This window comes from Crinia signifera, chromosome 4 (assembly GCF_055691185.1).
Source record: "Crinia signifera chromosome 4, ASM5569118v1, whole genome shotgun sequence".
Taxonomy (NCBI): Eukaryota; Metazoa; Chordata; class Amphibia; order Anura; family Myobatrachidae; genus Crinia; species Crinia signifera.
In genome coordinates, this window is record NC_139220.1 from 152,375,214 (window position 1) to 152,447,302 (window position 72,089).

Genomic DNA, 72,089 nt, shown 5'->3' on the forward strand with positions numbered 1-72,089 from the left:
TGGTTGTAAACCGCGTGGAGCGAGGCCCCCAATGACGAGTCCATGAGAGATCCATGAGGGACCAGTGAATAGGGAGAGAACACACCAAAAAGGAGAGTTCTTGTAGGCTGCTGTGGCACTACTGGTCCCAGAAAACCCTGGTAATGTATTGCTGACCCATCATTGTTCAAGGAAATTATGCTGATGTAATCTGATATACAGTAATCTGATATACAGTAAAAATCAGCAGCACTTCCTGCCACGCCGCCTGGCAAATAGCACTACAAGCTCCCAGCCACCACTGCCCGGATCCCAGCTGCGGGGTCTAGGCAGCCGGGTCCTGGCAGCGGGGATCTGGGCAGCAGAGGCTGGGAGCTTGTAGTGCTTTTTGCCAGGTGGGAAGCGCTGCTGGTTTTGAAAAGACTGGCGGGACACTGATTGGCTGAGCATCCAGCTAATCAGCGTCCGGCCAATCTTTTCAAAATCAGTAGCGCTTTCCATCCGGCAAATAGCACTATTGAATGGCATGTACGTCAGGCCCCAGTTTGAGCAAGCCTAGTCTCATACTGCTTGGCCTAGTCTCATACTGCTTGGTCTGTCAGGGAGACCAAGCAGTGATTTGACCTGTTGGTCCACGATGTGAAACAGCAATTCAGCATTGGTGAACTGTATCCGCGTGGTGCCTAGTGTGGTGATGACCTGGCCTGTATATGCTATCAAGTTTATTCTGTCCTGTGGGTTGATTTGTGCGGCAAGATCTATCTCACGCAATTGTCTGTGTGACATGATGTTGCATTTGGCTCCTGAGTCTATCTTGACCGTGGCCACTCTGTTGGTGTTGTTTGTCTTGAGCTTGATAAAGATCTCACCCCTCTCACCTGTGTGGTCCATGCTGTCACAGACTGTTGTGCGGGTTGTGTCGTACACTGGGTCTGTGTCCACCTGGTTGACCTGCCGGGGTAGACGGCTATAGCGCAGCTCAACCTGTTGTTTTGTGAGTGCCTGGTCTTTAGAGTGACAACACCTTGCAAAGTGATTCCATTTGCCATTTGCAGCATTTATCATATGCGGGGCAGCTCTGCCTGCCTGGGGGGTGCTGTGCTGCGCAGTTCCCACATGTGAGTGACCGGGGTGTGTTGGCCGCCATGACACAGATCTCAGCGTCTTTCTTTAACTCCCTTGTGCCCTTTTCTGCCTGCTCGTGGAGCATGCAAATGCTTATAGCGGTTTCTCAGTAGCTGTGCACGTACCTTGTCATTGCATATGCCACATACGATTCTGTCACGAATAAGCTCATCTGTGAGTGTGCCAAAGTTACACTTCTTTGCCAGTAGCTTTAGTGTGGAGGCGTATGATTGTATGGTGTCGTCACCCTTTTGGTTTGTACTGTTGAAGATGTGCCTGTCCATGATAACGTTCTTCACCGGCATGCAGATCTCTTCAAACTTAGTGAGCAAGACTTCAGGATCCTCTCTGTTTTCTGTGTCTGAGGATATGAATGCCTCTGATTTGTCCACGGCGTCTGTGCCCGCGAGGTCCAGCAGCCTGCGGTGCAGTACACGTGCCATTCTCTCTTGAATCTGAGCCAGTTGTCAGCGATGTGTTCGTCAAATACCAACGGATCAATCTTCCTTAGTCCATGTGCCATATTGATCCCGCTTCTGACACCATGTAGATGTGCGTATCAATCAACTTATAGACACCTGTTCAGCTTGAAGTAAGTGCGTCTTTATTCAGCCTCTGGCAAACACCGACTGCCCGCCAGACCCTTGTAACCGAAAGTGAGTCATACCATGAGACTATATCTCCCAAGATGCACGGCATGCATCTACACCTATCATATCTAAGTACCACACGCATAGCCCTTTGAGGCACTTATGTATTGTATATAGCTTCCCTTCTGGACTTGCAACTTGGTGGGACTGCTTTGCTATTACTGATGCCTGTCCTTATGTTTCCCTCTTATATCCCTATAGATTGTAAGCTTGCAGCAGGGCCCTCCTACCTCCAAGTCTGTCTGTTGTTACCCAGTTTGTTTTATCATGGTCTACAATTGTAAAGTGCATCGGAATCTGCTGCGCTATATAAGAAACTGTAAATAATAATAATAATTGCAGTAGCTGCAAACTAATATTCCTGTGAATGCATATTATATACATTAATTTATCCACATTTAGAATACCATACATTTGAATTTACTGCACTTCTTTATTTAACATTGGAATGGAAGAAATTAACCACGTGTACAGTAAAAATGTATTAAATATTAAAATATTTAATAAATCAAATAATGACCAGAAGAATAAAGGATAAATAAAGGATAAATAATAACTAAATCTCATAAAATGTAGTTTTTTTTATATTAAAATAGTTAATACCATAGAGAATTCTCATCTAGAGAGGTGGATGTTTTTTTTTCTGAGAAATAACAGTCCTCCTTCAATAAAGGTATATAACTAACATTCATACCCCAGTGGTAGTTTTCAGTATATAATATGAAACAGGTAATTTAACACGCTTCCTTATGATATAATAACGTTTGGCTCCACTGATGTTACAAGTCTTAACACAGACCTCGCTTCCAGGATGATCCGGTCTCCCATACGCTGCTGAAAATTAAGGCGCCGTGCACCGGAGTGAAGTGGCCAGTTCTTTTAAGCACTGGTAGAGACACACCCTGCTCTCCAAGCATCAGCAGGTGTTCAAGATTTCCTTAGGAAGTAGGTCCTCTCAAGTAGCCAAAAATACTGCAGTGTTGCAAAGGTCTGCTAAAACTAACGCAGAACTTTATCAATAAGTTAACTGAGGACTTAGGGCGGGATTCTCTAAAATCCGCAGCCCTCTTCGCCGGCCACCGCATTTCTAATGACCGCATATTCTCTAAAATATGCGGTCATTAACGCAAGGGACAGCTCTTGCGGTAAGAGCTGTCCCTTGCGATGCGGCACCGTTGCTGGACTTCCGGGTCTATGACCCGGGAGTCCGTCTGCGCATGCGCAGACTGACGCGCCGGCCGCAGGGCATGCTGGGAGGGATCCGTGACGGATCCCTCACACACCGCTGCGGTAAGAATCCCATAGGCTTCTGCAGGGAACCGCCAGCTTTTGCTGGCGATTCCCTCCGCAGCGGTGACACTGCGGAGGGAGGTTAGAGAATACAGAAATGCGGTAAAAACCCCGATAACTGGGTTTTTACCGCATTTCTGTAATAGAGAATCTCGCCCTTAGTCATTATTAGTTATTCAAGCGGTTCTGAAGCAATACCTGACATTTTTTGCCTTTTCATCTGCTCAGGAAGGTGCGTACTTACTCTTAAAAAGTAATGCAAGTTTGTACTTAAATTATAAATATTATTTGCAATGAGAATTCACTGTGAATGTGGCTTACAGGTCCAAACAACAAAATAATTGGATTGCTCCATATAGATATTGAAATAATTTGCTCTTCAAAGGACTTATATCATATATTATCACTGATTAAAAGTAAGGATCACAGTACATACTTACAGTATAACCCTTTTTTCACTGACAAGAAAGAAAATTGCAGGCTATTGCATGTGAAGCCAGGATTTCTGTCAGTAGAGATGGCTCAACCCAGGTCCAGTGACCCGGGAATCCAACACTTTCCTTTTTTTCCCGGTAAGGACCTGGGTACATGGGTATTATGTGTTTAATCTACAATCCCGATCCGATCACAGTCCCATATGCATTGGGACTGTGATCGCCATGCTTCGGGGTGGCGTGGATAGTGTGTTTGTGACTGTGACGCAACTGTGACTGGGACTCAACTTCTCACTGCGGCCAACTAGAGGCTGTTTGCGACTACAGCCGCTGTTTGTGACTGGGACGCTACTCCAGCGCAAAACAAAAACGCTATTTCACCGATAACGTAGCTTAGTACAGTTACACAAATTAAGCACAGAGTCAGCGCGCGCTATCCTAGTACAGTGTAGGAGTCTGGAAACCTGATAAGTTTCAGTTAAAGTAAACACAGACTCAGGCCGTGCACTCTGGCAAGCTGCCAATTTTTTAAGAAACAGTAAACACAGCTGGCTGGATTAATAAACACAGACTGGCGCCGTGAAACTACACAAGTACCGAAAAGAATTATAGCTTGCAGGTGGGTGCCCAATACCTAACTCTGGCCCTGGCTCTGCCTAATGTGGGGAGTGGTGTGGGGGAATTAGGTGGCAGAGGAAAATAAATTCCAGCACCTCTCCAGAAACACTTTAAGCCCTGGGGCGGGATGTTCTAACATCCGCTGCCCGTTTTCATCCCAGAACCCCTCCCCCCCCCGCTGCCAGCTACCACATCGATAATAATCGCAAATGCTCTAACATATGCGATTAGTAAAGCAAAGGGCAGCTCTTGCGCCAAGAGCTGTCCTTTGTGGTGCAGTACCATCTCTGGACTTCTGGGTCTCAGACCCAGGAGTCCCTCTGCGCATGTGCAAAGTGACTACTCCGGTTGTGGGGCATGCTCCGTGATGGATCCCTCATACAGGGCGGGATGTATTAATATACATCGCTGCCCGGCCGCTGCAATGCTAGCGCATATGTATTAACATATGAAGCTAGCATCACACTGCGTGACGGAGGCCCCCGCGATACCTGTAATGTGGTGTGCAGGGGGTCTTCGTCACCTTCCTGGGCGCCTTAACGTCCCCTCATGCCGGGACAGCTAAGCAGGCTGTCCCCGGCGCCTCCTCCTCCCCCCTGCAGCCGGAAGGACGTCCGGCTGCGTTGCTAGGGGGAGAAGGGGTTTTACCTTCCAGTTCAAGGAGGACCTGATGCAAAGTAAGCCAGAGTGAGGGGAAGAGGGGGGTCGTAATAAAAGCCCATAGGCTTCTATAGGGTATCGCCAGGGCCGGATTTATCACTAGGCCCGTGAGGCACGGGCCTAGGGGCGGCACCTGTCATGGGCGGCAGGCTGCGAACATCAGCCGCCGCCAGCCAGGCAGTTCAAATTGACAGCAATGACAGCCGGGCTGTGGGCTGCCCGGCTTTCCTCAGAGCAGGTCCGCACCCGCTCTCTTCCGATCTGCAGCACTGCGCTCTGATCCCTCCCTGCTGCGCTAATTGACAGCTGAGCCGCCGGCGCCCTGTAGCAGTACAGGGCAGCCGAGCGACGGCTCAGCTGTTAGATAGTGTATAGTTAGCCTGCGTCTCTCTCTGTCACTGAGAGTGGCTGGGCGGAAAGGAAACCTGTTCAAGGAGGCGGGATCTGGGCAGCGTCTGTTACTGTGGTGAAGAGATTGAGATAGAGGCAGACTTTAGTTGTACTGCTGCTGGGCTGACTGCAACTTAAAGATGAGTAAGGCAGTCAACTCTTACTGTACATCTATAATTTTAGGCAGGCTTTGGGTTATATATATATATATATATATGTATGTATATATATATACCTGTATGTGTATATATGTATATATATGTATATATATATATATATATATATATATATATATTGTTTGTACATGTATATCCGATGTATACAGGCCTCCGACAGTCAGCATGCCAATGCCAGCATCTCAAAGGATGCGCCCCCTCAACTCTCCCTCATCTACAGCCTAACTGTCCCCACCAACACCCCAACACTTAACCTAACTCCCCTGCCCCACATTCTAAATCTAAACCGCCCTTCTAAGTGCTTAAACCTACCCCCCAGCCTAAACCTAACACCCACCCCCCACCCCCCGACAGTGCCCCCTTGCTTTCATTACCCCGGGACCCCCAGAGCCTTTCAGGGGTATATGGCACTTATGTAGTATAATATGTATTGGGCATTATGGTATGTGGCACAATGTGTAATAGGCATTATGGTGTATAGCACAATGTGTAATTGTGCAGTGTGTATAAGGGGCTCTAGCTGGCGGGGGGCATCTAAGGGGCGGCCAAAAATCTTGTGCCTAGGGGCGGCCTGACACCTAAATTCGCCCCTGGGTATCGCCACCCAAAGGGAAGACCACAGTGCTGCAGAGAGAAGCCCATAGACTTCTACAGGGTATCGCCAGCAATAGCTGGTGATTCCCTCTGCAGCGCTGACCTGGCATTCAGTCATGCGCAAATGGGTAAAAAACTTACATTTTCACTTTGGAGTATCTCTTCCCTGGTGCTTAATGCCCCTTCAGACAGCTGCAGCTGTCCTTTCCCATTCAACAGTTTGGGATACAGATGGGGGTGTGTGGGGGGGGGGGGGGGGGGCCTAAATGGCACAGGTATATAACCCATGGCGGAACTAATGAACTGGCAGCATTGTGCCACCTTTCTCCAAGTAAATTGTATCATCACTGGAGGAAACCCCGGCGGTAACTGTATGCATGATGAGACTGCAATATATTCATTGCATCCAAGTTGTAACAGTGACGTTCCCGTGCAGAACTCAACAGATACCAGAACAGCCTCGTCCCCACTCCCCTCCCGTCCCGAGCTCTCTCTCCGGCTGCTGAGGGAGGGCTGGGCGTGTCCGGGAGCCAGTGCCCGAGTATGCAAACGCCCGCACCGACACACACTGGGCTGGGAGGAGGGGGACAGCGCAGCAGCAGCAGCTCGGGCATCCGGGAAGGGGGTCACACAGACCGGCGCTAACACCAGCTGCAGGCTCTGCTGCCTATCGCTGACATTATGGGTCTGGAGAAGGAGAAAGCCGACGCTCGCATCTTCATGGACGAGGACGAGTTCAATCGCTCCTCTGTGCCCATGCTGACCGAGAAAGCTTATGACAGTCAGCCGGACCGGGACCCGCACAATCTGAACAGCCACCTGAAGGTATGGGTCACTGGTCGCGCTGTGCGGGGAACTCGCTACTACTGTATGAAGTGCTGCTAACTTCTTGCTGAAATAGCTTTTACCCCTATGCATGTATAGGGGTACGCGACTGTGTGTGTGTGTGTGTGTGTGTGTGTGTGTGTGTGTGTGTGTGTGTGTGTGTGTGTGTGTGTGTGTGTGTGTGTGTGTATGTATGTGTATATATATATATATATATATATACACACACACACACACACACACACACACACACTGCATATATGATGTATACTGCAGCTGTTGTGGAACTACAAGTCACGGCAGGTCTCTGCTGTCCGGGCTGTAGCTGAGCAGGTGGTTGCAGTATACAGTACACATTTATGTTCCCCATGCGGTGGTGTTAGTAATATCTCCCCCATCCCATGCTGTCTCCTGTGTCCCGCAGCTCACCTTTGAGGATGTCATCGCAGAGCCGGACACTACGCACAGCTTCGATAACGTGTGGATCTGCAGCACTGCCCTGTATGAGATCAGCAAGTACCTCATCTATAAGCTGCTCACCACCATCCTCGCCATCCCTCTGGCCTTTGTCCTAGGACTAGTCTTTGCCATCCTCAGCTGCCTGCACATCTGGTAAATGCAGCCTTTTATTATATGCATTCATACTAATTGCACATATGTAATAAAATGATCACTGTGGAATGTCAGTGCTGATCAGTGTTATTGCAGTGTGGGTTTAGTAGTATTATTGTTCTGAATGAGGTCACACGATTCCAGGCCATCACAATATTAACAGCCTTATATAGTAAAACGTCACATTCTGTCTTAGGACACTTAACTGAGGGGAATAGTATACTTTTGATACTTTTATTGATATGTATAGTGTATTGGTGGAGTGTGGTGGATTGTGAATGTGATGCTGCTCCCTTGTACTCTTTCACACCAGAAACAAATTGCTGGGTTAAAGCTTTTCAACCTGGGAATTTGCTGAAAAATCCAAGTTTTTCTTTGGTTTGAAAGGGTCAACACGTGTCTTAAATCCCTGCACTCCGACCCTGCTCTTGACCAGGGTCGGTGACCAGGGTCTTGACCTGTGTTGACCCTTTCACAACACAGAAAAAATTCAGGTTTTTCAGCAAATTCCAGCGTTGAAAAGCTTAAGGGGCCCATTTATCATTGATCACATTTACAGTGCGATCTAGGCGGAATATTACTGCACAGGATCGCATTGTAAAATTTTATCCTAACGGTGGGATGTATCATCCCCCGCTCACAGGGACAAGGCTCCAAAAGGAGCCCATCCCTGCTATGCTCTCAGCCAGAAGCCTGGGCGTCTTCTCATACGCGGTTAGCGCTGACCTCCCGCTGACCGCACTGTGATCAGTAGCCCATAGGCTATAAGTGCAATCAGAAGCCCATAGACTACAATTGGCTATCGCCAACTCAGAAGCCCAGGGATGCGAAGCCGGACTGCCGGTGCAGGGGGGGGTCGCATCAGGGATCGGAGATTGCAGCTGCGGTCCGCATTACGGTGAAACTTAATATTTGTGGATAACCCCCGGGTGTTTTTGGTAATTTAACTGTAATTTTTTTTTAGAATAGCGGCTCTTAACCTGGCAATTTGTAGGTAGTGTAAATTGGGTCAGGCTGCACCCGGAAAAATGACCCAACACTCAAAAATGCCGGGTAATTGCCCAGTGGTAGGTGTGAAAGGGGTACTAGTGTAACACAGTGACTGCAGACTGAACCGGTGTTGGGGGAAAATAAAATCTGCAATATTTATTTGTACCTTATTTGTCCATGTGGCTACCCTTCTTGAAGCTGTGTCACACAGCCATTGGCATTTGGCTTGGGCTGTGAGGCATGGACAATGGCTGATACATTTTGTTTTTAACTTACAGTGCTAGTGCAGCTTTAAGAGGCAGTTGTCCACTTCAACTCTTATCACATTTATCTCTCTCTAACTATCCATCCCCAAACATTTGTGTGCCTCAGCATAATACCCCCTTCACATCACACTTATATCCCTGGTTATTGCTGCTTGGTGGACCCAGCTCGAGGTGCAGTGTGAAAGCACCAAACCTAATAACCCATATGAACCAACCAATTCCATAAGAAGAGTTAAACCTGGGTCACCCTGTGTATAATGGGCAACCCGAATTCTAAGGTTCGACCCGGCACTAAGATGTGAAAGCGATATTAGGGAAGTAGTATTTCCCATATAATGTACATAAAATAAAAAAATATATATTGTAGTATATTGCCTATATGTGATGTGTTCACCATTTAACTGGCATTGTAATATGCAATCCTATAATTGAGATATAAGTCTCTGCAGACACAGGGACTGGGCCTCTGAAAGAAGTTAATCTCCTCAAGCTTTGCCAGGTTCTGGGTGTCTTCGCTTGTGTGGTTAGCGCTGACTCCCAGCTGACCCATGCTGAAAACACTGCGCCGCCGGCAGTGAGGTCCGTAGCCTATAGGTTACAATGGATTACTGCCATCTCAGAATGACAGTAGCCTCTGGACCCAATGCAATGCTGGCCAATATTGACCTGTCTTACATTCAGGGGATACTTAATATTTTTGGTAATCTCCGAAAGTGGGTGTTTTCTGGGAATTTGCTGCAAATATTAATAGTAAATGGGCCCCTAAAAGAGTTAGGGGCCCATTTAGTAAGGATTGCATATACAGACAGTGGGTGAAAGAAAAAAAATTGTAATTCTGATATACATATGGGGTGATAACTGGCAAGTAATTGCATTATTGTAACATATTAGAGCTAGTGTTCATTCTAGCACCCTGCACCTTTCAAAACCTGTGAAGTTCCTATCCCAACTGTTCCTCAGCAGAGCAGCAGTGAATAGATGTGTGGGCCTGAGGGCATGGCCAACAGCTCACAGAGCCACTGGCCATGCCCACACAGTGGCAAAATGGGACGTGTCCTTGTGGGAGTGATGCCGTTTGTAGGCTACACTCCCTTGTCAGTAGGCAATGCTCCAAATCGGCAACAATGGTGCATGGTAACGCCCAGCATTTCATGGGTGTCCCGTGCAAATGCTGGGTGTTCCCATGTAAATGAGACAGTAACGCAGTGTGCCAGGGACAGGTGGCTGACATCACATGATGTCAGCCGCCAACCCTGTCTTCGTCAAGGCACACGCAAATATAAGTCAGTCTCCACTCACTTATATTTACGAGTCCAGGAGAAAACATTCAATGGTCGGCAACCATCGAATGATTTCTCCTTCTGCGGGACATATGAGGGGATGTGTTTTTAGCAGAGTGGCGGGACGGGCACTCTGGGTCTCGGTAAGCTGCAAGCTTAGCAGCTTACCGAGTCAACCAGAATCAGGCTCATTGTTACCACTGCCATTTTAGCAGTGGTGTATCTTTAATGGTGCAGGGTGTGCTGAGCACACAGGCCCCTGTGTTCAAGGGGCCCCACACTGCATACCGGGCACCCATTCCTGCATTACTTACCAACAACACATTTCTTGGGACTATTCTGCCATTCTTTTATACAGCACATTGGTCATCATTATCATATTGTCCAAGGATAAAATCAAATATTATAACACACAAATATTATATAATATATATTTCCCAATGCAGAGCACATGCAACAGAGAACGTCCCCCACCACCACCACCGCAGACACACACATTCACATATATACTTAGTTACAGTTATTGTTTAACTGACCCTGCCCCATGGACCACACACTGATCAGCTAATTGGCACCACTTAGGTAGACACTTTAGATTGATAAAATTATAATTTTCTAATGCTATCTGCACAATGGCCCTTATTCTGGTTCACTCCTTCTGGCAAATTCCTTCTTAGATGGACAAAACCATGTGCAGTGCAAAGGGGCAGATGTAACATTTGCAGAGAGAATTAGATTTGGGTGAGTTATTTTGTTTCTGTGCAGGGTAAATACTGGCTGCTTTAGTTTTACACTGCAATATAGATCTCACTTTGAAGTAATACCCCACCCAAATCTAATTCTCTCTGCCGTGTTACATCTACCCCACCTGCAGTGCACATGGTTTTGTCCAAATAAGAAGGAATTTGCCAGGAGTGAACCAGAATAACCCCCAATGTCACTGTTGAGTACTTGTCCAGATGTTTGCTTGCTTATTTTCCATGTACAACTAAACATCTATGACATTTTTTTATTTACAGGATTGTGATGCCATTTGTGAGGACCTGTCTAATGGTGTTACCATCTGTGCAAGCAGTGTGGAAGGGCATTACAGACACTCTCATAGCCCCTTTATATGCAAGCATGGGGCGGTGCTTTTCATCTGTCAGTGTGCAAGTAGACCAGAATTAGGCATTCTTTCACAATTCTGATGATATTGAGGATCTGACAAGACCCCTGGTGATAAATACTGCTTCGTCCTTCACTACTCTGCTGAATGTACGCTGATGATGAAATATGTCCTTCACACTCCCATGTGTACATTCCAGATCTCTTCTAGCTCCTGCTACAATTTTTAGTGTAGTTCACTCTGCTCAATTCTCAATATAAGTGGCATGCTACTGGGAACAAGTACTGGTTACTGTATTATGGATAAAGCTTTTTATAGTCTTAACATATTTATTACAGAACATACCGTTTAGGCATGGCTACATTGTGAGCACAGGGTGCAATATGAAATTGTTATTTATTGACTACACTGCACTCTCTCTTTCTGCCACTGGGGAAGGGGGGGTGCAGTCATTTGACCATAGCATACTGCTATCACCCATGTGAGATCAGTGGTCACAGTAGTTGCATCAATGCTAATTAATCAATTTGGTATTGGACAAAAGTATAATAAGAATTCATGCAAATAAGTGCTATATCTTTCTGCATTTAACACTCTAGGCAGGATGTACCAAGCAACTGCGGTACCCCCGCCGCATTTTGCATTGATACTAATTGCATATGTACTAACATATAGGATCAGAATCGCAAAGGGCAGCTCTTGGGATAAGAGCTGCCCTTTGCAAATCTGCCGGCGGTGGGTGAGCAGGTACCAGCGACTCCTCCGCCTGTAGGGAATGCCGGCCTTCTCCTCCCTGCTCCCGGAAGGTGCTAGGGAGGAGGAGTCACTGGTCCAGGCAGCACAGCAGGAGGCTGCCCGGACATCAGGTGAGGGGGGGCAGTGCATGTCAATGCAGGACGGTGGGGGTCACAAAAAGAACCCCGGCGGTGGGGCTTTGGTGCATCTGAAAATGCGATAAAAACCCTGATAACAGGGTTTTTACCGATTTTTCAGTTTAGTACGTTCCACCCTCTGGAAGATGCTATAGATGTCTCTTAGGGAAGTAACAGTGGTCTTAAGAAAGAGATGTGCAGTATGTCATATACCAAAGCGGGGTAGTGGTTCCAATGGAAACTAGCAGCAGTTTTCATCTGGATGTGCATAATAATGGAAATTGTATTAGGTATTATTTAGTACCTCAGAATATGCACAAATTCTAATTTTTTAACATTTATATTGCATTGCTGTATAAAGTTTTTCAAGAACACAGGCAGCAAAACCTGTATGAGATATTACTTTTCCGTTTCTAATATTACAGCTTTATGTGACAGAATTACTCGTTCCTATATGTATTGCATATTATATTACCAAAAAATGATTTATTTGTACATTAACTGAAAAGCACTGAAATATTCTGCTTGTACATTTTAAATAAATTTGTAGAAAGATTTTGTTTATAACCAAGTTAAATGAATAAGTAGCTCCAGTGTGTCCAGTTGTCTTTTGTCTGTGTGTCAATCAAACATAATTACTACAATCATACTGAACCGGCATTGTGAAACTCTGACTAGGCCAGCTGCTGCGGCACTGTTAAGGTGGGAACACACTGGGCAATTTTTGAAATGCTCATTTCTGCTCTTCTGATCAATATCATTTGAAAAAATTGCCCAGTGTGTATGGTGTAAATGAGGAACGATACATGGTCCAGCGGGTCGTTAACAACTGCATGCTCAACAGGGGGGAACCCAGTGACATCACTGATCAATATCTGTCAGTGTGTATACACTATATCGACAGCCGTAGGAATTGGCAAGTGTGTACACACTGGGCGGTATATTGAATGAAATCGCTCATTTTGGTTCATCTGAACAATATAGTTCAGAATATGTCCGAGTGTGTATGCTCCAAACACTGAACAATGCATGCTCCCAGTGTCAGCGGTGGCTGGACTCTCCAATGTCTATGGTGCTTTAGTTTGACACACTTCATATTTAGGTGCAGAAAGAGTCTGACAATGCAGCTATCTATTTACTAGGATCATTTTTCTCTATAATTTCAGTACAAAGTAAAACTTTTTTGAAATGCTGGCTGTCAAAAATATTAGAAGCACATTTTAGTCTGGGCAGTACTTGAAACAAGTGATAGTGTGTCTGCGTCTATGAGCCAGATGTACTAAGCTTCAAAAGTGATAAAATAGAGAGTGATAAACAACCAGCCAATCAGCTCCTACCTGCCATGTCACAGGCTGTGTTTGAAAAATGAGAGGTAGGAACTGATGGGTTGGTGGATTATCTTTTCATGGCTTAGTACATCTCGCCCTATGTGGTACAGAATGCAGCCTGTTAGCTCACTTGAAACTCGAACTGAATTGTTAAACATAACAAAAAGCAATAGAGTTTAATACTAATTAGCTGATGTGCAAAGGATTGCTGTGTGGAACATTTTACCCCTTTTCACCCCATTATTATTCGAAACCCTGCACATAACTGTCACAGTTTCCAGTCCACCTGGCAGGTCACATGTTCCAGGTCACCCTGCAGATGCAAAGGCAGACTTGACCAACTGATTTTTTCAAAGAGCTCAATGGTGAAGCACTGTGATTGGCTTCCAGATGTTTTGCCACATAACTCTGAAACAAAGCAACCGATTACAATGCCAATTTAATCTTACATCTAGGGACCAAGGCCCTTATGCAGATCTGATCGCATAAGGGCAGAAGTGTCCATAAACACTTTAACTGGGTCACCAACGCGTTTCGCTGTCACTTGGAGGACAGCTTTTTCAAGGTTTGAAGCGGTCCTCTAAGTGACAGTGAAACGCGTTGGTGATCTTGTTGAACCGGCTATGGACACTTTACCCCACACCTGCTGAGTTCTCTGGTCTTTGCCCTATACACCCCAACAATTGGAGCACTTTATTTCAAGCATAGTGCACTTTACAGAATGAGCCCCCACACAAGTCCTTTTTGGACTGGGACATCCACAGTGTGGCACCTTGGGATTACAAATTGGAGTACCTACCCCATGAACACAAAAACACTCTAGAGAGGATCCCCACAATCCAGAAAGTCCAGAATTGGACTGGGACACCTCCAGTGATATATTGGGACTACAAATTGGACTCCAGCTATCCCTCAATCCCATCTCTCCAATTGTGTTGGGATCAACCAGAGCAGGTTATATAATACCAACAGGTCCAATATTTGATTTTACTGCTTTTTATTTTATGTTATGTAATACTTATTAAAATTGTTTAATTGGTTGAATCATTAAAATTTATGAGCGCTGCAATACCCCTTTCACCTTTTTGCAGCGCCTCATAGTGCCAGACCTTTCCTCTCTACTGACGCGACCAAAATTCTCATTCACTTTCTTGTCATCTCCTGCCTTGACTTCTGCATTGTCCTTCTATCCGAGCTACCTCTCGCCCGCCTCGCCCCTCTCCAATCCATTTTTAACGCCGCTACTAGGCTCATCTTCCTCTCCCTCCGCTCTATCTCCAGCTCCCCCCTCGGTCTATCTCTTCACTGGCTCTCCATTCCTTTCCGAGTTCTCTTTAAACTCCTCACCACCATTTACAAGGCTCTCTCCTCCTCCGCCACTCCTTACCTCTCTTCACTGTTCTCTATCCACACTCCCTCTTCGCTCAACCGCCACCTGACCTCTCACCTAATCACCTCCTCCCGCTCCCGTGTCCAAGACTTCTCTAGCACTGCCCCCCTGCACAGGAACAACTTTCCGCCACTGATCAGGCTTTCTGGTTCCCTTACCTCCTTCAAGCGCTCCCTCAAACCCCACTTCTTCCGACTAGCCTATCCCTCCTCCTCCTAACCTCTTTCGCTCCTCCTATCCTGCCTACCCTACCCCTCCATCCGTTCCTACTTATCCTATTGTTTTTCGTTCGTCCACCCACCTCCTTTTAGTCTTTTATCTCTTATGAGTAGGGTCCTCCTTCCTCACGTACTCACCCTACCTCTTTACCTAACCAGCGCTCCTGCCCTGTTCTTCCCTTCCTCTACTTCATCTTCAGTCTCCTCAACAGTTTCGACACCTACTTCAGAACTTATGCTGATTTTAGTTCTACCAGTTATACCCCTGTTTATGCTGCGTTGGAAAGTATGGTATTGGGAATTAAAAAAATTGTAATTATTGTGAATGGAAATAGGAACTTATTAACTTTATGGGCATGATCCATGCTAGCCATTTCTGATTGGCTGATAGCAGATTCAAAGCTAAAGCTGATAAGTGCTTTTTTTATTGTTCATACATATCTTACGTGTTCATATGAAATAACTTTATTTTTTGAACGCCAGTGAAGAGACCAGCAGTATACAAGATTCCTCCCCCCCCCCCCATTTTATAGAAAATGCATATTTCACTTTCAAAATATATTAGGTGTAAGTGTATTCAATATATGTCTAAGTCTGGCACATACCAGTGCTTGTGGCTTCCAATCATAAAATATGTAGAAATCCTGAAGTAAATCCTGCCCATCACCACGTAACTAAGTCTAAGGAAGACATACAGTATAAGCACAATATACCTAATTTCATGTTTTTTTCTGAATTTCTTAATAGGAAACTTTTGGCCTAGGGCTGCTGTGAAAAAAAAACATGCTTGCATTGTAGTGTTTTGAATAATATAATTGAGTCTCTACTGAATCAATGCACCTGTGTTGAAACATGGATATCTGTGACACATGCATTGTTAGGTGGCCTAAATTACTTGTGTTACAGTGTTTTTTGTACAGTACAAGTATGTTTACTTACCATTATTTTCCTCTTTTTTGGTCCTTCTCATGTGTGTCTGTCTACACTGCTTGCCCAACCATCAATGTTGTTAATACAGATGAGGAGGAGGCTGACAGTATCACCTTGGCTCCTATGGAACCACCAGCCCATCGACACAGGCTCATGTTACCCCTGAACCCACCACCCCATCTATCTAGGAAATCACATGGTTCCTCCACCAGACATGCCCAGATGACATTTATGGGCAGGCACAGCAAACAAATGGATACCATAACATGCCAGCTTCTCAAGCTCAGTTGGGTCACCACAGTGGCCCAGGTGTCCGACACAAGGGGTGGCCGGTGTAATGTAATTGCGGGTGTTTGAGATGATACAGGCCATAATTAGGCTCCAAAGGAAGGTGATGGACCAATTGGCAGTAAGCTATGGTATCAACTGTCAGTAATTGCATCACTAATTGCTTCACCAGTCTCCCACTAGGAGTAGTGTGCACACAAGTGGAGATGCATCTAAAGGGGCAGGGAGGGGCAAAGGCAGTTCTGCCTCTAAGAAATTATTTTGTTGTTTTTCCTTTTATATTTGTGTGTGTTTTTCTATAGAGTAAAGGTTTTAAAGAAATTGTGTTTGTGTATTTTTTATTTAAGTATATTAAGTTATTTGTGTACATTTGGTTTACATTTTTTGGTAAAAAAAACATGTGGGTACACTATTATGGGGTACATTACTGGTAAAAAAAATATTAATGTACATGTGGTATGCTATTTAATTGGTACATTATTGGATATGGGTTTTTTAACTTAGCTATGCATTTGTGTATGTTTAATTAGTGTACATGGGCTAAACCCACACATTACAGAACTTGTACCCTATTACATTTAGGAGGTCACTCTGATCTATTCCCTCCCTGCGCACTACGCGCATATGCATAACCATTTATGCACATGTGCAGGCTCTGTTTGCAAACAGACGCGGCGACTTGTAGAGTCACTGGCCCTTTCGCACGGAGCAGTGCGGAGGGTGGGCAGCGGGCACGGGTCATGTTTCATTGGGGTTTTCATGCAAATGCTGGGCGTTCCCATGCAAATGGTCCTATGACGTGGATGCCAGGGGCAGGCAGCTGACATCACTGGATGTCAGCTGCTTGCCTTGTTCACGTAGCAGGGGCACCGCAAATCTGACTCACCAGAGTGACTTAGATTTGCGAATGCTTAAGAAATCTTTCCATGGTCGGCACCCATCAAATGATTTTAGCCCTGCATGCAAGGCTACGAATTGATGTTTATGCATTCATGCGGGCGGCGTTTAGTTGGCTCGCAAAGCTAAGAAATTCACAGTCAACCAGAATGTCCCCCTTAGTCTCTAGTGACATATTATTTATACCGATATCCAGGGCCGGACTGGGACCAGAAATCGGCCCTGGCATTTTGATCACACAGGCCCACCTACAGTAGGCGGGACCCTTGCATGGGTCCCGCCTACTGTCATAGGCGTGCGCAGACCATTTTCTTAGGGGGTGCACCATTGGAGGGGTGTGTCTATCCCCGCCTACTGGGCGTGTCCATCACCGCCTATTGGTCATCAATGCAAACTAAACAGAAGGTGACTTATTTAAGTATATGCACTTCAGAGTGAATCATTCCCCCCCACACATACACAAGAAACAGGGATAGTGCAAGCCGAAGGGATAGTGCTCATTGCTAGAGGGATCTACATGCTCATTTCTAGGGAGTTACATGCTTATTTCCAAAGAGGGGGGGTTACATGCTAGTCAGAGCCGGCCCTAGCCTAAATGACGCCCTAGGCAAGATTTTGGCTGGTGCCCCCTAGCACCGCCACTAGTTCCGCCTCTGACCCTGCTCCCCTTTCTCAGCTCCATTAATCCTAATCATTGCAGTCATCATTTTGGTGCTCCTACCCGCAATATTTTAAATAGAAACAGTGCACACATTCGGTGTGCAGCCCAAACGGGTGTGTTCTTGCTGAGAAGGGGCATGGCCACCCAATAGTACCCCTAATTCAAATTATGCCACACAGTATTGCAACTTTATTCACATTATATCATGCAATGGTGTCCCTTATTCACGTTACATCACACAGTAGTACCACTTTACCTTATGTACATTACTCCTCACATTATTCACCCCTTTCTCTCGGCACCCCTGATAATACCACACAGTAATGCCCCTTACACATGACACACAGTATTAATGTCCTTATAAACATAATGCCCCTTACACATTATGCCAACCTTTATTAATGCCCTTCATACACATAATGACACACATAATGCCCCTTTCACATATGTTGCACATTATTAATGCCCTTATACACATGACACACATAATGCCCATCACACATATGTTGCACATTATTAATGCCCTTATACACATGACACACATAATGCCTGTTACACATATGTCGCACATTATTAATGCATTTATACATGACACACATAATGCAATCCCTTACACATATGCTGAACACTATTGCACAACCAACCCACCCACAGACAGCACTCGCACAGCCGCTAACACTGTGACCTCTGCCTCTGCTTGGATACAGATGTTTCCTCATACATCTTGACTCAATAAGCCATGCAGCTCCTGGCCAGTTCTGCTAATGTTTGGTGCATTTTTTGCTGAAAATTCCTCTTATTTGCATTGTTATGTGACCAGGACACACAAGGAGCTTCCGATGATTAAAATGATATGCAGCATGCCTATATTCTGTGTGCGACTGTGGCTGTACCTGCATACAGAATGCTATGTTACAGTGATTTCCATGATTACACTATTTCATATGCAGATACAGCCTCACTCACACACAGAATATAGGCATGCTGCATATCATTTTAATCAGCAGAAGCTGCTGATGCCCATAGGCATTCCAAATGCCCTAGGCAATTGCCTAGTTTGCCTATGCCTAAGGCCGGCTCTGATGCTAGTTGCCAGGGGGAGTTATATGCTTGTTGGCAGGGGAGGGGGGGTTGCGTGCTTGTTGGCAAGGGGAGTTGCATGATCATTGCCAAGGGGTCTTATATGCTCATTGCCAAGGGGACTTGCATCGTTGTTGCCAGGATGGGGAGGACGATGACCAACCCTAACCCTGCATACCTACAATATGAATCAATGCTGCAAGTGTACGGTATTAATACTCCTCTCTCCTTTAGTATTTGGATTTCCTGCAGCAGCTCATCTACCTATCACCTCTCCCATAGCCTGCTCCCCATAGCCATCCTGTCAGCTGCTCTGTTTCCCGGGCGGGTACTGAGTGAGCAGCCCCGGAACAGCCACCGCCATGCACCGCCTCATCACGTCAGGCGGCGGAGTCTGTAGCTCGGGCACTTACAGCAGGCAGACATAGGAGATTACCAGCAGCGGGCGTACTGTCTGAGGCGCTGCCTTCCAGTTCTACTTATACCCTCCAGCTGCTCACACTAGCCTGCACCTCTTCCCGCCAATGAGGGAAAAATGACTGATAGCTGCTGTACATGCGGGGCTTCTTGTGCCCTCTCCCTGGCACCACTGCATGATGTTCCTTACCCTACACACAGCCCTGCTGCGGGATTGGGGTACATTTAGGGGGCTGCAGCCAAGGCTGCCAAGAGGAATCCTGGGTCCCGGAACTGTGCAAAGGTAGTGGCACTCCACTGGCTTTTTAATACATTTTAGTAACAAAAATGTGAATTCCGACGTTTTGGGGGTCATAAAACCCCTTTATCAAGTTGTAAAGGGGTTCTATAACCCCGAAACGTCAAAATTTACATCTTTGCTACTAAAATGGATTGAAAAACCCGTGGATTGCCGCTGTCTGTTTTGCACCATCGCCTAGAAACCATCTATCTGGAGGGAACCTGCTGTTGAATTCCATGTGGAGAGTGCCAATCCCACAAGCGCACGTTCTCTATACATATATATATATATATAGATATATATATATATGTATATGCATATATATATATATATATATATATATATATATGTATATATATATATATGTGTGTATATATATATATATATATATATATATATATATACATACATGCACACATTTCATTCATAGTATCTTATGTATTTAGCCAGGCAGAAATTTGTACTTACAGAACAGCCAGCATTTTTCCAGGGTCAGCTCGAGCACAGCACAGCCACCCTGCCTGAGCTCCTCCACTGCCGTGCCTGAGCTCCTGCATGTCCACATCTTACCCACCCTAAGTGCAGCATAATTCCGGTCCCAGGCTGCTGCAGACACAGACAGACTCGCGAGATGATGTCTGCAGCAGAGCTCCGCAGCGGTGGACAACTGCTGCCGGTCTGCCGCTGCCATTGCAGACACAATGACACCTTACACAATACCCGGCGCACAGCCGCCCATGCTCCCGCCGCCGCTAGATAGACAGCTGACCGCTGCACAAATAAAAAAAACTATCTGGACCCGGACCCCGGTGACAGGCATTAGGAGGTGCCTGTGCACCCCTGGCACCCCCTGTGCGCACGCCTATGCCTACTGTAGGTGGGCCTGTGTGATCACCTACTGGATGATTGCTCACCTACTAGATGATATAAGGTGCGGTATCTCTGCCATTATTAAATGCTCCCATGTGGACAGATTGGTCCACGGAACGCCAGCAAGGCAGAACGGGTCCCATTCCTCCATACTCAGTGGCTGGGCAGGCAGATGCAAGCCGTCGGCACTGTGTGCTGCAAAAGGACTAGACGGAAGTTTAAAATTTCTGCAGGGGTACGTGGAGGCTGCGGCGGCAGCTGTAGTCTAGAGTCAATGGCAGAGGGCGGCGCATAGTAACTGAAGGCGGCGGCCAGGAGGCAGCGGGCTCAGGAATGGCCGCATCATGATGTCATGATGCTGCCGCGTCATGGTGTCAATATGCAAATGACGCGGGGGTGGCTTGGCAGCGGGCTCAGCGCTACTGCAGAAAGTTCTTTTGAGAAATTTCTGCACAAAATCAGCCCATAAAGCCAGCAGCCCTTCTGGCATTTGCCAGAAGTACCAGATGGCCAGTCCGGCCCTGATGATATCTATTGTTTCATGGCTTGGCAAAGCAATAGAAAACAAGTTTAGCATTATATAACTTTTGTTAAATGTTCCAGTAAATAAAATTCACAAAAGAATTGAAAAATGTCTATGTATTGCCTTGCAGTTTCATTACATTTCGCTATAATGGTGAAGGTAATTGAATCATACTGGGTATGTGTGGGGGAATATGTATGGATGACAGATGGGGGAAATTTACTAAAGGAAATTTGTAAAAAAAAATAGGTGTATTTGTATCCAGAAATACACTCATTTTGACATTTACTATCCCAAAAATACGGCAATTCGTATTCGTATTGATGTGCTATCAATACGACTACGAATTGCCGTATTTTCGGGATAGTAAATATAAAAAATAAGTGTATTTCTGGATACAAATACACCTATTTTTTTTACAAATTTCCTTTAGTAAATTCCCCCCATAGTGTCATTTGTTACAGCCAATAAATAATTCTCATATTCTAGTGACTAGTACTGCGGAGGGCAGAATAGTTCCAACAAGCTCAGACTGATTCCTCCATGCTAATTAAAAAAAATAAAAATTACACAGATTTGTACAAAACATGTTACATCTTGGAAGTTGGTATCAAAAAGGGAATCTAACTGATGAACACAACATGAATAGCAACTAAATTGAAACATAAAGATAAGAATTCCATATTCCAAATCAACCATGTTAATAAAAAATATATATATATATTACAGTATGTCATCCCCTCCAAGGCTGGTATAAGGAGGTTGTGTATACTGTTTTTACACCAAAATCCCAATTTGACCCGGTATTTGAAACATGGTTCCGATCTGGGTCATATGCGGGACTCATTGCATTTGCATGTCAGTCCCGACCCTGGATATCTCCGAGTTGGCATTGTTCACACTGACTACAGGAGCAGTGACTTGATTGCCAGAGCTTGGAGATGACATCAACACATCCCCTTGCACGCGGCCGTTTGCAGGAGAAATCATTCGATGGTCGCTCACCATCGAATGATTTGTCCTACCTTTGGTACAGACGCTATCCGCTGATGTCAGCCGCTGATGTCAGCCGTCTGCCCCACGCAGACATTGGCCCACCTGCGTTCCCAGGGGGATGCCCAGCGTTTTCATGGGGACACACATAAGAAGCTGGGCATTTCCCTGCAGCCACCCCCTGTCCGTCCCCAGCCCTCCCCTTAGTGTGTGAATGCCTCAGCGAGTGTGATTCGTACAGGGGGACTGCACATGTGCATATACGCGCATGCGCACACCCCCCACCATCGGACACAGGCCTGAATTCGGAGCCGGCCAAACAGGTCTGAATCGGTCCCTAAGTAGCGTGGAAAACAAATGTGGATCTTCTACACTGCAAATGTAACTCTGTAACAAAATGATACCAGAAGTGAAGATGTTTAGTATAATGTTTAGTATCAATATTACAGAGACCATCAGGATGAGAGATCTTTTGCCGTTCAATTGTGAGGCCTTCCAAGCCACAAGCTATATATTATATCATTTCAGCTCTGGCACATAGAAAAAGAATGGAACACTGGAAAAAGGTTCTGATGGAAATATTTTCCTTTCTGTTTACGGGAATGCTTACCAGTAGTTGCCATGATTTCGAGAATTTTCCATGCCTTACATTTGTGTGGATTCAAAATGATATAATTATTTCTGTGAATGTCTGTACAAATACAGTATATAGTATAGTAACCCCTTCTGTACCAATAAAGTTATTTCTAAAACATAAAAATTATTGCAGTTTAGTAGTTTGTAAGGTAGTACAAATGACATTTCTTTAAGGAATGTGTAATACTGTTTAGAATATTATCTAATTCAGAATATATTTAAATTGGCAGTATCAAATGTGAAGAAAAATCTCTTATCAGGTTCTGATAATAGTTAAGTCTGGTAAAGGGGCACTGGACTGGCCCACCAGGTTGCAGGGGGAACCCACAGCGGGCCAACCCCACCCCCTCTAGTGATCATGTCCCAGATTGTGCACTTGCATAGTGTACATAGTATGGCACAGAATTATGTTTACATTTTTTCTACAGTGCACTGCTGTTATTAATCTAGCACATAATCATGTATGCTCTAGCAGTATTTGTAGACAATGAGATTATGGTGGTCAGAATACTGATGCCCGCAAGGAGGGAATCCCAATGGGGGTTGGGTAAGTATACTTACCTTCTCTCCCCCCAGACCTTACCTTCCTTTCTTCCTTCCCAGAGGCTAACCTTCTGTCTTCATTCATGCACCGGTCTTCTGGCAGATAGTCAGAATTCGGGCATCAGTTTTAGACTGCCAGCATCCTGACCACCGTAATGCTAGCAGAATGCCATATTTACTATATATATTTACCAAGAGGCATTGCCCTGCTGGGTTTTTCATGGCCCAGTCTGTCACTGGACTCCAGTGTGTTGCAGTGAGCTCAATGACTGGGGAGGCACTGGCTAGTATCAGAACCACATTTACACAACACTAGGGTATACTGGAGTATGACAATAGAGTCTCTGCCTACCCTGAGCACTATGACCATTAGGTGTCCTAATAATGTACAGTGGGCACAGCCTAAAAAGGGACATGTCCACACCCCTAAAAATAATACAATGTAAAAAAAATTGTGGGGCTCCAAAACAGCATTTCACACTCCAAAGAGGACGCAGTTCTAATCTGGGGGGGGGGGGGGGCAAACTCCACACAGTTAGGGCCATGGTGGGAATTAAACCTATGACTTCAGTGCTGTGAGGCAGTAATGCTAACCATTACCATAGCTCCCAACTTGTAGCACTTGTGATGCGGGACACTGGCGCAGGCCGAAGGTTTGCACCTGAAATTAGGGGGCATGGCTTGCCGTGTGAGGGGGCATGGCCTATAATCACCTCATCCTGCGAGGCCATGCCCCCATTTTGCTGCTGTGAGGGCATAGCCCCCAACCCCTCTGGCTGCGTCTATTACCCCTGGCCAGCAACTGACAGGGGGGACTCCCAACTGCCCCCCTCCCTCATCCCCCTCCCCCCGCGGGACACTGCCGGCTCGGGAGGGATGCGGGAATGTCCCTGAAAATCGGGACATTCCCGCGGTAATCGGAACGGTTTGTAGGTATGCATTACACTTGTGTGCTTTGCAAATACCTTGAATAATGGGACATGAGCTCTATATGTTATGGGTTATCTTTTGCAATACATTAAATGTATATAACACTGTTTCCAATTGTCATGAAATGAAACACATCTTCAAAGTCTCAAGAGCAGATACTAACAATACACAATAGCATCTGCTATGTTTAGAAGAGAGAACATGCACTGTCCAACTTAGAGGAGAATGTTTATTCATCAAAGCTTTATTGAGGATAAAGTTTTGTTGCTCGGAGCACCTTATTTTCCTCTGGTGTTTCATGAACCCTAGGGATGTGTCTGAGTTCAACATGCTGTCATCTATGCCAAAACTGAGCAGAACAAACACTGGAATGCTGCCAGCAATAATTATGCTCACAGCCACCTCCTTCCCCTCCTTTCCGAGCTGTGCCTTTACACAATGCAGTATCTTCCTCCCTCAGATCCCTTAAATCATACCTCACTGAGATCTCAATCAGAACTCCTGGTAACTGAAGGACAGCATGTCTGGTGGCAAATACATAGATGAAGAGGTAGGACTGCTCAGTGGGTGTGGAGTTAGAATACTGTATATTCTCTTTATTTGGGAGTCACTGGGAGTCTCCCAGCTGCTCATCTCATACAGCAGGTTCTTTGGAAAACTTTTTAGGTTCTTGTTAACCTGTTCTATTAGAAATGAAAATGATCTGCTTCATGATGACATGAAAACATGTGCAGTTTATCAAGGCAGGTTAAGCTGAAGGTTTTCAAGGTGGTACTGCCCTGTGCAGGCTCATTTTCTGCTGATATGCCTGACACGGTTTGTTACCTCCTTAGAAATAAGTTTGTGTAATACTAGGTTCGCTTGAGGGAGTATAGAATGGAATGCAACTTGGCTCACTTACTTATTCTACGTGAGCCCTGCCTGGCATTCTTCTACCTATTGATATATTGTCTAAAAGGAGTCTGGGAAATGTTTTGCACAGGTGTGCTGATACCCACATTGCTAACCTAATGCACATCCAGACTCACCTCATACATGTGTGAATGAAAGAATTGTTCAGGGAGTTTTTGAAAAAATTAAAGAGCTTTGCTAAGAATACACTTCTCCATTACCACCCCTAGAGAACCAAAATGAAAATAATAAAAATAGTTCTTGTCCCCCTCCCCCCCTCTATTTCTACAGAGAACATTAGCTTGTGAGTTTTTTTAAGTAATGATGCTGAACTTAATTAAAGTTGAATTAATAATTACTTGATATAGATGGAGTACAGTATTGCAGCGAACCGTAGCCAGGATTAAGCAAAGCATCAATACAATATCTGTATGACACCACTTGTTGCTGAAACCCATGTAATATTAGAACAATAAATCCACAGGTGACTTATCAGTCTACCTAGGCAGCCTAGTATAGTGACCCTCATATGCCCCACTGGTAAGAGTTTCAACGCACAGGTGTTATGCAACATACCAGTATTATTGAGTAAATGTCTTCCATTTAATTGTGTTAGAGCTTAGTACAGAAGCAAACTGCAGAATAAGTACCTATACGTGGATTAATATACATTGACAGAATAAATGAGGTTTGACTTTTTTGGTAATTTATTCATTATTTATTTACAGTTTCTTATATAGCGCAGCATATTCCGTTGCGCTTTACAATTGGAAACAACAGTGATTAAAAAAACTGGGTAGAAACAAACCGACATAGAGGTAGGAGGGCCCTGCTCGCAAGCTTACAATCTATAGGAAATGTTTTTGTTATTCAGGTATATGTTATGGGTTTTCTTACCTACTGTACTTTACCAATGAGAATGTGAAATAGGAAATGTGTTGGATTTTTCACCTGGTCGATGAATTTCTGTGTTTAGCGTGATGCAATGTATAATGTGTCTAATTTTCCAGTGTAATAATGGTCACCCTTATCTGTGCCATTGTAGGTTACAGCTGGAATGTGAGGAAGTTTGTTATAGCAGTAGTGTAAGTCTGCCACACTTAGCTTATAAAGTAACTGTACTGTTTCACACAAACTATGGAGACCTTTGCACTATAATGTCAATCTTTCCATAGGACAAATGTAATTATAAAACAAAGGTTAGCTTTGTGTCTTCAATGCAAACCAACAGCTGTCAGCGGAATCTCCAAGCTTGACTGGAAAAAAAATTCTATACAGCTAAATGACAAATGTGGACTTTTTTGGACTTACCACATAAGTCAACTTGTATGAATTTAAAACTTAGAATTTGTCTTTTGGATATGACGTACTTGAGAGAACAGAATGCTGAAAAACTGATTTAGTGACATCAGCATGGGTTTCCAGGAAATAAGTAGCAACTTCCTGCTATAATCCTACTTAGAGGTGATGTCAGAGTACAGCAGAGAGTGCCAGCTCTAGTATACAGTATACTGTGGAGATTTACAAATAAATGGTAGTAACAATAATTTATCAAGAATATCAGATGTTAATATAATATTAATACATATTGGGGGGGATATTTACTAAGATATGTATTCTACTTCACATGTGATGTTGCTATGGGCTATGTCTACTATCTTCTAGAGCGTGCTAAATAAATAGGAAGTAGATTCTGATTGGTTGCCCATAGCAACATCATATGTAAGGTAGAATACACCTCTTAGTAAATTTCCCCCGTTATGTTGCAAAGTATCACAAAAGGGATCCATTATCTTACTTAAACACATGTTAAAGATAAAAGAAGGCATTTATAAAAACTGGAGATCAGAAAGGAAAGAGATAAAGAAAACAAGTGTCTGTTCCCCAAACGTGCACCTATTCTTTTCTTCATATTATCTGTATAAACTTTGTATAAACTGCAGGTTTTTTGCAAAAAAAAAAATAGGATGCTGTTTAGGCCTGCAGCACATGACATTGTAATCATGTCCCCTTTTGACCCAAGTTTGCAGGATGAATAAAAATGTTCTGTGTACCCAGTAATTACAGATAGTCTGTGTGAGGAAATACACACACAATTTTAACTTGTGCAGTAAACCTCCCTCCACACAACAAGGAAAACCCAAGGTGGTTCCATTCCAGTGGTTTTCCCATTGGAGAGAATCTCACAATACAGCACCTTGATGCTTATGGATACAGGCTGACGTTTGAGTGTAACAGCTGAGTCAACATATGGCACCTGCGTAAGAATGCATACTAGCCATGGCTGGTGCATCAGCAGACTCTGAGACGGATGGATTTATCTAAACTTTAGTCTTTATAATGGTTTTCCTATTTATATATAAAAAGGAGTATTTATTACACCACACTATTGCGCCAACTTTTTTAATGGCATTAGAGATGCAAGTTATTTCTTTATTAGCTTGGATTCATAAATCTATATTGCATATTTATGTCAGAGATCATGCTCACAGTCTGAGATGTCATGTCCCAGCTGGGAACTTTCACAACAAGCTGGCACCAAGCTCCGCTATGCGCTATGAAGTCTTCATTCTCAGGGCCAGATGTATCAAGCTTCAAAAATGTTAAACTGGAGAGTGATAAACAACCACCCAATCAGCTCCTACCTGTTATTTTTCAAGCCCAGCATGTAAAATGATAGTTAGGAGCTGATTGACTGGCTGTTTATCACTCTCTTTTTATACATTTTTGGAACTTGATACATCTGGCCCTGAATCTCACATAAGGAAAGGATATATTCTAATGGGGACTATTTATTAAATAATAGTTGATAGAAATTCCCCCCAAAACATACACTTTCAGGGGATAAATGCTAATATTAGTTATCCCCAAATGGGAAAGGGAGGAACCGCAGCAGATATCTCTGATATTTGCCATGTTTATCTGATTTAAAATAGAAGCTATAGGGGGATGCAAAGATGTCAGATTTACCAAGGCCGGAATGTGAAGCTTCATGAGTTTAGCCCTGATATCCAGATGTATTATTCTATAGTAACCTATCCTATAGGCTACATTACACAGAAATCACAATCCCAGAGAGCCAATAGTCTCTGCACTAGTAAGGATAGCACACCTGCACATATGCATGGAACTCCCCAGTTCCAATAGTAGATGTGAAATTATATCTTTACACATGACATTTGCAAGCTTCAGTGGCAAACGCGGGATTTTTAGAGGGGGGTTTCCAAATGTACTCCAAAATCTACCACTCTGCAGTGCATGGAAGTAAGTACGGAAGTCTGGGGGAGCAGTAACAACCCTGATATTGGACTTTTTATACCCTGGATACTGTATGGAATGCAGTATTAATATTTAACAGTACAGATGGTCTATTGTATAGGCTGTTTCAAACATTTAAATAACATAAGAGGTCAGGAAAAGGTTAAACATATCAGAATAAATACACAAACATAATAGAACCAGTACTGCACTTTCTAAACTCACATTCTCCCACTTCATGGTAAGGCTCCTGTCTCTCCCTCCTGGCAGCTACTCTCTGGTCCATTGTGATGTTTGAGATCTGCACATACGTTTGCATATGCACTTCTTTTGGAGCTCCTGTCCCTCCATGTGATCTTTACTACATTCGGACAGTTGTTTTTCTTATTACAGAGTGTAAAACCCAATACTTCAAAATATGTCCCTTCACCTGTTGTCCGATAATCAGAATCCATAAATGGTTTGAATATGCAGCCCATAGGCTTCCATGGGGTTACGCCATCTAAAACTGGCGTAACCCCCCCCCCCCCCCCCCCGCAGTGAAGCCCCGGTGGGGGGGCTTTGCTGCATATGAAAATGCGGTAAGAACCCCGAAAACGGGGTTTTTACGGCATTTTTAGTTTGCTGAGTCTCGCCCTATGTATGAAAGCAAAATGTCACAGGTTTGGTCATGTCTGGAAGCTCGGCAACTGGAAATAAATACATTTATTAGCCTTTTATATCATGTTGGCAAAGATTTTGTGGCATTGTTGATCATTTAACTATGTACAGCTATGACTTCACATACCTAGCATCTGTACATGTTACATCTGCCCAAAGTCAATAGGTCAACACCAAAAAACCTTTTCATGTGCCTACCTTTTCCATGTTGACCTTTTGTTTGTGTCAACCTTCTGTCAATAACCCTAGTGCATGTCAACCTTTTGCCATCGAAGTAATGACTGTCAACCTGGGCACTGTCTGTGAGCTAACTCACAACCAAACATTGTGGAGCCATTCTAATGTCTACAAAATAAACACAACTGGTGAAATTCAATTGTTTTTTAAGGTGTCTAAACTTATGGGCATCTATCATATGGGCACCTATCAGAGCTCTTCATTTGTCGCTCCGATCAGAAACCCATTGGATGCAGCAGACACATTTCAGCTCACACCCACTTGAAGGTGGCAAGCTGAAATGTGTGAAAAGTCAGCTGCTTGGGTGTCCAAACAGCACTCTTCTGTTTGTGCCCATTAGTTTTGTCATGTTTAGTCGCTATTCATGGCTAAACCTTGACTAATTGAGTGCGAAAATTAAAAAGCGTCCCCAAACAATTGAATTACAACAATGGACATCCATTAGTTATCGCACCTTAAAAAACAATTGAATTCCACCCAATGTATTTAGTCTCCATAATATGCATTTTAGCCCGACCTTTATCTTTCTCTTCAACATCCTTATTTATATATATATATATATATATATATATATATATATATATATATATATATATATATATATATATATATATATATACAGGTTGAGTATCCCGTATCCAAAATGCTCGGGACCAGGAGAATTTTGGATAACGGATTATTCCGTATTTCGGAATATTTTAATAATTCAATCATGTATTTTGAAGTATCTTGCATGTATGCTGTATAAACACATAAAATACACACAAATATATTTTATTACCACATAAAATACACACAAATATATTTTATTTGTTCAAAAAACAAGGTTTCAAAACATGAAACAAAATCTGTGTACTATCTCAGATATTGAATTTGAATGCCAAGCAATCATTGTCTTGCACATATATAGTGCCAGTTACATATCATGTCACCAGTAGTGCTGTTACAAATGTCCCCAGTGAGTTTTTAGCAAAAAAAATATTTTTTATTCACTTTCTGGAATGTATGGTTTTCGGAATAATTCGGATAACGGATACTCGGATACGGGATACTCAACCTGTATATATATATATATATATATATATATATATATATATATATATATATATATATTTTTTTTTTTCCCTAATATAAAATGATAAATTTGACCCAGCCCGAATAGCAAGCATCAGATAACACTGACTTTCCTAATTCGAAGATAATGCATCTACTCTTCCCTACAAAGCTCTCTGTGTTGTCATAAGAAGAGGAACTAACAACACATCCACAAAACACTGACTATCACATATGACTATTACATCTGAGTGGGCCTGATTCTGGTTTACTTGCAAAAGCAATTTCTCTTTCTAATGGACAAAACCACATGCACTGCAGGTGCGGCAGATATACTGTAACATGTGCAGAGAGAGTTAGATTTGGGTGGGGTTTGTACTTCAAACTGATATCTACAGTATATTGAAGTGTAAAAATAAAGCAGTCAATATTTACTCTGCAGAGAAACAAAATAACACTGGCATTTCTGCATGAAGGCATATTACTAGTGTGTGCAATATTGCTTACTGCTTACCATCGCCATGCTGTAACTCTCTGTGCTGGGCCAGGATCAGAGGGGGACTGTGATTCTTCAAGGATGTACTGATGCAGTATGTAACCTGCTTTGGTAAAAATCGTAGCATTATATCCCCACTTGCATTTGACTTGCAGTGGCTGGGCACAGTCTCAGCTGTCCTAATGTAGCTCTAATGAGTTACATAAAACCTACAACTTTACTTTTAAATTAGATTTTTGTATTGGCAAATGTATTCAAGCGGTGAATGGATTTAAACAACGGACGTGCAAACATTACACATTATTTTTGAATTAATATTCTATTGATATGTATATATATTATCATTGGGTGAACAAAGGGTAACAGATTTGAAAAATAAAAAAGTTCTTAGAAAGATAGTAGAAATGTATCAAAATGTTTATACATTACATTCTGAGATAGCTGAATTTGTAGTGTGTTGCCAGGGCCCACACGCCTCTTTGTTTGACTAGTTATAATGGGGGACATTTACTAATATGTGTATTCTACTTCACATGTGATGTTGATATGGGCAACCAATCAGATCCTGTCTACTATATTTTATAGGGTGCTAAATAAATAAGTAGATTTTGATTTGTTGCCCATAGCAACATCACATGTGAAGTAGCATACACATCTTAGTATATTTCCCCTAATGTGTTTTATTATCGTGTCTGTTAATTTTTTTTTAAATATTACTTAATATAGATGATAAAAAATAAATATGAATACATACAATTGATGAGACCCTATTTACACTCTCCACGTTTTACCATCACCCCAATACTGTTTCCACAACCAGGCCCTGTTCTGATTTTGTGCAAACTGGAGCTGTGTATGTGCTGTACTACATCCTCCAGAGGGGTAGCAGTGGATTTCTCAACAGTTGGGATCTCGATGGTCACAGTGCCAACGCCAAAATCCTGACTGTTCAACTGCCCGACAGTCGTGATCCCAACCAACAGGGGCTATTCTCCCTCATGGAGGTCCACGACCTCCATAGAGGGAAAATATAACCTGTGGCGAGCAAAGCAAGCCACCACACTCACAGTGTGGCGAGCCTGCAGGAGACTCCCTGAAATAGCAGCAATCTCCCTCTCTCCCTCATTAGTCTAGCAATCTCCCTCATTTCACCTAGCCCACATTCATAGGCGAATCTAGGGGATGGTCCGGGGGTGCCAGGCAAAGCTGGAACGTTTTCCCTATAGGATAACATGGGACCCGCTAATTCCGACCCCCACCCAGTTCAACGGCTGCCAGTTCCCCCTTCGGCATCACTGAAGCTCGAGGTTGATCTCAGTTGAACCCAAATTGCTGGGTCTTCAATCTGATACCAGGCTGGAACCTAATGGGTTAATTGGTTCCAGGGATATTGAGGTTAAACCGTTTTTTTTTTTTTTTTTTCATTTCTTAAATGTAATTTCATGACTGTTTATGTTCTTTGAGGGCAGATTTCTCTTGAACCAAACAGCCCAGTTTCACGGGACCAAAATCATTCGAAGCCAACTCAAAAGTTCTTCAATATGATACTGGTCTCATGTAAATGGGTCAGTTGGTTCCGAAGATATAGCTGGTTGGTTAAAGGGGGGTTGGAAGAGGGGATTGGTTGTCTCTCCCCCTCACACCAGTAAATGCAGGGACTAGGCTTGTGTATAAGGGGTCAGCCTGGGAATGTCCCTGCATGATCCTGGGAACATATTCCCGGGTAAATCCCTGCATTTTCTGTTGTGAAAGGGGTATTATTTCAAACAGCCATGACCTGCAGTGCTCTGAATACAGCCGGGCAGCCCCCTGCTCTCTGCCCAGCTGTCAATGACTGTCACTTCCGCTCCAATTCTTCTCTCCACTTTCACCTCAGCCCGCCCCCCCTTTAATCATGTGGTGCCGGCACCCGGCATGCTCTCCCGACGTCACGCAAAACAACAGCGCGCACAATATTTCAAATGTCCACTCGGCTAGAGGGGACACCAGGAGGGGAGTGGGAGTGTGCTCTGCGCTGCGCTCTGCTCCTCTCCCCATAGAAGCAGCTGCACCGCTCTCCATCTCTCCCTGCAGCAGCAGCGAAGGCTCATATAAAAATTTACAGTAAGTGGCACTTTTGGGGGCATTGCTTAAGGGACGCTACAAGTGGCGGTATGTGGGGGCATTACGCATAATGTGTGGCTTAATGTGTAAGTGGCATTACGGTGTGCAGCATCATGTGTAAGCGGCATTATGTGTACAGCATCATGTGTAAGGGGCATTATGTGTGCAGCATCATGTGTAAGCGGCATTATGTGTGCAGCATCATGTGTAAGGGACATTATGTGTGCAGCATCATGTGTAATGGGTACTATGGTGCGCGGCATCCTGTGTAATGGGTACTATGGTGTGCGGCATCATGTGTAATGGGTACTATGGTGTGCGGCATCATGTGTAATGGTTACTATGGTGTGCAGCATCATGTGTAATGGGTACTATGGCGCCATCAAGCAAGAACCCCCTAGCAATGAGCACGTAGGTAAGCAGCACTATGTGGCAAATATGAAATGGGCATTACGGTTTGTTATATAGTATGTAATGGGCATCATGATGTGTGGCACAATGTGTAATGGGCATTATGGTGTGTGGCCTTATGTGTAATTGGCATTACGGCGTGTGGCTTTATGTGTAATGGGTATTACAGAGTTTGCTAAAATGTGTAATGGGCATTACTGTGTATGGTCTAAAGTGTAATACCACACCCCTTTTTGTGATGCCATGCCTCCTTCCCAATAGGCCACGCCCCCTGTTTGCCGCACGGCTACGCCGCGCAAAGGTCCCCCTGCTTTTGTGTCTAGATCTGGGACCACCCATTACCATAATTCTAGATTCGCCTATGCCCACATTACACTGTTACATTTTTGGGGAAAAAAAGAATGAGAGACAGATACAGTTACATTGAATCATCAGCGCCATTTCCCAGCACTTTACCAAGTATATTAGCTCTTACTAACCGTTTTGGGGCTCTTGTACAGAAGCGGGAAGCGGTCATCTATTAGAATGAACTTAGGTCTACAGTCATTAGGTCGACCCCACTAGGTCGACTGGCAGGAAGGTCGACCTGACTTAAGGTCGACATGGGCCAATGTCGACATGACTTAAGGTCAAATTTGCATAAAGGTCGACATGAGGAAGGTCGACTGGTCATAAGGTCGACATGGGGTTTTTCACTGTTTTTTGAGCCGACATGTGCCGACAGGCGGTATTTCATGCCCTACCATGAGCGAAGCTGTGGCGAGCGAAGCGAGCCACCGTGCCTGATGCATCGCGAGCGAAGCGAGCGATGCCAGGGTCCGATTCTCATTGCCAACTGTGTCCATGTCGACTGTGTCGACATTCGGATAAAAAACCCAGTAAAAAACCCATGTCGACCTTATGACCAGTCTACCTTCCTCATGTCGACCTTTATGCAAATTCGACCTTAAGTCATGTCGACCTTGGCCCATGTCGACCTTTAATCAGGTCGACCTTCCAGCCAGTCGGCCTAATGGGGTCGACCTAATGACTGTAGACCTAAGTTCATTCTGACAGATGTACCGATTCCGATATAGCAGTACACACCCATGATTTTGTAATGCCTTGTTGACAATCTTTTTTCACAATCTCTCCATATATGGAACTAGACACACCCTTTGGGTGGAGCATGACATGCCCCCTCAATGGGGCGCTATGAAAAAATTCTACTACCAATTATTATCTCCCTGAAACTCGTTTTCGAAAGTAGGCAAGTATGATCAAATCTACTGTGCTGTGGCGATAACTGTCAGCTTGCAAATGAATGATATTGTGATCTCTGCAGTTAGCAGGAATACGCCAACCAGTAGTGCTCTGGTCAGTGAGGCACTACTTACCTGTATAGGGCCTAAAGGGAACTGTACTGCTTGGTATGCACATTATGCTAAAAATGGTTTGTGGGTCATTAGATCAACAGTCTCAGTCTACAGTCATTAGGTCGAACATTAATGGCCGACAGTGAAAAGGTTGACACATGATAAAGGTCGACGTGCACTAGGTTAGCACAAGCAAAACATTGACATGAAAATGTTGACACGTGTAATTAACTTTTTTGTTGTCTATGTCAACATATGTCGACCTGGACCCCAATTAAAGTACTGTAACTTGTACCCTCATATGTGAGCTTTTAGAAGTGGGAGATGTTGGCCCATAGCAAGCAATCAGATTCTATTAAACTGTAGTAGAAAGTGCTAGATAAATGATAGTAGACTCGGATTGGTTGCTAAGGGCAACGTTGCCACTTCTAAAGACTCACGTTTTAGTACATGTGCCCCTTACATTCAAATAAGCAGGCTTAGGACCAGAGTAAACACATCTGTATTAGAAATCTCATGCAATATATGGTATAATAACCCTAGAGCCTTGTCTCTGTGATCTCAGATAACACACACACATATACTGCATACTGTATATGCAGCAGGCAGATGAGCCGCGCTGCTGTGCGGAAGGCAGTCAGGTCAGGGGAAGGAGAGGAGGGGTCCCCGGGTGTGGTGCAGCAGGTTCTCGCATGGAAACTTTGCGCTGTCCGCCGCCCGGGGGTGTGGCAGGGATTGCCTTGTTGGGAGGGGGTGAGGGGGATCGGAATCCCCGTGGAATGAGGAATTTTCCCGATGTGATGACCCCTGCTGGAGAGAGCCAGTGCTAGGGTACAGAGGGGTGTGGTATTTTGCATGGATCTCTTATAAACCAAGCCTTAGTTGTACAGAACTAGAGAAGTTTGCTCAGCTGAGACTGACAGCTCCGCCGCTGCCTCCCATCTATGGTATCACCGTGCTAACAAGTCTGTCTCTTCCCTTCTCTCCTCTCTCCTGTGCCTCGCCCTCCCCGATCACACCCCAGGGTGTCCTGTACACTACCCCCATCATCAGAGACCAGGGCAACATCTACAAACCCAACAACAAAGTGATGGCAGACGACAGCGAGAAGGCTGCCCGCGATGTGCACACCAAGGAGATCGACCTGGTGAACAGAGACCCCAAGCACCTGAATGACGATGTGGTCAAGGTGAGCAGGGGCGCTGTATATGGGGGGTGGTGGGTGGGTGCGGGCACTGACTGGCAGCGGCCCCATAACTGCTGCTGCTGGAGGCTGCGTGCCCCCTGTGTAATGCCAGCACCCACAGTCATTGACATCGTTTCCTTATCTAAAGTTATATTTACACAGGGACCTAATGTAAAGTACTGTACTTGTCCTGCCCTCTCCCTGCTCACCTACTACACGGTAATGGCAGTATGAGTGTAGTTTGTGGCACACGCCTGCTTACACAGAGACACACTCCGGCGTGCTGTTATATAGATCTGTATAATGTACCCATGTGCCTGTGCCAGTTTTGCATTCAGCACCCAGATCAGTCTGTGACTTACCCCAGTTTATGCTGCATCTGTCAGTTTGGAAGGGATGATCGCAAAGGCATCAAGCACAGCTACAACAGGCAGCTTGTGACTCTCCACCTGCTGTGGAACTACAAGTCTCAGAATAGTCCAGAATAGTCATTGGTTTGCAGGCCATACTGGTATCTTTGAAATACTTAGCGAGTCACGGGCTGCATATTGAACTAATGTATTGATGTACAGAATTGTAGGTTGTTTCTTCTTAGAATAAAAGTGTCATCCACAGAAGGCTGCAGAGTTTGGAAAGTTTAGTACATCCCCTAAGAACTGACTAGGGATCACAAGCCAGCATCCCTTCTCCTGACTGCAGGAAGCCATGCATTCTATAATCGGCCCCTCTCCAGGCTTTATTTCATATGTTTAATCACCCTGCATAAAAGCTGAGGTCACTTTGGCTTTAGTCAGTGCAATAATATGTTTTTCTACTTGGTCAACTGTTTCAGACACATTGTTAATTCAGTACATACAGTATATAAACCTGTCAGGGATGTGTCTGCGGTTCCTGTCTGTGTTTGAACTTGGAAAATAAACCAAGCGGTAGTCCAGGTGAAACTTGGGTTTAATCTCTTTATTTTGAACATTTCCTTTGACATCAGTTTGTTGCCAAGAACCAAGAGTTCAGTGTTACTCCCAAATGACCACACGATAAAGGAAGGCATTGTTCCGACTACACAATCTGTACGCTAAAGAGCACTGAAAAAGGGGAGGAGCACATTAGCATGGCAGCCCATTTTCTTTTTCATTCTGTGTCTTTAATATCTATTACTATTTTATGTAGTGATAAAGCACATATGACTACAATCAGCAGCCCAGTGTAACAAGAAATGTTACTATGGTAGTTGTCCCAATTAAAGACCTTAATAAGATGATGGGTCATTTAAAAAGGGGTTTGCACCTATTGTACCTGTTGTTGCCACATTGCCCATTGCAGCACATGCTAAGGCCCTACTAGAGAGACACCCCCATAGCCCCCCCTCAAGGATTTTTTTTTCTCCATCTGACTGGTATCCATGATTCTTCAGGGATCCACTTATGAGCCCTGCAGCTGTATAATAAAAGAGATATATTTGAGACTATGATTATCCTGCTACAGGAATGCATAAGACTGGTCAGCTGACTTTCGGCCTATGAACTAAGCTTCTATCTCTCCGCAGTACTCTGCTTGTCATTATACTCTATGTAGTCAGGGGCGGATTTAGGGATGAGGGTGCCCCTAGGCACAACAATAATGTTTACTAAGTAGGACAGTTTATAGGGGCAGTATCTGCATGTCCTATCCATTTACTCTATTTAAGATGGAATATAGTACAGTATAGTGGATATTTTGCAGTTATTGGTACATTTTGGGCTGACAGTACTATCACAGGCATCCAAGTGCCGCCCCCAAACATGTGCCGCCCCTAGGCCGGTGCCTCACGTGCCTAATGGGAAATTCGGCTCTGTATGTAGTACGCTGCTGAAACTTCCCACCAAAAGTTTGCATTGATTTTCCAGGTGCTAATACTTAATTGCTTTACTGTGATTTATTGTCCTGTTACTGTTGATATGGGTAATTATCACTTTCTCAACCAGATAATATTTCTCTCTTGATTCCTAACCTATCTCTATGGTTATATGTCATATTTTCCTATGAATTGTGTAGTTTTACTGCACCTTCCATATACAGATGCTATGCCTCATGGATCAGTGATGCTTAATGACAATACCTACTGAGATATTAACTAACAGCTTTGTATTCCATTACCTTAACCTTATACTTTCTGCCATTATGTGTTATTGTAAAAAAAGATCACTTACTCTTGTCTACACCATTCCCTCTGAAACTAATGGGGCCTACACAATGGGCGATTTTCTAAGTGATCTGACTAGATCGCTTAGAAAATGCCCCTGCATCGCTCCGTGTGTAGGGGCCATAGTGTCCATGCACGTCACTATCACCCGGCGATTAATATCCAGCATGCTGCATATAGCTAGTTAATCACTGGGTAGGGTCAGTGTTGTAGCGCTCAGCACACTGGGCCTTATTCTAGTTCACTCTTTCTGACAAAAGATGGACGAAACCATGTGCACTGCAGGTAGGACAGATGTTACTTGTGCAGAGAGAATTAGATTTTGGTGGGGTTTTACTTCAAAGTGAGATCTATATTGCCGTGTAAACATAAAGCAGCCAGTATTTACCCTGCACAGAAACAAAATAACTCACCCAAATCTAATTCTCTCTGCACATTTTACATCTGCCCCCCTGCAGTGCACATGGTTTTGTCCATCTAAGAAGGATTTTGTCAGAAAGAATGAACTAGAATAATGCCCACAGTGCTGACACAGCGCTGACACATCGCTGACACATTGCCGACACGTCGCTGACATGTCGCTGTGCAGCGATGTATGCTAAGCGATCTTGCTGAGCATTCTGAGCAATCTAGCATCACTCAGAATGCTCAGCAAATCTCCTCGTGTGTAGGACCCTTTAGGAGTAGATTTACTAAAGCTTCTAAAAATGGAAAATGGAAGTATTGCTTATATGGGCTTGGTGCTGAAAATGTTTTATGAGCCTATACTGAGAAGGGTGGGAGCTGTGACAAGTGATGTGTGGGTGTGGTCAGTGCTATGTGGGTGTGGTCAGTGCAGTATGGGAGTGTACACGCCCTACACTGTCAGACCTATGTTCTCACAAACTAGACAAAAATAGATACAATTCTGAATTTTGTGAAAACACAAGAAATACAATTTTGATACTTTTGATTTATGGCTGACCGAGTTGCCAGCTAGGCAACTTGTTATCGTCATACTGTCATGATGAAGGGTTTATTTTTATGTGGAGGCCTGGAGCCGGTTATTCTTAATGTGGCCCTGCCCTGATTACCTGTATTTAATTTAGAAAACAGCCATAAACGCATGGAAAATGGAGGCTCTCACGTGCAGGGCCCTCTCCCTTAGGTGCTTTTCTTAGTATATATATATATATATATCTCCCACCCTAATAACTGCTTCATTGTCCTGTCCTCTGATACTTTTATATATATATTTACCATGTACTTGTCCTAAACTACCTTGTACTGTAATTCGTTAATTTCTTGTTTTCATTTTTTCTTTTTGCTCATTTATGGATTGTTAGCCGCTGTGCAGTGGCGTAACAATAGCGCTGCAGACCCCATGGTGGCAGGGAGGTGCCAAGTAAGTGTGGGTGCCGGGGTCTGTGGGGGCTATTGTTACGCTACCTCTACCTGCCTTATCCCGCCGCATCTGTATTCGGCCGGGAGACGGGAACCGCAGATCTGCTAGTCTGCGTCCCGGCGCTCCTCCTGTCTCTTTATGAGTCAAATGTCCATCACAAAATGCCTCCCCCCCTTTAGAGCAGACAGTTTTTTAAGATACTAGAGGAGGCAGCGGCGGCATCCTCTAGCATCCTTACAAACGGTCTGCTGTAAGGGGGTGGCCATTTTGTGATGGACATTTGACTCATAAGGAGCCAGGAGGAACGCCAGGACGCACATTAGTAGATCTGCGGTCCCGGCTCCCGGCCCAATACAGACATGGTGGGGGAGGCAGGGTTAAATTGGGGGGGGGGGCGCCAATATTTTCCGAAATTTTTGCGAAAATATTGGCGCTACACCACTGGCGCTGTGGAACCCTTCTGGTGCCATATAAATAAACGATAATAATAATAAAGAATACAAAAAAACCCCTTTCATATGGTCTATGCAAACTACCGCATGGACCACACTGCACTGACAGAGCTCTAGAACATTCTGCACGCAGTGCGGGTTAATTCAGCTCAAAAGCAGCTGAATGGAAAATATGAAGACATATTTGTTAGAGAATATTCACACAAAAAATCAAGTCAAGTAAATGGAAAGAGAATGCTAGTAAATTTACAGCCATGGACAAAGCTATGCATGGGCGTCTATAGAATCTGCCTTCTAACAACTTCATGAAAGCATTCTCTGGGACCAGTAGTGACATAAACATAGATCTTTTTAGGTTATAAGAGAATGGTGGTAACCGATTAATCTCATGTGATTAATGGTATTACATTGACATAAATGCAGCACTAAAACAGCGCTAGTAATGACTGCATGTCAGTGTGATAGCATTAATATAGCTAGAATCTAGTTATAACTCTAGTAGAACTATAACTAGAATTAACGTTCACATTTTAACAGAGACTTGATACATCTAAAATGACTCTTCTAGTTTCGCAGGCAAATATTAACTGAAATACAGATTATCTTCCTTATTCGGTACATTCTTTCCAAATGAACTGTTATACAAGTGTGACATTGATTGAAAATATTTGCTAAATAAGTGAATACGTGCCCAGGACAAAGGGCTGTGGATTCTCTATTGTCAGCTTCCCACTCTGCAGTTGTAATGTTAAATTCCACATCTCCCAACTGCCAAGCTAAAAGTCACTGGCAGCAGTAGCGAGATTCTGGAATACTGTTCTACATGAGGAAAAGATCAAATATGTTGTAAGTTTTCACCTTTATTTTCATTGTAATTTAAAGTACATCTAAAGCTGGTGTGTTTGTAGATATCTGTTAATATTCGGTGGCAAAATAATGATGGCAGATTCAATTAGCTAATAGCTTTGGGCCTGATTCAATGATGTAAGTAAATGATATGTATATAAACCCGATGGTTTTCGTACATCTCCAGTGATAGTGGGTCAGTGCGTTTGCAGAGCAAATCCTACAAGATCGCACACATGATTGACATGTTGAGGCCATTTGGGGGTGGGGCAGCATGGTTTCCAGATGGTTAACAGACAGTGTCTAGGTGGACAATCAATAAGTCAACACCAAAAGGTCGACATTGACAAAAAGTTAACATGCACAGGATCAACTTTGTCAAAAAGGTTGCCATGGCAATAGTTGACACATGAAAAGGTCAACACGATTTTTTCACATTTTTTAAAAACTTTTTTTAGGGGGTGTATTTTCTCATGCTTTACCATCCACTTGTACTCTGATTGGGAATGTACCATGTGACGGTATGCGGTACACTATTGGTAGGTCCACCTGCTCAAGAGTCGACATTGGCACACAAAAAATGGAAAAACTCATATGGACCTTTTCCTGTGTCCACCTTTTGCTTTTGTTATCATCGACCTTGTGCATGTCAACCTTTTGTCATTGTCGACCTTTGTCATTGTCGACCTAGTGCCTTTTCTGCTTTTGTTCGCATTGACCTAGTGCATGTCGACCTATTGACTGTCGACATAGACTTTCTCTGTTATAATATCCACACAGGGTGGGGTTTGCCTAATTATCTTAAAGTGGCAAGGCCAAATCTTCCAAAGCAGATGTACGTCTCTCTCAAGCGAGCAGGAGGTGGCCATTCGGAGAAAGCTTAGTGCAGAGAAATCAACACAAATTGGGTCAGTGTGATGTCCCCGATGAGTGGTCCCGTGTGCATCGGACCTGAGTCAGAAGTCAGACTGACATGCAGGTCGGACCTCCCTGTGGCGGTCCGGGTGGGTGACAGGGGTCACATGCAATCCGTCACAAGTTAAAGGACAACTTTTGATGGATCGCATTTGACCCTGCCGCCCACGATGGTCCTGTGGGTGACTGTCTGGGCGTACACTGCTGTGAGAAATAGCAGTAGTGTATGCCCATCTTAAGGCTTATGCCACTTTTATACCAATCAGCCGGGTCAAACCTGAGTGCGACCCAGCTTGTGATCCTTTTACAGTGCCATGCCAACCCAGCATAATGCCGGATGGGTTCTGTCAGCGGAGGCAGGTCCTGAATCAGCACTTGAAGATGAGATCATCTCCCAGCACCAGCTATTTCATTGCTGTGAATAGCCAGAAAGGGAGCAGGGGAAAGGTTGCTGGGCTTCACAGCAATGTCGCAATCATGAAGGCAAGCGCCTATATTTCTCAATGTTGGGGCATGATAGGTGCTCTGTGAGCTGTTGGTCCTGGTGCCCTGCATAGACGCTGTGGAAATGCACAGTGTCTATTCTGCTAAGCAAAGCAGCACTGAGAGGAGGGTCTCCCAACTGCCCCTGCCAAAATGGGACTGTCCTGTGATTCACACAGGCTGTGAATATCGGGACAGTTGGAAGGCATGTATATACTTCGGCCCACTGGGAATCTTCCTTGTGAGCCCTATGGCTAATCCACCCATGCATTTCGGAAAACAATGATGTTCCCTAGTATAATGTACATGTGCAAACAAAATGCAATTAGCCTTGCGAATGTGAATTTCTCTGTGACCAGCGCACCTTCAGTCCCTGAATCAGCAACGTGGCTTTGGACTGTAGAGGGATATAAAAAAATTGCAATAGCATGAATTTCCCAAAAAGTTTGACATGTGTTTAACATATGTTTTAAACATACGTTGTTATAAGTATAAAACACCTCTGTAGTTTACCCAAAATAAAATTCTGTTAAAAATACATGTAATTTCAATGCCTTGATCCAAACAATTTATGTAGTGCATCAGACTTTCCAGAACACTGAATAATCTGTTCCAGTAATAAGGATGTGCAGCTCACATATGGCAATGACTATGATTTTGTTTCAGTCTTCATCCGATACTGGCGGACATTATTATACTCCCATCAAGGTTTTTGTTTTAGTAGAGTAACAATTATTTTTTACTATTATAACTCATTATAATAACATGCCTTTATTGCCTACATTTAGAGCATATAGTCATAGGTGCCGATTTATGTTTTTGCTGGTGGGTGCTCAAGCCAAAAATATAGAGGAGTCGCTTCATGGGGAAGGGGTGTGGCCACAAAATAATACCAATTTATATTATGGAGCAGAGTTGTCTCCAAAATTCAAATTATGGCAACAGTTCCACATACATAAATGCCCCCACAGTGTAGGTACATAAATGCCCCCACAGTACAGGTACATAAATGTTCCCACAGTGCAGGTACATAAATGCCCCCACAGTGTAGGTACATAAAGGCCCCCACAGTGCAGGTACATAAATGCCCCCACAGTACAGGTACATAAATGTTCCCACAGTGCTGGTACATAAATGCCCCCACAGTGTAGGTACATAAATGCCCCCACAGTGCAGGTACATAAATGCCCCCACAGTGCAGGTACATAAATGCCCCCACAGTGCAGGTACATAAATGCCCCCACAATGAAGGCACTCCGCGGACAGAATACACTCTTCCCGGCATACTGTTTCCCAGGTGGCGGGTCCCGCAATGTGGGTGCTGCAGCCGCAAAATAGCAAGTTAATATGGTGGCCCAGCAGCGGGACCCACAGAATCGGCACCTATGCATATAGTACAAGCGGTACTTATGTAATATCTGGGCTCCCTTTTTTCTTATGAGACCATGTATCCTCGCGGGACTCGCTGCGCTCGCCACGCTTCGGGCACGGTGGCTCGCTGTGCTCGCCACACTATATAATATCAACTCCATGCGTAGTTGGATAGTAGGGGTATGAAAAAATGGGGTGCATTTAACATGGGAGCCCAGATAATACATAAGTACCGTACAAGCATGTACTATATAAAAATCAATTTGTTTAATGATAACAATAACTAACTAGTTCACTTAGATTCTTATTAAAGGTTTTGCAAAATAAATCTCTGGGTGAGAGTGAAGAGTGCAAAAGAGAAGCAGATAGAGTTGGATAAATTAAGGTTATTAGCCAACACATATGCTAAATACATTTAAAATTTTATATTTTTGGGTACATCAAGAATGTGTCTCTATTTAAGAACTATTTAAGAAGTATTATTTGTTAGCTTTGTTATGTATTTAGCGTATAGTGGTAAGCTTAGCTAGCAGATATAGATAGCAATAAGTGTGTGAGAGCTGAATTAATAACTCTTGTCCAACCCATGCCAGACCCCTTTCACACTGCTGGCTGGACCCAGCCTATTGGCATGCAGACCTCTGTCAGACTGCACCGATGTGCAGTCTTTCCGTACTGCCACCACGTGGAGAGGACATCATCACCGAATGCCAGTGATTCGGTTTTGTCTGTACTCTAGTGTGAGCCCAGTTGGATGACCCGGGTTGCCCCATTTACACCACAGTCTACCAGCATCTACCGGGGTTAGATTCCTGGATTATTTTTCAAGGACCGTTTCTACAACCTGGGTAATCTGGCAATAACCAGTGTTATTGCAACAGTGGAAAAGGGTATAAGTGGTATGGTCCCCAGTGCCAGCACAGACTATTCCATCTTCCTCATAGGCTTCCAGGATTTGTTGGGTGCCAACTGGGTGAATGTGTAATGCTATAGGCTACATGGAATATGTCACAGAGGTGGGGGACCTTGCTGGACATAACATAATTTACCATTCCAGGGCTGGATTAAAGGCGGCAGGGGGGTTGGGGGGGGGGGGGGCAAAGGGGTTCAGTACCCCTGGGCCTCTCTCTATCTAGGGGCCCCCTGTGTTTGGCATGTATTCTTTTTTTTTTACTTTTTTTTTTTAAGCTAAAGGTTTTGTGCATGGGAGTGGGGTAGTGCTGCAGCTTCACCTATCTGCCAATGTGATAATGATTAATGGTGCTGAGCATCGGGTGCCAAGGCACACTGACTGCACAGGTGTGCAGTGCATTACTGGGAGTTGACTAAGTCCCATGACACTTTGCACAAGAGGGCCGAGGCTGAGAGGTTTGTGCTGAGCTCTCATTGGATGAGCTCATTACATGCTTCTCAGGCCCATGGAGGAGAGCAGCAGCCTAGTCATGGGAGGGTTTTTTAATCAGAGGCAGCACTGAGCCTGTGAGGTCTCTTACAGTCCTACAGAGTAAGGTGCAGAGGGACAAACACAGGCTTTTCATGTGGTATGCATTTATATATATATATCCTCCTGCAATTACCCATTGACCAAGTTTATACTGCCTTTACTCTGTGTTTTGACAGTGTTATATTCTCCCATGCAGTTTGCGCCCAGTAATGACAAGTGCAAGGAGGCGTCCCCTGTCTAAAGTGTCCCGGGCACCCCGAAGGCTTAATCTTTCACTGTACCTTTCTGGCACAGTTCTGCTGTTCTGCATCGCACTCATGAGTCCTAAAGGGGTTAAACAGATCCAATAAATCTTGTTGCCGCATTTGATATGATAGATGAACACTCCTCATGCATCACCCATTTTCTGTTCCCCAATCCTTGTAGCCATAATAATCAGATAGTAGAAATATGTAAATAATTGAAAGTCTTTTCCAAAAGAAAAGCATGTGTCCTCAATGGATTTTACTATAAGCATACTTCATTTGGAGATATGAGACATAGCTGAAATAACTTCCGTTTAGAGTTTAGGAGTTTCAAATGTGTATTGTATTTTAGCGGCAGTTTGCCTTTAAGTTGCCTTGTTTTACTCACTTACAGTACACCTACGTATTCGGATTCTCTGAAGTGATTCATTCATATGAGCAGAGTTTTCCTACCAGTTGTTATGCAGCTGCAGGCACATGTACTGGATCTTTTTTTAGTTGGAAGTGAATGTAAGAGAACAAGCCAGATACAAAAGCTGCTACATAAATAGTACAATATGTAAATGTGGGAATGCATAGCAGTTTAGTGAAAATGTCTTTTTTGTATTTACAGATATAACTTCTATAACATTTTGTCCGAAAAAGAAAATAATATCCACTCATGGGGTGTAGGGACATTGGTTAATTGTAGACAGTGATTTTCAAGGCATAGCTCAAATGGAAAGTTTATAAATAGAAATTGACAAGAATGTGCAGCAAGCAAAACAATTTAAGACAGATTACCAACAAGGCCACATCAGCAGCTATTCACCCGGCAGCAAGTGGCAAGGGGACTCTCAACTTTTACAAATGCAGAGATGTTGCCCCAGTCTCATTGGTTCCAGCTGGCCACATCTCCACTTTTGTAAACCAGCACTATTAATTCATAATAAATATTTTCAGATTGATGGGGGTATTCAATTAGTTTCGTTTTTTTTTCCAAACAAATTCAATCCATGACTATTAAATTGTGACTCTTTTTGCCGCTATTGAATGCATTTTTGGCAATACCTTTTAATTATTTTATTTTAAATGTAAAGGCATTGGCTAAAAATGCTTAATAAAGCACTGAAAATGTAGCTGGCAAAGTGGTGAAAGCACATCGGTGGTTATTCATCCTTGATAGATTCTTGAAAACCATAATTGTATTTTCTAGGTACGCTGTTGTTATTAAAATCCATTGTAAAAAAAAAAAAATAGGGACTTGTTTAGTTTCACGGCGGCAGCATGGCCGCGCGTACTTCCGGGTTCGGCGCTGGTCAAACTTTCTAAAATAAACTAAATTAACTCCATGCCAAAGTGGATAGTTCATACCCCCACTATCCACGTTGGCATGGAGTTGACTTTAGACAGCGTAGCGAGGTACTGAGCCCGTAGCGTGGGCGAGCGAAGTGAGCCCCGCAAGGGGACTCAGACGCGCGTCCATGCTGCCGCAGTGAAACTAAACAAGTGCCAAAAAATCTGTAAACTGCTTTCAAAACACTTTGATGTTTATTTTCTCATAAAGTCCCTATCAAAAAATGTTACTTATGAAAATGTTGGAAGATTCATTCCAGTGTGTTGCCTGCTGATAATTTATAATCTGGAATAGAAAGGATGAACATTCCATAACAGCTTAAGGTGAAAGTGGTTCATTCTTTATGGAATATGATAAGAAATGAATTTGGCACTCAAAGATCACAGACAATGTTTCAACAGCATGGGAGGGATTGGCAGTAAACTGTCTAATCTAGTATAGCAATAAATAACCCAGTGTGTCAACAGAATATTTTGAACAGTTTAAAATATGCACCCTTATTTAGTCTTTTAGAATATGTTATAGCTATACAGAGAGATCCTAAACTTCTCAGATCCTTGTTTACTGTGCAGTATCCTTCTTTAGCATCCAGCAGAATACACTGTTTCTTTTTTTCACCATCGGAAGTGACAAAATATAAAGCTGTGCTATGTTGTATCCATGGGCAAGAAAAAAAAGCTTCCCTGCTACTTTCTAGTAATCTAAAAAATAATATTTGACAACTAACTGCCCACTAAGTACCTTATTCAATAGTCTCATGTAAATTGCATGTCCTTTACTTCTTGTATTTAGAAATATCTGTGAACAGCCACCTGCATTGCATCTATGCATCAACCACCACCATCACAGGTATCCAGTTGTGAGAGCTGTGGTTATTACCATTTAATGCTTTTACACTAGCAATATCGTTACTGCAAGAGATCGTCTGAATTCAGATTTCTGCATACGTTCCCCACTGGCAAATCCAGGGGGAGGGGGAGGGGGATGGCACAGTGCTTTCCACTCCCTCAGAGAATGCTTTAAACTTGCCCAATACTACTGGCCTAATTCCACAGTAGAACTTCATGCATGAACTTCTGGGCTGTAGAGGGTCCAGGGAGATTTCTGCCACTTAGCAGTTTCCATTCTCCCCCTGCATGATATGCTTCTGCACATCAGGCCCATGATGTTTACTTCTGGATAAAAATGTATCCACACTCCTGCATGTGAACGCCCCCATACCACTTCATTGCCGTACAGTAATGCAAGTGAGATGTGACCCAATTTCACATAACTGAATTGCGTATAGAGGCCACACCCAATTCTGCAGTTTGCTATAAATCACCTGAAATCAGTATTACATGTAACTTTGAATTAGCATCTTAAAAAGCCAACACAGGCTTAAATACAAGATGGCCATAATTGATGTACATAGCTGGACCTTCGCTATGCATTAGCTTGGCTTCATAACTATCATCAGTTTTAGCTTGCACAACCTTATTCTTGGTGCAAAAGTTATGTCTGAAACCAGACATATTTACGCTTCTGGAGAGCTCTTCATACTGTGGCCCACAATTCCATCAACAGCCCCCTGGGAACATTGCCAATGTGAGAAACCCTTTTCAAAGTCCCACTACGCACCTTCAGTAGCAAGTGTATGTGGACCAGTGGCGTAACTATAGAGGGTGCAGGGGATGCAATTGTTATGGGGCCGAGAGTCTTAGGGGGCCCGGCAGCCCAGCAGGCTATCCCCTGCACCCTCAACCCCTTAGTTATGCCACTGCCTGCCCCGCGTATGGTATCCCGTGTGTACCTGGCTGGCTCCGGAGCTGTCTATTGTGGAGAGAGACGCGAGATGATGATAATTATGTCATCATCTCATGAGACCGGAGGTAGCTCTGCAGCGGTGCGACTGATGGCGGGTGCAGTGTCTCTCAACTATCTCGGTGATTCCCCGCGTCCTCCTCCTAGTGAGATCTGCAGCGGCAGTCCCGGTGAGTTAGCGGCACAGTCCACAGTCAGCCCCCTTCTACTGTACACTGCTCTTTGCGCACATCAGATTTTGAGGGGAGACGGCCAGTACTGTACTGTTACATCGTAAATCTATGCCGATGGGTTGCACTATCATCAATTTTGCTATGGGGCCCACAAAGTTCTAGTTACGCCTCTGATGTGGACAATGGATGAAAACAGCTCTGCATTTCTGGCACATGATCAGTGTGAAAACACACATGGCAAGCATTTAACACTGCATCAGTTACTAACTGAGGTGTAGTCTATTGAAAAGGTATATTAAGAAAAATGATCAAAACAGGAAGCCTAGTGCATTGTTATCCATTTCCGTGGAAGTACATTCAGTTCTTCAAATAAACTTAAATATATTTTACTTAGATTCAGTAAATCCTGTTATATTACAGAACATCTCTTCTCATATCTATTGTGCAGGGGCAGCAGAGTGGTGTGGCATTTAGCATTATGGCCTACCAGCACTGCTCAGAGAGACTTGCCTACCTTCCTGGGCCCACAAATGGGCCATAACAGGGAATTGACCTCATGAGGACAGTTCCCAGTGGTGGCACATTTGTGTGGAATTTGTATTTTCTCCCCATATTAGCAAAGGTTTCCTTCACTCCAAAATTATATTGGTAGGATAATTGAATTGGGAAAAAATGGACACTAGTGAGTGAGTGTTTGTATGTTAGTAAATATATGGCGGTAGGCAATGGCAAATTTCCCACTAGGCACGTGAGGCTGTATAGCACATGCAATATATAACTGCTCGCCTATAAAAGCATAGTCTGCTGTGAGCTTTAGACCAGATAGCATGCCTGGAATCAAACATTGATGTGATAGCTATGTGTATTGTAGCCATTTTGAGCGATAGTGTTAGGACCTGCAGAAAAGTGGGGTCCCGTGAGGGGGGCTGCAGGCTTAAATGCATTGATCAATTCATGAACCAAATCTCCACTATTTATTATCAGTTAATTTAGTGTGTGCAGAGCCCATACAATGTCTGTTTAAACAATGTGGTCACAAGCCATAGGGCACCCCAAAACTAGGAAAGGTGAGTGCCGATATTTAGTGTATATATATATATATATATATATATATATATATATATATATATAGATAGATAGATAGATAGATAGATAGATAGATAGATAGATAGATAGAGAGAGAGAGAGAGAGAGTGAACAATTACATATTATATGTCTGTCTATATTATAGCTGCAATGGTGCAAGACCTTTTAATAAACATTTTTTCCTTTGTATTTAATTTAAATGTGTCCACAGCTTAGAACATCCAGCCCAAAAGCTCAACAGTGTTCAATAGAGCTGCGGACCAATCCAAAGCAGTAGAGAGAATGTTGGCCTAATACTGTGTCTCACTAGTGACCTGCTGCACGTTTGGCAGTTACAAGCAATGGCTCTGCTTTGCATACACTATCTGACAATGATGTGGATGGTTGGCATAAACTTTATCCTAATTTGGAGCGAAAGATTTTCTTTCCATATTAATTTAGATACAGCTCTTATTTGAATGTTTGGTTTATAAGACATTTACAATCAGACCATTAAATCTATTACTGCACAAGTCCATTTTAGTCTACAAAGTGAGCCGAAAGCCTTAAACTTAATAAGATCTTATGTACAGAAGTACATTGAATTTCACTACCATTTATGAAACAATATTTAAGATGCATTTCAAATATTTAATTAAAAGTTATGTTTAAGTGGCCTGAGAGCTTTCTCGTGCTCAAAAGTTTATCTTGGGATTCAGGCCAGATCTGCAAGTGGTAAGCAACATGGAATGGGACATATGGAGCTGTGACTGTGGGAAGGTTCTAGTAAGAGAACATTAACTGACATCAGATGGGCAATGTTTTACACTACATTAGTCTTTCATTTTGATAGGACCATTATGGTTGTTATAAATTTGTGGGCTACTGCTTTTTATAAAAACTTATACTTTTTATGCAATCCACACTTCAGACACATGATTTCTTGATTCTCCATTGCAGATCTGGACATTACTGATCGACCAGGGAATCAGGAAAAAACTGCATGCTAAAAATTCCTGACCCCCCAATCCCAATAATTTTTTTAGATGAATCCGTGAATCAAAGATTTCCAACATTTGCTATTTCTCAGATCCCACAACCCATTCACAGGGAGATCTCTAAACAAACACATTTTGACTTCTGCCATCATAACAAAGGAATGAGCAGAGAGCTGCACCTTTAGATTGTTGGGAGAAGAGGTGGGGTTGTGGTTGGATCAGCAATATTTGGCTGATGACCACAGATGATTGGAAATTCCCAGAAGGGATAACCACACTGCCTTATCAAACATGGAGAGACACGCAGATATATGCTGTAAATTTGATGTGTATATGGCATCGTATATATATTTTCTTATATTTTTTATTGTGGCTGAATTTTTAAGACAGCAGTTGCAAAAACTACTTCTAGGGGCTTTTGCTAGTCATCTGTAATTATGTCCCAGTTGAGTGATTTATGTTATTTCATATGTGAAGACATAACAAGTAGAAAGGATAGACATAGCCCTGACATCTTTTACTTGTGATTAAATTAAGATAATAAGACTACAAAGCCCTTCCTTGCACATACATAAACAGAATAGGATGGAAATCTCTGGCTACTACAATCGGTGCATCTGATTTTTGTTTCATGATCAGCCAGCAATTGTCCTGAGTAATACAAACAATGAGTTACCGTTATTATGAATTACTCATAATGTAGTTACTTCTACACAACTTCAGACAATACTATCATGGCTAAGTGCAGATCATTACGTTTTCATAGTTGCCTATTGTGCAGTGAGATGACAGAAATTGGTAAGATTATAACATGACTAAAATATTGCCTTGGCCGTGACATAGTGCTACTACATTAGGGTTTCATAGGTTGGAGCTACTGTTGTGACTTTGTGATTGCATATGAGTGAGGATAACTGCTGCCTAGATGTTTCTCATGTCCACTCGGTGTATTCTTTCCCTGATAATCCTGCTTATACCCCAGGGAGTTGGCTGTTACTCCCAAACCCTATCAAAGAATGCAAATGGCATAATGGACAGCGATAGTCTTAGTATTTCCAGACTTTTTCATAAATGTGCATCTAATTTATGCTGCAGGCGCAGGAAACCACGCATGTTCTGTAATAGAGACATCGGGCTGTGACTTTAACTGCACAGAAATTTTATTCAAATATGTACAGTTGCAGATAAAGCAAAATGAAACTTGAGTGAAAAAAGCTGCAGCCGCTACATTGTAGCACTTGTTACGTAGAGTCAGACTTCTTTTACAAGTGTTGAATATTAATTTAATCAATGCAGGCTAATTAAGCTCTTTTGTCACATCCAATTGATTGATTTGTGCAACTAAGACACATATTTGAGTTAAAAATACCTGGCAGGCACGACTGCGGCAATAGTGTATGAGGACAAAGCTTAAACCTCTTTTTTTAAATATACCCTATGAAATGACAGAAGCTGATTGGGCTGCTCAGTGTAATGATGCAATTCACTGCAAATTGCCCCACCCAAGTTTACTCAGGGAGTGTGTGTGAGGAGGTGAGAGGGGGGGCAGTGTGCATGCAACTGGCTAGCTCTGCTTTACAGGCAGCTGGCAGTGCTGTGGGCAAATTTAGGGGCCTGCAGCTCCTAGGCACAACATTATCAGTTGCCCCCCATCATGTCACTGTCCCCTTCATCTTGGGAACTCCTATATGACAAATCAACACTAACCTCACACCTCCTCCACCACCAGAAATTACTGACCATTGCCCCCTGTGCCTCACTAGTTACAAAATAAAAAATAAACTTGTAATGAAAGCCTGGCCTCATATGACCATCGATCTTGTAGGGATCTTATTGAAATGAGCATGCTGCCCCATTAAGTGTCACCCCAGATGTTTATCATGTGCCTAGTGGGAAATCAACCAATGGGGAGTGCCAATAGACTTTTGGGAGTCTCCCAGCTGTTCTGGGAGAGTAGGCAAGTATGAACTACTTTCTCTCTATGTTTATAATTACTATACATGTTTTGAATGGTCTTAAATGTATTTTTGTAAATGGATTTTGGCTTATCATTCCTGCTTGTTTTCCATGAAAATCAACCTTTTTCAACTCCTAAACTAATATTCAAAATCAGAAAAATATTACTAAATATTCTGCACATAAATTTGTGGTAAATGGATAAATTGCCAATTTCCACATCAGTAAATATGTACTTTTCTTTTTTAATTGACTTCCTGTATTCCATTAGCCGGATATTAAAATGTACCTGAGGTTTAGGAGGGTAAGGCATATCTGAATAATATTAAGATTTTTTTTTTTTAAATAAATTGAAAAAATACTAAACTTTCCTACTAATAAAACATCAGTTGCAATTCCGAGAAATAATTCATGTAAGAACTCCTTTGATGTTACTCCCAGGAAATGACAGTTCCTTCACCCAATATAGCAGCTTGTTTTATACTGTTCAGTTTCTCCATCAAACTTAAATAATTTGACTAAGGTCCCTTGCATTGCTGATGGGCAAAATGTGTCGTCTCGTTCTGATTACATATGAGTTACTACCTATGCTGATTGAGGTGAGGCCCTTAGACCATCTTCGTTAACTAACTGAAGGATACTCATTTCTGTAATTCATCATGAAAAATATTATCAAACTAAGGATTTGATGGAACGAAAATATATGTAAATTCTACAGCAGTCTATCTGAGATGTAGCTTTAAAATTGGATAGAAAGTCATTTACAGGAGAAGGTAGTTCCCACGTGTAAAACTGGCTTATTTGCAATTCTATTTTCTATATAGATTTACTTATTTAATATCAGATGAGGCTAACTTTTGTCAATTATTATGGTAATACAGTTTTAATGATTTCCTGCTGAATAATATTGGTATGCAGTTCTATAACCTTTGAAATAGTTATCAATTGAGAAACAAATGTGCATTTGTATGATCACAATATGAATTCTTTGAAATTGTGAACATCACTGTTGCATATTATATTTACTTGTCTATCAAGATAAGATAAAATGAAATGTTAATTGGCAATAATAAATAAGAGTTAGTTTAATTTCATCATAGCTAAACCTTGGGAATAGGATGAGAGTAAAAGCAGAGTTTTACATGTCCAAGGCTTAATAAAAAATTATTGATATTGATGGGGAGACTTATAATATTATATATTGATGTTTTTCTAAAATGTATACATTTTATTTCTAACAGTTATCTTAAACAAAAATGTAATTTTACAGTTAATATGTACAACTGAACAAGTATTGAATGTGTCGCTTTGTCTATATGCCTACTGAGCTGAAATCTTAGACAACAGTGTTCTCCTATAATTCTTTTGACATCAACTAAGTTTGAAGGTGTAAAATGGGATTTTGTGTTTCTGTTTATGCTATAATGGATGTATCACTGAAATCTGTATCTAATTCTATTTATTTCCTTTATTCAGATTGATTTTGAAGATGTGATCGCTGAACCTGAGGGAACGCATAGCTTTGATGGGATTTGGAAGGCGAGCTTCACTACATTCACTGTGACTAAGTACTGGTTCTACCGCTTGCTGTCTGCAATATTTGGCATCCCGTTGTCACTTATCTGGGGCATTTACTTTGCCATCCTGTCCTTCCTGCACATCTGGGCTGTAGTTCCATGCATAAAAAGCTACTTGATTGAAATTCAGTGTATCAGTCGGGTCTACTCCATCTGCATTCATACATTCTGTGATCCCCTCTTTGAAGCCATTGGCAAAGTGTTCAGCTTTGTTCGAATTACCTTACGCAAAGAAGTATAAATGACACTTAAAAGGAGCAGATAGTAACAATGTATGTAACAGTTTTAAACTGCAGCAACATTTTATGAGCACTGAAATAAAATCAGAAAGTCACTAAAGTATGTATCCTGAGGCGAAATATTTATCCCTTTAGAATATGTTCATGTTTGTTTGGATAGAAAAAAGATGTTACTGTTACCAGCCATACATGTCATTTTGTTGGCTCAGTGCGGAATACTGTATTTTTATTTTATTATACACAGATTGCTAATATTTTGCAATTATAATAATACCAAAAAAAGAGAGGATTATTATGTCAGAAATATACTGATGGTGAATTTATTGCTGAGTGAAAAGGTGTAAACTATTACAGTCTAGCTGAGGAACATACCCTGGCAGGTTATGTGCTAACTGCTGTAGTTTTTGTAGACTGCAAAAAGAAATTGTATAAAATGTAAATACATGTATTTTGTTATCCAAAACTGTTAAACAGGAAGAGTCCATCCTTTCGTTCCTAATGTTGTTGTAGTAACACGTAATAATCCTGTTGACAAGATATTTCATGATAAACCTTGATAATAGCTTGCTTTGGATATTATAAAGCGACAAATCATTGAACAATAAAGTTTCAGCACTCACAGTACAAGAAAACTCATAGGAGTGAGCCTATATTGTCAAAGAAAAACAAAAATAAAATGAATTACTCAATTTGTTTTACTTTTTTTGCAAAACAAAAAAATGCAACAATATTGCCTGCTGATTTTATATACAACGTCCATGCTTTCCAAATCTGAAACCGTTTATAATTATGAAATCAGCTTTTGATAGCTATTTACAATAGGGTCAAGTTATTTACAATACTAATAATTCCTGTTGTAAGTCATCTGTGGACATTTTACGCTGCATGCTGCTTCTGAATGTTTATGCTTCTGAATATTTGATTTAAATATCATTTTTTGTTATTTTTTTTTGTTTGAGGTTCTTTTTGTTTTAAAAATTACATTGTAATGACACAAAATTCTCACATTTTCCTGTTTTGTGCGGCAATGTGTATGGTTAATGACCTAGTGACCATTTCCCTATTGCATTGGTGTATATCTTCACTGAACAGATAGATTAGAAACATAAGTTTCCCTCTCTCTCTTTTCTATCTCTCTCTCCGCCCTCTCTCTTTCTCTCTCTCTATGCCCCCCACCCCCTCTTTCTCCCTCTCTTTCTCTATGTCTCTCTGCCTGTCTCTCTCTCTCTCTCTCTCTCTCTCTCAGGATGACAGGAGCTGACTCTTTTGTAGTCCTAGAATAATGTCATGCTGTCAATTGTGGTCACAGCTGAAAAAAGGAAAATAGGTTAAGCACCACTACTATGCTTCATTCAGATACATTGTACTGGAGTGTTCCGTGTGCTGCATGCACTCTCTTTTCTGTACAGATAATTGTCTGAATTGTGCTCTTTTAGCATAATAATTTACTTAGCAGGTAGTGCTACTTCTGAAATGGAATGGCTATAATGGAACTAAATATGAGAATAATGTTATTTGCAAAGCCTACATACTCTTGTTGTTTTATTTTGTGTAATGTTCAGAGATTTCAGTTTTATTCTCAAGGTCCAATTGAATGAGGCTGCAAATGTTTGTGCTAAATAAAAATGAATCCTAGTGTGTAGTATATATGAATTGGCTGCTGCTTAAGCCCAGGTGTTTCACCTTCAGTGACATACTGTATCTGCATTCCATTAGAGACACTAGTGAAGTGCCTTGTGACACAAATAAGTGGGGCGCCCCTGTACTAACAGACCGAGCTGAGTGAGTGCACAGGGTACTAACACCGCTGAGAAAGCATAACTAATAAGATACACAGTGACTCAACTTTTCTGTCTTGAAGAGTTTCACTCCCATAACTAGGACAAGGGCCTATTACAGATCGTTCCATGTTGGTTTACAATGTCCCAGCACTAAATGTATATAGATTAGTAATAAAGTCAGTACAATAGTCTTTATTACACAATGTGCTTCATGTTGCTTCAAATGAACTCATTTCAAAACTTTGCTGGTGAAGGTGGACTTGTCACCGTGACATAAAATGTATCATCCATTAGTATACCAATAACGTACATTGAGGAATAATTGGTCTTACAGTAACAGCCTTGTCATTTGTCTCCTTACTTTCAGCTAGAAGCCAGGGCATTGCATTCAGGCCTCCCAGCTGCATAAATAAATAATGGCTGGTGGGACATTATCTATAGAGTAAATAACATGGTGTGTACATAACCAACATTGCAGTGCTAGCTTTAATAGAAATTAGAATATTGTCAATAATTGCTTCCAATTTTCCATTGCTTTCAAAGCACACAATTATGTCTGACACATGCCTATGGTTTTATTACAGCCATATATTTCCTTATGTCTAGTATAGTTAAAGAAGTTTTCCGCCTTAATCCACACACATTGTTCAACTGCTAGTCAATTCATTGTGTTATCATCCTGGACTCCATCCTCCACACGTGTGCATATTTGTTTATTGGCTTAGCTACAAGACATATACAGTATATATTTAGCCAACAGTTCTGTGTCATATCCATGGACATCAAACAGTGAGAACAGTGGATATTCATTTAAAGCTTGGGCCTATTCTCTCAGAAAGTCCAGGGGACAACCTACTTCAAGGGTCACCAATGAAGTGGGTGGTCCAAAGTCTTGATGATGCAATTCATGAAGAAGCACTTCATTACTTGGACTTCTACTTTGAGGTTATGCAGTTGGCCAAGTACGGATTATAGACAGTGCAGAAGGAAGCTAGGCAGATAAAGCATGTATTGTATATACCCATACATATAATAAAACTAAGTTGAAAAAAACAAATGTACAAAGTAGTTGTCACTTATATCCCTAGTATGTGGTATGGCCTTTTTGTTTCCAGGCCTTAATTGTAAGCAGAGCTTTGGATACAGTGATCATTGGAGCTGCTCTGTGACTGTACAGATCAAGTGGGTTTTTCGAACCCTGGATTTGTGTTATGTGGAAACATGATGTCATCTTCTGTATGCTGTGAGAAACACTTCACTGCCAACACAGTATGGGGGTTATTCTGGTTCATTCGCTCGGATGTGAATTCGCATCCTTGCGAGTAAACCAGATCCCGCTTTGCAAATGGTGGTACGCTAGCACACAATTCGCAAGAATGTTTGCAATGGCTGCAAATGGATGTTTTACATAAACATCCATTCGCATGCCACTGTGACCCTCCCACATCTTTCAATAGTCGGTGACCATCGAAAGATGTGGGACGGTCCCAGTATATGTAAAGTTGCTCTGAGCAACCTTACATATGTGTGTACGCTCAGGCGGAAGTGGGCAGGCAGCTGACATCTGGTGATGTCAGCTGCCCACCCCTCTCATGTCCATCATGGCCTCATTGGTATGAGAACCCCCATCATTCTCATGGGAACGCCCTATTGGTAAAGCCCAACACACACCCCCCCCCCCCTCTGCTCGCAATGATGGGTGTGTGCACCCAGAGAACAGTTTGAGCATGCACATGCGCAGAAATGTGTATGCCCACAGCGCAAACATCGGACCCCTGTGAACGCACACGCCGATGCAAATGGACCTGAATAGGGTCCTATATTACAGAAAATGTGAGTATGAGCATAGATCTCCATTACTATTGTATATATAGATGAGGAGGTCTTCTATTTGATGAACATTTGTTAAACTGATAAACACTACAAGTAACTTTCAGAGTCATGTTTGTATTGTACTTTGAATGTCTTCTAAGCTTTTTATTTTTAGTATTCAACAATTGCTGATTCAATCAATGTAAAACATACTGATATTGTATATCACATGCTGAATATAACATACAAGCTACAGATGTGCACAATAAAAGATTTAACATGTTTCAGAGTACATTATTTGATAAATATATGGAAACATAGTGTCATTTAGAAATGTCAGTTCTATTTGTTCCACGGGATGCGAGCTGCTCTTCAATTCTTCCCAGTGTACACAGATGACTACCTGATGGTCTGTTGTGATTGGTTGATGAGTTATGTTAACAAAAGGTTTAGTTTTAATAACCTTCCAAGTTGTTCCAAAGTGTTAAGTGCGGGACACAAGACAGAACAAAATCTACATATATGGCAATGCTGCTGAGTTCTCATTTTAGCTCACTTTGTCTGAAGGGGAAAGGAAAAATTCTAAAGCTCTTTTATAATATGTTGTTTAAACTATGACGAACCATATACACAAAGCATTGTTTTATATTTCCTCCAATAACAGATGAGTTTAAATTTGTCACTTTCACAACAAAAATATGACAACATGATAGAACATATTGAAAAAAGTATTCTGTGATGTAGTTTGGGAGATTACAATGAAATAGTACAAGGATTGCTGGAGAATAGCAGTATGGACAGTATTATAAAAGTAATATCTACATATATATTCTGACACCTTTGTTGGTTGGGGATAAAGCAGATCTGTATTATAATATGGGACCATTGGCCCTTATTCTGGTTGGTGCGGCCGGAGCCGCATATGCGGCTCCGACCGTGCAGGCGAATCCCCGCCTTCCATACGGATCGCCACGGCCGTCCGTACGCGGACATGTGGCGGTCCGCATGAAAATGGCGGGGGATACGCCTCCACCATCTTGGAGCAGCCCCCTGCATTCGATGGTCGCCGACCATCGAAGGCAGGGCCGCACGCTCCACCAGCTCCCGCACCCATAGACCTCACGGACACTTGTCCGTGTGAAAGCATGTATGGGGGCGGGCAGCTGACATCCGGCGATGTCAGATGCCCGCCCCCAACACATGCGTCACAGCCTCATTACCATGCGTACGCCCCGCGTTTGCATGGGAACGCCCATGAAACGCGGGGCGTATGCATAGGGAAATGAGGCTAAGTAGCCCCTCACGCCCCTATCCACCCCCTTTGCGGCGGTAAAAAAAAATGTGCGGCGATTTCGCCTGCACATGCGCAGAGCGAAAACATCGGCGGAACGGCCGCAAGCGGCCGTTACCGCTTAGATCAGAATAAGGGCCAATGTATTGTGTGGCTTTCAGTACAGTACTGTACACTATAACATCAATGTTAAGTACCGCATACATGAGGCGGACCTGATTTCCCCGGCAGCCCCCTGGGAGAGCTTAAATACAATAAGGCACTTCATGTGCCAAGTTTTGCATGTAATAAATCACATGCGATTTATCACATGCAACTCCCGAGGAGCTGCAGGCGGAAAGAGCCGTGAGCCCCTGGGTTTCATGGAGAGCTGGGCAGGGGGAGCCAGGAGCTGAGCTTCAAAAAAAAAAAAAAACCTACAAAAATGAATGGGAAGACACTGATTAGCTGAGAGCTTTCTCAGCCAATCACGGCCTCCCATTTGGCTGCACATTCATTGGTATGTTTTTTTTGTTTTTTTAAATTAGCCTGCCGCCTGGCTCTCTGCGTCCCCCTGGCTCGCGGCATTCCCCGCTCTCCTCGCTGCTCCCCCCACCGGCTCCCAGCGTTCCCCCAGCCCAGCTCCAGGTTACACAAAAGATTTATCTTATGTGCAACCCGTCTGACCTCCGATTTAGATCCGATGCGCACTGGACCATGCATCGGGTTGGATGGGAAGTCAAACACATGAGATCCATCAGAATCAGGTCAAATCGACCCAGATCTCACTAGTGTAGTGCCTTAAGATTGAAGTATTCTACAGGTGTCTAATTTCAAAAAAAGAGAGCTCATTAGAGCTTGCCATCTAGAGGGGGGAAATCTGAGGGAAACAGGAGGAGTTGCTTGGGTAGATGGGATGTGTTATAGGAGATGTATCACTTGGAAAGGAGGTAGGTACTGGCGAAAAACTGGGTTCTGTTGGACCACTTAAATGAGTGAAGGGTGGTGGAGATCATGTTCCAGGGGAGTGTTTAGTAAATGGGGAGAAGCATGGGAGAAGTTATGCATATGGGAGTGTTAGGTGGTTTCCGAGGCTGAGGAGTGACAAAAATCTGGGAAATATTATGCAGGGTGAGATGGAATTTATCTTGAGACAAGACTAGGAATGTAAAGTATGAGTAGGTGGGGAAGCTGCTGAGAGCTTTGAGGCTAAATGTAAGGAGCTTGAACTGTATCCTTGTATTAAAGGAAGCAAATGGAATGATTTAAAAGCAGTATAACAGCAGTGAAGCATCAAGAGGGAAAGATTAACTTTGCTGCAGCATTTAGGATGAATTATAGAAAAGAGCCATTATTAGGGAAGGACAGATAGCAGGAGGTTGTACTTCTCTAGATTGTTAATAAAGCGGGTCTTGAATTTAACATGAACATGTTTATCTTTGTGGCCTTCTACCCAAAAACTGCAAGTTCAATGTAAGAATTTTGAGTTTTAACAGGCTTATTGGAACTAAAGGTGCAGGACGCACCTATGTCTTCTTGCTGCTCCTCTGCATGATATGACTCCTTTGCTCTGCCTTTCAGGAATCAGTAGTATGGCACTGTGGCACATATTCTAGTTGATTCGGTCAGATGCATATTTTCGGACAGGAACCGAGTGTTCTTAGCCCCGCCTTACGTACGGATCGCTCACACCGTCCGAATGCCGACCGAACGGACCGCGAGTGGATTTTTCATGTGAATACCTCCTCCATCTGTGAGAACCTCCCCCATCATTCAATGGTCACCGACCATCGAATGCTGGACCGAGTGGTCAGGCAGCACCGAGTGCTCCAGACCACTCTGGCATTTCTCAGTGCAAAAGCAGGGATATGGGCGGGCAGCTGGCATCCGGCTATGTCATATATCCGCCCCCCACATGTGCGTCATGGCCGGATTACCATACGTACGCCCAGCATTTTCATGGGAACGCCCATGAAACGCGTGGCGTACGCATATGGTAATGAGCCCACACAGCCCTTCACGCCCCTCTCCACCCCCTGTTTGGATTGTTCCAACCGATCATTTTCTGTAGAGAATTCACACCGTATTCGGACATGAGCGGCGTTTGCACATGTGCAGATACTACTCTGCACATGTGCAAACACTAACCATCGGCCGTCTGTCCGCATTCGGAGCCATCCGACTCAATCAGAGTAAGGGCCAGTGTGACATGGCATCACATGTGCTACACTGTATCAAAGAAGAAAACATTTATTGCACCAGCCGTTGGTAGTGGATTTTCAAGCCTCAGCAGCTCCCCAGATGGAGTTGCCTGCACCCTACTCAATGGCGTAACTACCATAGGTGCAAGAGTTGCAGCTGCTGTCAGGCCCAGAGCTGAAAAGGGCCTATCTATACAGTCTAAATTACAGTATATGTATGTGCTATATACATTTATTACCATCAGTTGCTAAATAGGGGGCCCTTACAAACTTTTGCTATGGGGCTTATGAATGTTTAGTTACAGTACGTCCCGGCCGTACTGATCGCTGTAGTGGCGCATCTAGTCCCTCCAGCCTCCTCCGCCCCCAGACCTACCCTGACCTCCCGTTGCCAGTCCTGCAACTTCTATTATACTACAGTAATACATTTTACTTTTGCTCCTCCCAATTAAACATATACAGAGGAATATACTACATACAAGTATGTATGTATACATTTCAAATAAGAAAGTAATTTCAAATATATTATCAAACTTCATCTGCTCTTTGTTGTCTTCCATAATTATTATTATTTATTAACAATTTCTTATATAGCGCACACATATTCCGCAGCGCTTTACAGAGAATATTTGAACATTCACATCAGTCCCTGCCCCAGTGGAGCTTACAATCTATATTCCGTACCACATGTACAAGCACACACAGATTGATTATAGGGTTTATTTATTGTTGGAAGCCAATTAGCCTACCAGTATATTTTTGGAATGTGAGAGGAAACCCAAGTACCTGGAGGAAAACCACGCAAGCACAGGGAGAATATACAAACTCTGCACAGTTAGGGCCATGGTGGGAATCGAACCCATGACCTCAGCGCTGTGAGGCAGTAATGCTAACAATTACACTGATCGTGCTGCCCAATAATATTTTTCATTTTCCAGCACAACACCACACAGATTTGTCTTTTAAGAAATATTTTTCAGTTGTTAAGATATAAAGAAACATTTGCCAAAAAGAGCTTATTAAAATGTTCCCTGGTAAGAAATAAGTAGAGCAAAATGATACCAGACTCCACAAGTTTATAAGTAAAGGTCCAAATTCAAACAAAACACAATAGTTTTGAAGCAGAAGTTGGCTTTGTTACCGAAGAGCTTAAGAAGCCTCTAATCATAGAGGGTAATGTTACCCTAAGGAATAAAGGAATCTCTTCAGCAATGTCCATGACAGGAAAATCCAAGACATGTACTTGCAACAGGGTGTAGCTACAATAAAAGTAAAGATATAAATATACTTAAAAAAATGTAGACAACACATAAACAAAATGAACCAGGTCATACAGAAGTATCAGTGTACTACATGACATCTGTCAAAGCTGGTTATTCAATTTCTTCATATACTGTACATGTATTTATTGGCAAATAGTATTTTTTATGGTAGAAAATAAGAAGCAATGCATTACAATTGTTTTTATTTAAAATGTATCACTATTCTAAATTGTTTCAGAAGTACATTGGGTTATACAGACCTGGTCGTTGTGCTGGGAATTTGCAACCCGGCTGGTTTCTGATTGACTGCAGATCATAACATGCATGTGCGAGACCATCTTGCAATAAAATCCAGTGGGGAGAATTTACTAAGGGCCTTATTCAAGTTCACTCTTTCTGACAAAATCCTTCTTAGATGGACAAAACCATGTGCACTGCAGGTGGGGCAGTAACTTGTGCTGAGAGCATTAGATTTGGGTGGGGTTTTACTTCAAAGTGAGATCTATATTGCAGTGTTTAAATAAAGCAGTCAGTATTTACCCTGCACAGAAACAAAATTACTCACCCAAATCTAATTCACTCTGCACATGTTACATCTGCCCCCCCTGCAGTGCACATGGTTTTGTCCATCTAAGAAGGATTTTGTCAGAAAGAGTGAACTAGAATAAGGCCCTAAGAGAGGAGTTCTGGGTACTTGTGTATTATCACGGCTCCCATCGCATCGCATACTACTAATTAAGGTATGCGATGGCATGCGATGGACCCGATTTCAGCCTTTTTTCCGGGCTGAGTATACAATTTTAAAATCGGGTCACATCACATGCCATTACAATAGCATGCGATGCGATGCAACGCGATTTGCTATTGAGTCCCATGTTAAATGGCCCCCCCAGACCCGATTTTTAATTGTATACCCACCCTGATGGGTAATAAATATGTAAAATGCCCCCACATTGTTAACGGCCCCCCACTATCAACGCCAACCCGAAGCGTGGCGAGCGTAGCGAGCCCGCGAGGGCCGGCGGTACGCGTCCTCTGACCTTTTCATACCCCCCACTATCCACGTCGGCGTGGAGTTGATTTTATAAAGTGTGGCGAGCCCGAAGCGTGGCGAGGGGACGCCCATTACTTCACAGGTATACACGTCCCAATATACAGGTATACGTGACCAATATTGGGAGGTATGCTATTATGTCACACAGAGCCCCCAGTTCACATTGTATGAGACACAGGGGGAAATTAACTAAGATTGAAGTTCTATTTCACATGGGATGTTGCTATGGTTTACCAATCAGATACTAACTATTATCTTCTAGAAGGTGCTAAAAAGATGTACATTCTGATTGGTTGCCCATAGCAACATCCAATGTGAAATAGGACTCCCATCTTAGTAATTTTGGCCAGCATCTTGTTTAATCGCAAGCCGTTCACAAGTTGATTGACAAAAAGTCGGTGTTTGGGGGTGGTAACCGGACATTTTCTGGGAATGACAGGGAAAATGCAGACGTGCCCAGGCGTTTTTTTAGGGAGGGCCTCTGACATCAGCTCTGGCCCGAATCAGCCTTTTTATCGCACTAGCTGAGTAGGTTCTGGGTTATGCACTGACTGCACACCCTAGGAATCTCATTTCATGGTGAGTGAGGATGGATTTGCATCTAATCACCAATCTGTTACATTTTCACAGGCCATTCCCAGTCTTGCACATGGCGGGATTTACCTCTGGCAGGGCAGCTGCTATCTGATCGTGGGGCTCTGCAAATTAGCAGAGAAGCAATCAGGTCTTAATAACACAGTGCTAGCAGATATTCTGATTCACTCCTTCTGGGAAATTTCTTCCTAGATGGACAAAACCATGTACACTGCAGGTGGGATGTAACTTGTGCAGAGAGAGTTAGATTTGGGTGGGGTTTTTCTACAAAGTGAGATCTATATTGTACTGTAAAAATTAAGCAGTCAGTATTTTCCCTGCACAGAAACAAAATAACCCAAATCTACTCTCTCTGCACATGTTACATCTGAAAAAAATGTGTTTTAATAGTATAGGGTGATTTAAAAAAATAGAAATAAAATGAAGAGAGATAAGGTACCAGCTAATCAGCTTCTAACAGAAGCTGATTGGTTGGTACTTTATCTCTCTTCACATTTCCTCTAAGCTTTGATAAATCTCCCCCTTTTGTAGCCTTAATAAATAATGTACTGCAGGGTTGCCGACCCTCCCGGAATTTCCGGGAGTCTCCCGAAAATCGGGGCTCCCTCCCGGCCCCCCGGAAGGGTGGACAACCCTCCCGGATTCAGGGGGGACCCCCGCTGTCCCCCGGATCGCGGCACTAAAATGCCGCAATCCTCGGGTCTCAGAGGAGGGGGCGGAGCTAAAATGACACAATCGCGTCATTTTAGCCCCGCCCCCTCCACGGAGATCACTGAATTATCTGGTTTAACAGCATGGGGGCGGGGCTTAGTGATGTCACGATTAAGCCCCGCCCCCTGAGCGGCTACTGAATCTCTCCTCTCCGGGCTTCTCCCGGAGAGGAGAAGAAGAAAGTCGGCAACCCGTATGTACTGTAATGACATAACCACATAGGTGCTCATGTATGGTGAGACACAAATGTTATGTTGCACTTTTACACTGCGAACCTACATCAGAATTCATTTATATCCTTACCCATGCTGACATTTTACAAATATGGGCAAGTTCTCCATCCTCTGTGCATACAGCTTAATCTGACTATATTGTCAGCAGCTGAATGCAGACTCAACAATGTCAGTAACCGTATCTCGTTTGTCCAGGAGCACCATGGATATAGGGCCTTATTCAGACACAATCGCACAGCTGTAATTTCGCATCACAGGAGATTATCGAATGGCTGCACATCAGCACAGTACACTGTGCACATACGCAAGCCATTACAGCAAAGGCAGCCAGCAATAACACCCTGTTGCCGTTTGGGGGCGATTCCCTTCATTTTCTGGGAGTGCCCCAGAAAACGCAGATGTTCCCTGGCCTTTGGACATCATCAGTGGTCTCCTTCTCCCCACGGCCTTTGCAGCTCAGAGTGAGTCTAGACTTACTCTGCCCTGCGCACAGAGGGTAAAATCATTAGATGGTGGGTGATCTGGAATGGTTTTCCCCTCATGTGCACAGCTGCGAATGCATTGGCGTTCCTCCTCCTTTTTCTGTCCTTGCCACCAGCAGTGCATACACGCAGTCTTTATTATACACGCAGGCAGTGAATGGCTGTCAACACTCAGATTGGTGGATAGCTCCAGCCATCCACCAATCAGAATGCTGACAGCAATTCACTGTCTGGCTGCAGGCTGAAAGGCAGATAGAGAATGTTATGACTTTCTTTTGCTTACATTTTTTTTTCTGAGAATGGATGCTTTGCCTGGGGCCTACAATATTGTTAAGATGGCCCTGCACTACTCTGGTGCTCAGTCTAAGGTGAATGAGGCTGGTTGAGGAAGAAGGGAAGGTAGAAAAGCATGAAGTTGGTAGGAGTAGAGGATACAGAAAGCGGAAGGAGGAGGAGAAAGGAGGAACTTTTTCCCTCAGTTTTCAGTTTCCACTGTATGAGGGAAATTTACTAAGAACAGCCATGTACGGCCGATCCCTGTACGAACGGCTACGAGCGGGTTCGGCTGTATGCGACCCACAAATACGAATGTAGAAAACAGCAAATTTACAAAGCTGACATATTCTCTATGTTCATTACGTTCACATTTGTCTTAGCCGTTTGTAGGCATTCGTATTTGGCAGCCGTATTTAGGGCCGCCAACTTCATATGCAGTGGTAGCATTGCACAAATTAGTCAGATCCGTGCAATGCTGCCCTGTGTAAAAAATAAATAAATAAGGGCTATAACAAGCCTCAAGCTCATTGAACCAGGCCTGGTTTCAGAAATTAAGGGGGGCAACAATGTGGGGTCCCCCCCACATATTTCTAGAACCAGCACCAGGGTCATGGGCTGGTCATGGTTCCCAAAAGGAATAGGGGTCCCCGTCTATTGACAACCAGCACTAGGCCCAAACAGCCTGCAGTTTAATGCTGCAGCCGGGGGAATCTTTTTATACAAGTTTCAAAGCAGGTTCCCTTGGGGAGTGGGGACCCCCCTTATAAAGGGGTACTCCCCCTCCCAGCTACCCCTGCCCAAGCTGAAGCCCGGCACTGTCCCCGGTGCCCCTGGGCAGTGGGCACTGGGCTGATATTTTGGTGTAAAATTAGAGTAATAAACTATTGCATGCAGGGACTTGGAGAACCACAAGGGCCCGTTGGTACTTATAGTTCTACAGCTTAATAGTGAAATAACACACAGACACCTTAAAACAGGCATGGCCAAACTGTGGCTCTCCAACTGTTGTGAAACTACACATCCCAGCATCCCTTGTCATAGTTTTAGCATTACCCAATAGCAAGATTGTGGCAAGGCATGATTGGACTTGTAGATTCATAACAGCTGGAGGGCCATAGTTTGGCCATGCCTGCCTTAGAACAATAAAAATTGAAGTCATTCTACAATCACCCATACATCCTAAAGGTTCCAACGTGGGACCGTCCTCTTCTCCAGTGGAATCCATAGGTGTACCTGTGGAAGGAAATTATATGCACCAATCAATTCGGCATAGATCTCGCCCCCTCTTTGTTCCATGAAGCATGCAAGGGTTGAAATAACAAACCGAGGGGTCCCGTATTCATAATGAATAGAGGAGCCGCAAGTGTGTTTACACTTAGGGATCCTCCCTGAAATGGGGGATTTGCCGGGTCCTCCCCCAGGCAATCAGCAATGGGCTCCGGGTGAGGGTGTGAGCCACAGGTGCTCAGCGGCACACCAGACTGCAGCTGGAATACAACACAATGAGCAGCGAGAAGTTCTTGGTGGGCGGGCAGCTCATGACGGGCACCGGGAGACTGTCTGCGGTGCACAGTGTGCCCTGGAAGACTTCCGGTTCACAGAGCTCATGATCCGCTGGAGCGTCCCTCCCTAACACAGGCTGCCTCTGCCACCTGATGGGTGCCTGTCCCTGCAGCAGCACAGAGAATATACAAGGCACTCACATAGACCCTGCCGGCGCTTGCTCCCCTAACCCGCCGCGGGGTCTGCGGCACTATTGTTACGCCACTGTGAATGGGTATGAAAGAATGCATTCGTACCCATTCTATCTTAGTATATTTCCCCCCTATGACTCTATCACAATGACAGTCATCTGTGGCATAAATTGTGAAGCAAACTATTCCATTATATGTTAAGATAGAGGAGTTGACATGTATAAGCTGGTATAAAATGTTTAACGTAAGAAATGTCTCTGTGATCAACTGAAATTCAGGTTTTCCTGTCTGTGTATTTTTGTATTTATGGGATATATTTTGAATATTCTGTATTTTTTACACTCCCTGTCCTGGCTCAAATATTTTACCATAAATTTACTTATATAGCACCAGCATAATGTGTCCTGCCTGTAAGCTTGCAATCCATAGTGAGGCATTTGAATAAGTGCTACACATTGCATTGGTCCAGCCAGATTGCAGAGGTTCTTGATGTAGGGAGGGGCAGTTCTCTTAGTAGAAAAGCTTATGATGATTATGTGGGTGCTTCTGCAATTTAAAATGTTGGTGTGGCTTGGTTGATAGTCTAATGTTCAAATACGAATATTTTATATTTAATTCTGTAAAAAAAAACAGACAAACATTGTGATTAGTGACAGCAATGATGAGGCAAAGCAGCATAAGAGAAGTAAATGTACAGATTGGTGAGATCAGCTGAGGGAGATGCAGAGTTTGGGTCATGGGTTTAATTCCCACCATGGCCCTAACTGTGCAAAGTTTGTATATTCTCCCCAAGCTTGTGTGGGTTTTCTCTGGGTACTCCTGTTTCCTCCAAGAACCCAAACATATACTGGTAGGTTAATTGGTTCCCAACAAATTAACCATGGAATGTCTGTGTGTGCGTGTACAGTACATGTGGTAAGGAATATGTGTGTGCCACATAAATAACTGGTAATAAATAAATAAATACACATTCATAAAAGCTGCATGCTGCATATAATGTAACAGTGCAACACCCGATTCTGAGCAGGCGGTGGCATTTTTGTGTCACCCATGTGACACCCAAGTGTGGCCAGCACCTCTATAGTGACACCACTGATAGCAGGCAGCTCGAAGTAATAGAGTAGCTTGCATGTGTTCAGATTGTTGCCAGGAAAAATCAGTGTTAAGTGCCAGTGAGTGATGGAACTGTGGTAAAATTGTGAATGTGCAATATTGCAAGATATTTTACAAATTGAATAAGTGAAATATGTTTTATTACAAACAATGTGTACAAATCTGCATCAAATTGATTTCAAAATACAAAATTACAATATTTAAGATGCAATGAATACAATTATGCTAAAGTACACAACACACTTTTGACTTAACATATGAAACTTAAAAGCCTGTTTAAAATACTTGAAAAATATGTATTACTTAATAACAAGTACTGAAAAGGCATGCAGTATACAGATTATTTCAGAAAAAGTGCAAATGGTCTATGTTCTCTCCATTTGGTAAGTCACTGACTTGATTACGTGTGTGTGTTTATCCTTTACAGGGCTGCCAACAGGGGTGTGCTATGGGTACAACTGTACCGGGCCTGGATGCTCTGACAGAGGGTATGGCCCAGACAGCAGTCTGCCAGCACCCCCATTCACTGCAGCTCCCCTCCCCCACTACACAGCAGCGGGCTGCAGGTCGTCTGCACATAGACAGTCCCCAGGCCTGGCCGGATCCTCCTGCTGCCCACTGCTCGGGGTCATACACAGGCATGATGTCAATGGTGTGACGTCATTGCGCGCCTACAGTGCGGGCGCCCAGCATGACAGATTCCGGCGGACTCGGGAGGATGAGCCTGAGAAGTCGCTGCCACTGCCGCGGGTGCAGGGGAAGGGGGTGGGGGCCGGGATTTTGCCAGTCCCGGACCCCACAATTTCTGACGGCAGCCCTGATCCTGTACCAAAGTAAAGTAGCGTTTAGCTGTTTGTTAGCTTCAGGGGCTAAAAACCACCCTACAACCATTTATCTAATGATCCACAAGTTACACAGCCCATTAGGTTTAGTAATAATTGCTAGTGTCACCCAGGGCTCCACAATGCTCTGGTTGAGCCCAGGAATTCTTTATTTTATGATTCTACCTATAAATAAAGATGGCTGCCCCATCTAATACAGGTTTATGGTACCAAAATAAAAAATGAGAAAGAAAGACTTTCAACTTTAAGCCGGTGACATTTTATTGGTATGATATTTAGGTATGATATTTATTACATTACTTTACCATCTTATATAAAATCATTGTTTTTCCTTTAAGATATTACATATGGACATGATGAATAAAACAAAAGCATTTGTGCATATTCACTGATTTGATCTGCATAATAAGTACATTTTACAAAGTTAATTGGAAAGAACAGGGCTGCATTTAATGCATACCACAGCAAATACGATTATTCTTTTTCATTAAACCCTCGCACACATAGTACACAACTTAAACCAGTCAATCAGTGTAAACTTGTTTAAACACTGATGATTGCTTTCTGTGGGTGTAGCTTGCTAGTTGCAGAGGCACAAAATAAATAACACTAGTCAGATGGAAAACTGTCACTAAGGACAGAGATGGAATCATAATAACTTTTACTGCTCTGGAGAATTGATGAAGTATTTTTAGTATTACCAGAGATAAAATGGATCGAATGTGTTTCATGTTTGTGAGATTTGTAACGTTTAATTTAATAGTCAAACACAAGTAAGTCCAATAACTGCAATACGCTCACTGTATTCCTAAATCCCCACAGGAGTAACAGCGTTATGAGGCAAAAAATGCAATTAAACATTTTACTTTTGTTTTTACTCTGTTTTCAGTAACACAAAACAGTTAATTAACAAAGCATTACTGTACCTGTTATTCTATCTTTACTTTTTCAGAACTAGTAGCAGTTTTACTGTATTAATGCTTTCTTTGGCAAGACGATACAAAGAGGGCTATTTATTAACCGAATGGAAACAAATGTACAAATCCAAAGTACTGTATATCTAACTGCTCCTGGGCATCATTACTCAATGGGGTACATTTACTAATATAGTTCAGTTTCAAATGGAATGTTGCTATGGGCAACCAATCAGAATCTACTAATTATTTATTTAGCACCTTCTAGAAGAGAATAGATTGGTTGCATATAGCAACATTCCATCTGAAATAGAACTCACATCTTAGTAAATAAACCCCAATCTATGTCCCACCCCTCCCATTTCTCATATGAACATTATTTATTTAATTAACTAAAGTGAGCTTTGTTTAAAAATTTGGGAAACTCTGACATACAGTATTATTGCATTTGACCATCCTATTTCATAGACGGAACTTGGCCAAATCTGTTCTTCCATGATATAGGGTAGTTGGGAATTGATTGGTGATGGGAGTGTCAAGGAGTGGGCTTGCAGCTTTACCTTCATGCTTCATGCAGTGGTAGTAATGGCAAGGCTAAAGCTGGCCATACATCTACAGATCAATTGTCAGATTGGGCTGGTTGGAACAAAATCCTGTAATGGATGAGAGCAAATGACAGTTGACCATTTGTTTTGAAATGCTGGAAAACTGTCAAAAACTGTCATTCAGCTAATACCAGGTTTTTGTTCCAACCAGCCCAATCTGACAATCGATCTGTAGATGTATGGCCAGCATTAGCCTATGTCTGATGCAACTTAATAATGGAATTATTCCTAGAAATACAAGTGTAAGAAAACTACAGTACCGTACTAAAATATTTAAAATATCTATTTTCTTCTTAAGAAAGTATTGTCTAAAATTACACATTATATCAGTTATTATTATATGCAAATTACTTTTATTCCTTGGACTAAAAAAACTTTTTATTGGGGGCAGAATACAGTATATGGTGCTCATAGGTGACAATGATGTGCGATAGAGGTCAGCATAGCCAGGAATTGGTTTATTAAACGGGTACAGTGGAACACAGGATGCCAGTCAACACCGGGCTATGCAATGCAGGAACATACAGAATGACAGCTACAACCTGGAGCAGGGTAATACAGGTGATGCACACTCCTGCACATTCACACTGTGGTGGCAGGTGCAGTGTACAGTACATAACACAGTGGTGGAAATACGGACTGCCATTGGAATATCTGCTATAAGATTGGGCAGGGTGTGCGGGCTCTCACCCTGCACCAATTATGCTTACCTCTCCGGAGGAAAAGAGATGTAGATGGGAAAAAGGTGCTGGCACCCTGTTCACAGAGTCTTTTGTATACTGTATAGGCAGTATAATTAGCAAAAAGGCTTCACCAGCATTGTAATATTGCACAGCCTGGGTGCATTATGGAGCAGCAACATACGGCAATGCAGCAGTGTGACTCTTCACCTATCAGCTGTCACAATAGACTTGGCAGGGTGGGCTGGTGGAGCAGTGCGAAACAGATCATAGTTCCAGACTGTCTTTTCCAGGATTGGCTAATCTGTGTCTCTCCAGCTGTTATATAATATAATTTGCATGCTTTAACATCTAATTGGTGTATATTTGAAATCATCAATGATTTATGGCCGATGTCAAATACTTTTGCCATCGATGGGGAGAAAAATGACACAGAAAAAAAAATTTTTTTTTCAAGATGCCGGGACACGGAGCATAACTCCGCCCCCGACAACCAAGAACCCCTGCCTCCACGTTCTGATTGGCCTGTGGGCCAGTCAATCAAAGAGAATGGAAGACCATTGATAGCTCAAGCTATAGATGGTTGTCCATCACAT

At 43.0% G+C, this 72,089-nt stretch overlaps 2 protein-coding genes across 2 annotated transcripts; both read left to right on the forward strand.

Moving 5' to 3' along the window:
- Positions 1-6,404: 6,404 nt before the first annotated feature.
- Positions 6,405-12,424, forward strand: CAV2 (caveolin 2). Its single transcript, XM_083182791.1, has 3 exons — positions 6,405-6,741; positions 7,166-7,353; positions 10,909-12,424. The coding sequence occupies exons 1-3, from the start codon at positions 6,598-6,600 to the stop codon at positions 11,057-11,059; spliced, it is 483 nt and encodes a 160-aa protein (XP_083038917.1). The 5' UTR covers positions 6,405-6,597; the 3' UTR covers positions 11,060-12,424.
- An 11,840-nt stretch (positions 12,425-24,264) lies between these two features.
- Positions 24,265-57,846, forward strand: CAV1 (caveolin 1). The gene is made up of 3 exons (XM_083182792.1): positions 24,265-24,403; positions 35,342-35,506; positions 53,630-57,846. The coding sequence occupies exons 1-3, from the start codon at positions 24,374-24,376 to the stop codon at positions 53,969-53,971; spliced, it is 537 nt and encodes a 178-aa protein (XP_083038918.1). The 5' UTR covers positions 24,265-24,373; the 3' UTR covers positions 53,972-57,846.
- The last annotated feature ends 14,243 nt before the right edge of the window (positions 57,847-72,089 follow it).

Bases quoted from the DNA above. Each gene is read 5' to 3' on its own strand.
- CAV1 (XM_083182792.1), top strand. From the start codon at position 24,374: ATGTCTGGTGGCAAATACATAGATGAAGAG. The intron at 24,404-35,341 runs GTAGGACTGCTC...ATCACACCCCAG, and splicing joins GCAAATACATAGATGAAGAG to GGTGTCCTGTACACTACCCC. The intron at 35,507-53,629 runs GTGAGCAGGGGC...TCCTTTATTCAG, and splicing joins TGAATGACGATGTGGTCAAG to ATTGATTTTGAAGATGTGAT.
- CAV2 (XM_083182791.1), top strand. From the start codon at position 6,598: ATGGGTCTGGAGAAGGAGAAAGCCGACGCTCGCATCTTCATGGACGAG. The intron at 6,742-7,165 runs GTATGGGTCACT...TGTGTCCCGCAG, and splicing joins ATCTGAACAGCCACCTGAAG to CTCACCTTTGAGGATGTCAT. The intron at 7,354-10,908 runs GTAAATGCAGCC...TTTTATTTACAG, and splicing joins CTCAGCTGCCTGCACATCTG to GATTGTGATGCCATTTGTGA.